Here is a 71,098-nt window from a genome sequence, read left to right as displayed (position 1 = left end):
TTGAGTTCCGTTATCGGAGACGATTTTCTTAGGTAGGCCAAATCGACATATGATGCTTTTAACCACGAAGTCTAACACCTTTTTCGATGTTATTGTCGCCAACAGCTCTGCCTCGGCCCACTTGGTGAAGTAGTCAATGGCTACTGCGGCGTAACGGACCCCGCCCTTTCCGGTAGGCAGGGCGCCTACTAGATCTATCCCCCAAACGGCAAATGGCCAGGGAGACGAAATCATTTTTAGCTCGACCGGAGGAGCTCAGGCAACCGCAGCGAATCGCTGACACTTGTCGCACCTTTTTACATATGAGATCGAGTCTTTGGACAAAGTCGGCCAGTAATAACCTTGCCTGAGAACCTTAAAAGCCAGGCTTTGCCCCCCAGTGTGGTCTCCACAGAATCCTTCATGAACTTCTTGCAGGATGGCCTTCGCTTCACTTGGAAGAACGCACCGGAGGAGAGGTAGGGAATGCCCACGTCGGTACAACACCCCTTCGACTAGCGTATATCTCGGAGCTTGATAAAGGACCCGCCGTGCGTCGTTGCGCCCTTCGGGTAACTTGCCCTCGACGAGATACTCAATAATGGGAGTCATCCAGGTCGGCCTGATGTCAATCATTTCAATTTCCACCCGATCCCCGTCTATGCTAGGATTCTCCAAGAACTCAACTGGCACCAACCCTAGGGTTTCTGTCTCGCCCGAGGTGGCGAGCTTGGCGAGAGCATCTGCGTTGGCGTTCTGCTCCCGAGGTATCTGTTCGATTGACCCTCGAACAAACGCAGACAGTTCGGACTTTACTTTTGCCAAATAGGCGGCCATCTTGGGTCCCCGCACCTGATATTCGCCTAGAACCTGGTTCACCACGAGCTGGGAATCGCTGAAGCATTGGACAGAGCTCGCCTTTAGCTCACTAGCTATCCTAAGTCCAGCCAACAAAGCCTCATACTCTGCCTCGTTGTTAGACGCCTTGAACCCGAACCTTAGCGCCGAGTGGAATCTATGTCCCTCTGGGGATATCAGAATGATTCCGGCCCCGGAGCCGTTCTCGTTAGATGAGCCATCAACGAAGATCTTCCACGACGAGTGGGGAGAGGCGACCTGAGGTTAGTCTCCTGATGGAATCTCCTGGAATCCCGTGCATTCCGCCACGAAGTCGGCCAAGGCCTGACTTTTTATGGTAGTTCGGGGAGTATAGAAAATCTCGAACTGACTGAGTTCGACCGCCCACTTTAGCAAGCGTTCCGATGCTTCAGGCTTTTTCAAAACCTGCCTTAAAGGCTGATTGGTCATGACGTGTATAAAGTGGGACTGGAAGTATGGCCTGAGCTTTCGCGAGGCCGTGATTAGGCAGAACGCCATTTTCTCCATCATTGGATATCTTGATTCAGCTCTGAGGAGTCTCTTGCTGATGTAATAGACCGGTTTCTGAGCCTGGTCCTCTTCTCGCACCAGAACGGCACTAGCTGCGTCCTCAGTGACGGCCATGTAAAGGAAAAGAGGTTCTCCTACCTTGGGTTTTGATAGCACAGGCGGTTCAGCCAAATGCGCTTTCAGGTCGAGGAATGCGCTTTCGCACTCCACTGTCCATTCGAATTTCTTGTTTCCCCGGAGCAGGTTGTAGAAGGGTAGACACTTATCGGTCGACTTGGAGACGAACCGGTTCAGTGCTGCCACTCTTCCTGTGAGGCCTTGAACGTCTTTCTGCGACCTGGGGGAAGGAAGCTCGAGTAGTGACCTGATCTTGTCGGGGTTTGCCTCGATTCCTCGGGTATTGACTATGAAACCCAAGAATTTCCCCGATGCAACACCGAAAGTGCACTTCTGAGGATTGAGCCTCATGCCATATTCACGCAGTATGTTAAAACATTCTTCCAGGTCGGCAACGTGGTTGCTGGCAATTTTTGACTTGACAAGCATATCATCGACGTACACTTCCATGTTTTTCCCGATCTGGTCCGCGAACATTCTGTTCACTAGCCTTTGGTAGGTAGCTCCGGCATTCTTCAGACCAAACGGCATGACCTTATAACAATAGACATTAGTTGGGGTCATGAAGCTGGTATGCTCCTGGTCTGCCGGATTCATCGCGATTTGATTGTAGCCTGAGTACGCGTCCATGAAGGACATGAGCTCGTGCCCCGCCGTGGCATCCACCAATTGATCGATCCTTGGCAATGGAAAGCAATCCTTGGGGCAGGCTTTATTCAGGTCGAAGAAGTCAATACAGGTCCGCCACTTCCCGTTGGGCTTTGGAACTAGCACGGGATTGGCGACCCAAATTGGAAACTTGGCTTCACAAATAAAGCCACACTTTTTGAGCCGGGCCACCTCTTCTTCGAGGGCTTCGGCTCGGGTTGTTCCCAGATGCCTCTGTTTTTGAGACTTGGCAGGGACGCTTTTATCCAGGTGGAGCGTGTGCATGATGATGCTCGGGCTGATTCCTATCATGTCCTCATGCGACCATGCGAATACGTCTAGGTTCTTCTGCAGAAACGTAGTCAGCTCCGCCTTTCTTTTATCGCAGAGGTTCTTTCCGAGCTTAACCATCCGTGATGGGTTTTTTTTATCGACGCTCACCTCCTCGAGCTCCTCAATAGCTTGTAGCTCGAACCTGTCCTCGCCTACACGGGGGTCAATATCCTCACTCATGGCGGGCTTTTCGTCTTCGGAAATCTGAGGTTTTTCAATCTCAGGAGCCGCCTTGGGTCCCTGAGATTCCTCTTCATCCTGAACGGCCATCGTCACTTGCCCGGGTTTAGATTTTCCCTTCATGGAAATGCTGTAGCATTCCCTAGCAGCGAGCTGATCGCCCTTGATAGTACAAACCCCTGTTGAAGTAGGGAACTTCATGGCGAGGTGCCGGATGGAAGTGATAGCCTCGAAGGCTATGAGCGTAGGTCGGCCCAAAATGGCATTGTAGGCAGCGGAGCAGTCAATGACCATGAATTCGAGTAGTTTGGACACTGTCCGGGACTCCTCTCCTAGGGTGATCACCAGCTCGATTGTCCCTATCGCTGCTGATCCTTCTCCTGAAAAACCATACAGCATCATCGAGGTTGCCTTAAGCTCGGCAACAGTCAGACCCATTTTTTCTAAGGTGGATCGGAACAGGAGGTTCACCGAGCTCCCATTGTCCACCAACACTCTCCTTACTTTCCGGTTGGCGAGCTGGACTGCTACGACCAAGGGATCGTTATGAGGGAATTGGACATGGCCTGCGTCTTCCTCCGTGAAAGTTATCGGCTGTTTCTCTAATCGTTGCTGTTTTGATTGACGCTGTTCCGGGACGAACTCCGCTCCGTTGTGGGCCTTTAATTCATTCACATACCTCTTCTGGGCGCCCCTACTCGTGCCGGCCATGTGTGGTCCTCCAGAGATGGTGGATATCTCTCCCTCGACCACGGGGGGAAGGACATCCTGATCTGCCTGACGCCCGAGCTGAATGGCTGGGACCTCCGGAACGGGTCGACTTGTCGGGACCCGGTTCCGCGAGTACTGCGCCAATGGTCCTTCTCGGATGAGAGTCTCGATTTCATCTTTGAGGTGCCTGCAGTCGTCGGTATTGTGCCCGACGTCGTTATGAAAACGGCAGAACTTCGAAGCGTCTCTCCTTCCCTTAGGGTGCTTCAATGGCTCAGGCCTCTTCCAGGGGACCCGAGTAGCGTTGGCCAGGAAAATATTTTCCCTGGTCTGGGTGAGCTCGACATAGGTTGTGAACACGGGCTTGAACTTATCCACAGACTTATTCTTCTTCTGGCCGTGCTGATTGTTTTCACCATGTCCTTTTCTTTTGCTACCACCGGGCTGGTTATTCTGCGCGACGTCGGGAGTCGCCACTACGATCTCCGTCTCCATCCCAGCGGTCTTCTCGGGGACCTGGCTGGTCCCGGCGGCCGAAGCTTCAGCTTCTTCCAAGTGTATCCACTCTTGGGCTCTGTTAAGGAATTCGCTAACCGAGCTGACTCCCCTCCTTTGAATATCTTTCCACAGGTCTCCGCCGACTAGGATCCCGGTCCTCATGGCCATTAGTTTGGAGCTATCGTCAGCATCCCTTGCTCGAGCAGCGACATTTGCAAATCTGCTCAAGTAGGCTTTCAATGTCTCACCGGGCTTCTGCCTCACGTTAGCTAAAGAATCGGCCTGGACCCGGGCGGCCTGAGAGGCGCGGAATGCCCTCTTGAAGTCCGCCGAGAAGGTCTTCCAGGAGCTGATTGACTGCCTTTTACTCTGCTTGAACCACTGCCTGGCAGGTCCAATCAGGGTGAAGAGAAAGATCAAGCAACGCAGCTCCGGGCCGATGTTATGGGCCATCATTAGGGTGTTGAACATCCCTAAGTGGTCAGACGGGTCTCCATCCCCGTTGAACTTTGACAGGTGGGGCATACGAAAACTAGAAGGGTATGTTGTTGCTGCTATATTGGGGGCAAAGAGTTCCATCTCGTCCCCTGAATCATATTCGTCTTTTTCTTTTTCCGATAGGAGCTTCTTCATCAGCTCCTCCATCTGAGTTAGGCGCTCTAGGGTTTTGTCCTGAGATCCTGGGTTATTCCGGGGCTGTTCAACAACTCCGGTCCCGTTGTACATATTAGGTGGGTTGTTGCCCCTCCTATCTTGAGAGAGGTTATTTGGGACATTTCCACCGTTACGTACTTCGGATCGAACCCCCACCGAGCGGGCCTGGTTACCATCCCTAACTCGATCCTCTCTGTGAGAATTGAGGCGATCTCGAAGGTCGCCTCCCTGGGTAGTATGGTGACTTTGTGTCGAACTTAGTCGCTGGCGCAGGTCTCCTCCCGAGAGATCACTCCGTCCACTACCGGTCCAGTGACTCCTGTTGGACAGGCTCGGGGTGCGTCTTTGGCGGCTATGACCTGATCCTTCCTCTGGCATCCTGCCGCGCCAGGAGGGTCCAGTTGACGGCGGGCCTCTCCTGCTATTTCCGTAGGTCGGGATGTCTCGGACGGGCTGAGGAGACGGATATCTGATGGGAGAAGGAGGATGCCTGACTGGGGAGGCGATCCTAGTGCCATCCGGACGGACTAAATTTGGTGGGGGCCTCTAGGCCCTGCCAGCTTGCTGGTCCCGCGCTGGGCGAGCTGGACGAGGAACTGGATGTCCTTCGGGGACGGCCCGACGTCTCTGGCCTTCCTCGGCCCTTCTTCGGGAATTTCCTCGATCTCTTCTGGGCGTTCTCGAGGAAGGCTGAGAGCTAGGGGTCGACGTCCTAACCGAACGGTTGTACTGCTGCTGTCCGGTCCGAGGCATTTCCCTGAGGTTTGCCTCCTGATGGTGTGATGAAGGGGTGGAGTTGGCTGCAGGAAGTCTACCCGAACGGCTATGCCTGGATCGATTACTCTGGCGAGACTTAGGAGCCTCGCCTTGCCTCTCTCCAACGTTACCGTTGGTTGTGAGAGGGGGTAGTCGGCTCAGAATATCCTGGATTTGCTGACCAGCTGCTGCTAACTGGCTCCTCAGCTGAACATTCTCCATCTCCACCGCAGAATAATAACATGGATTCGGATTAGGCGGCCGGGGCGCTGAACTACCAGTGTCGTCTTGGCCCGCCGGCTGCTTTCCCAGCCTCTGCTGGACTTCAGGAGCTTGCTCATCAGGGATGGCAACCTGGTGGGCCTCCTGCCCATCATGCTGTTCTGTCTCGTTACCATGCCTGGATCGAGTGGTCACCATAGTTGGATGTCTGCGGTAGTACTAATCGAACTTGCTCTCAATGAAAGCACCAAACTGTTGACGCGGTTCTTCGGCAACAGGTAATTAAGAGAAGAAGAGAAAGAGATTAGCACTCAAGGTAGAACCGTCACAGATATGAAATCTTATATATGAACTAGGTGACTCAAGACACGTTTTTAAGTGGTTCAAAGGTTAAAATCCTTCTACTCCACTAGTCAATATTATTCATCCTCTCTGGGTATTTGGTTTACAAAGTATATAGTCCTTCAAAGACTATTTTTTCCAACCCCTATCAACTCCCAGGGTCTCCATATTTATAGGAGAAGGCACCTGGAAGTTGGTAGGGAGGTCATCCCGTGACCTTACCATTTGTCATATCCACTCTGTGGCATTCATGATTAATTCCTAAACCTGACACATAAGTGTGGTCTAATCAGCATGGAAGGATATAATGGGCCGCACGGCCCAACCCATCCGTGGGTGTTTGACACGCACGTTCCTACTGCGTGTCCGAGAAGTCAAGGGAATATCAGACACGTGATGTCAGATATATGCACGTTTATCTTGTGTGCGTTGATTTCATAAAGGCTCAGAGCTTCCTGGGCTCCTCGCGACACGAATAGCTCGTATTCCGAGCTGTTCTCCTGGCGTGGCCTTCAGATGCCCCTCTCGAGCTGAGAAGATCCGCCCTGGAAATAGGATCTTCGTCCTGTGGGCACCTCGGACTAAACCTGATTAGTCCGAGGCTCGTCCTGCTAATCAGCCCGTGGGAAAATCAGGGCATACAATTATTTTCTCCTTCCATTTTTTTTTTCTTTTTTCACACATATGAGCTTTTTTTTTTATTCTTCCATTTTTTTTTCTACCAATTTTTTTATTCATATTTTTTTTCTTTTTATTTTTCCATTATTATTTTTCTTCTTCTTCTTTTCATTCTTATTTATTCATCTAATTTTTTTCATTCATCATTTCATATGTTTTTTTTTTCATTTTTGTACTTATTATTTTCTCATTCTATTTCTTTTTTTTCACACATATATTTTAACATTACATAATTATTCTACTATTTTTTTATTTATTATCTTTTATTATTGTAATTTTTTTTATAGTTTTTTCTAGTATATGTAAAAAAAAATCAAATCAATTTTTTCAACATTTTCTTTTTACTGTAACACTTGTAAGAATACCAAAATTTGGAAAGAAAACTAATAAAAATATGAAAATGTGAATGGGTAACTGGTTACCTTCACATTCTTTGTGTGTATATTTCTGAGGGTAACTGGTTACCTTCACGTTCTGGTGTGTGTATATTTATGGTTTCTTTATGGTAACTAATTACTTATGTTACTTTAATCATAGTTACTTCTTCTTCCTTTTTTAATGAAGTTTTCTTCCATTTTTCCTTCAAATTTGATGTTTCTTTTCATATTTAATATGACTAACTCGTCACCCCTTTTAGGTAACTGGTTACCCCTCTTATGGCAGAAAGTTACTCATCTAAGAATAACTGGTTACCCCTCCTGGTGCATGTTATTTAACCTAGCTCTAGGATTTTTTTTTAAGATCAATCAAGTAACTGGTTTCCCTGCCCAAGATTTGAAAAAAAAAACGTACAATCTTAAAAAAAACATGTTTATAATAAATAAATAATAATTTTAAAAACAATTCATATTACAAAAAAAATTTGCAAAACAACCAAAGAAAAATTTAATATAAAATTAGTAATATAAAAACAATATAAAAAAACAAATAACCTAAAAAAATAATAATCAAATTACAAACACACCCTTCCAAATTTGATTAAGAGTAAAACTATGACATAAACTAACTTTTATACAAAAATATGGGAAAATAAACCCATAAAAGTAAAAATTCTTAAAAAAAACCATAGATTAACTTTTTTTGAAAAAAAATCATATTTTTGCACACTCTATTAAAAATCTCATATAAATTGTAATTTCCTCTTTTTATTTTCTTTTGAGGAAACGAAGAATAGATGGTGTAAAGTAAGATAATAATTTGAAACAAGGGTTGTATGTTAAATATGGTGGGTTTTTTATTCTTAACCTTCATAAAAAAGAAGCTTATTGCCTAATTGACATGTTTATAAGTCGATGAAATTTTATTTTATTGCGCATTAATAATACGATCACGATTGATTTTAAGACTTAATTAATTCTAGTCATTACCGAATGGAGAAAATTATTGCAAAATCAATTAATATTATTATTGAGGAAGTAGTTTGAAAATTGATTCATTATAGTCATAAAGTAGCAACTAATCACAATTTAATTGATAGAAACCTTTTCAGTTTTCCAAGTCTTCATCTTTCTAGCTCTTACATTGTAGCTGTTGATTAAAGCTTCACCATTGCGTCCATTATCTTGGTATTGCTCGAGTTGGACGGTGTGGTGAGAGTCGTACCTCATGTCTATGGTATTACATGACTGTTTGGTGGAGTTAATTGGTTGTTTTTCGGTTGCGAGATGACTATTAGATTTAGGAGAGTGATAAAGACATATGTTGTTGTGTTGTTTTCTTGTACCCTGCCTATAGTTATCTTATGAATTTCTCTTTTCTTATTTTCTTTTGTGTGCTTTGTTTTTTGTCTTAGTTTTATCTTGGTGTTAATAATGGTGTTTTGTTCACATCACATGCGATCTTTTGGTAGATTCTTTCACATTAAGTCTTGCTTGAACATCATTAAGATTTTAGTTGAAGAATCTATATTGTTTTTCTTTATATGAGCCTTATTCACATATATCTATATTTAATGATAAAGCGAGAATTAAAATATAAGGACTAAAAAATAATTTTGTAATAAAAATTATACTAATATGCATAGAAAATATATAAATATATATTTTTTTTAATTTTAGAGAGGGCCAATATATATTTATATTAATTTAAAAAATATATAATATACAAAAATATAAAAGAAAAAAAAAGTTAGGATGCCATGGCTGTCCCAGTATTTCCTAACTCCATCATTGCCTATTGGTCATCTGTGTCGAGAGATCTACGTTTATTTTTTTATGAACATTTTGTCTTCGACATGTAATGTAGCGTGTTCTTATTACCATTGTATAAACTTTTTTTATCTTAAAAGTTTAATTGAAAAAAAATACATATAGTAGAGCAGTTTAAAACTCATTTTCTTTTTAAGTGAAACCTGTATCCCTTAAAAAAAAGGTGAAACCTGTAAAATTAATTCATTTTTTTAATAATATATATAAAAAAAAAAACAGGTTAATTATAACCCTTGAAACCAACGAAATAAAGGTAGCCAAAAAGATAAGAATCTTGGTAAAAGCATGCATTGAAATAGAGGTAGAGCACTGGGACAAGCATTTACGAAGGCATACTTACTTTTAAAAGTTAACATCACATTAGGTCAATGAGAAGAATCCAATGGTTATTAATTACTAAAATATATTCTCAGAACACTTCCAACAGAAGCTAAAATGTCTAATTTTTTATAATATAAAAAAAAAATTGTTAAATAGTCTTTTAATGAGTGATGTAAACTTATATTTTTTTACCTAAATGAATAGTTTTTCTCTATATGTAGTGAAACACTATTCATCAAGCTATAAATATTTTATTATTTTTTTATAAATTTTTGCATATATATAAGTGTGATACTATTATATTTAATTATTTTATTTCTTAAAATGAATCAAATATATATTTTTAAATATAATATTTAAATAATATAGAGAAAAAATAGAGAAACTGATATATGGTATAATATAAAAGTTTGAGGTAACTTATAAAAAAAAATATTTTTGTGATGTATTTTGTAATACACTTTCTCTATAATATTTAGTTAAAACTCACAAAAACATATTCTATCAGCTATTTTATACATATATTTATAATAGTTATGCACAAACTACAATTAATCAATATTTATATTTACATAACATTTACATATCCTTTATATAATATTTTAATATTATTATTTTTCTTTATATGATTTTTCTCTCTCATTTAGTATATATTTATTATTTCTTTTTTTATCAATTATTTTATTTTACTTTAATTAATAAAATATGTTTAAAAATATAATATTTAAATGATGTAGAGAAATATATAGAGAAGTTGATGTATGATATAATGTAAAATTTAGAGGTAAAATAGAAAAAATTCTGTTTTTAGAAGGTATTTTAAAAGATGGAGTAGAGCATCCATTGAAAGTGCTCTTACAATCCAATGCTTATTAATTACAATATCTTTTCAATGATATATATGCTTACAATCTTACGTTATGGTAGGATTTTAATGAGACATTAATTATAATATTTAATAACGAAATAAAAATTTAATATAACACACTCTCTCTCTCTCTCTCTCTAAAAACTTTGACAAATAAAGTTTACTAATAATTAATAGTATTTTTAAAATATAGAATTTTTAAATAATACCCACATCTCTTCTATATTTTTTCTATATAAAAAGTATATATATAACGAATTTTTTTTGTTTTAATGGTTTTATTTTTTTCTGTTAACTTTTAACAAAATATTATTATATTTAACAGAATATTTTTATATTTAACTTTAGATTATAAACATGACTTAAACTTAAATAAAATTGAATAAATAACTAATTAAACAAATTAAAATAAAATATTTTTAAGATATTTTACAATGATAATTATTTAAAAATAATAAAACTATATATTTTATAACTTAAATAAAATTTAATTAAACTTAAACTTAATATTATATTAAACATATAATATATAATATTTTGTTATCACTGCTAAATTCAAAAACTAGAACAAACATAAACTTAAACAAAAATTAATTAATTAAAATATGATATTTTTTAGATATTTTATAATAATTTAAATAATTAAATCATATTTATTTAAAAATAATAAAGACATACATATCATTTTTTTTATCTTATAAATTTGTGTGATAATTTATTTTTTATTAAGTGATTATAGCTCATTTTCTTCATCAAATTCACCAAAAGACATTGTGAGATACATTAGAAACTAAAAATAATGTATGCATGTATAGTATATATTACTGTTTATACTATGACTTTTTCTATTCTTATTTTATTTCTATTATTAATTTCTTTTTAAATATTATTGTATTTTATACATATGTCATGTAGCCATGTAAATATATATTTATGTCAACGTTGTGTTTAGATGTCATATATTTATAGATTATTGATATAAATATTTACTTATATTGTATAACTAAAATTTATTCTATTATATATATATTTTAAAAAAAAGTAAACTAGTTTTTATTAAAATTATACACAATATTTATAACTTTGAAACTAAGTAAACGTGCATTGCACGGTGCTTCTACCTAATCTATTTAAAAAATGTGTAGATAACGGAAATTCTTGGTTTTAATAGTTTTTTATTTTTTCCAGTAACTTTAACGGAATATTCTTATATTTAACAGAATATTCTTATATTTAAATAAATAAACAAATTAAAATATAATATTTTTGATATATTTTACAATAATAATTATTTAAAAATAATAAAATCGTACATTTTATAACTTAAATAAAATTTAATATTATATTAAACATATAATATATATAATCTTTTCTTGTCATTGACAAATCCAAAAACTAGAAAAAACATAAACTTAAACAAAAATTAATTAATTAAAATAGGATATTTTAAAGATATTTTATGATAATTTAAATAATTAAATCATATTTATTTAAAAATAATAAAGACATACATATTATTTTTTATCTTATAATTTTGTGTGATAGTTTATTTTTTATCAAGTGATTAAAGCTCTTTTTCTTCATCAATATCACCAAAGGACATTATGAGATATATTATAAACTAAAAATAGTTGATGCATATATACTATTGTCTACATTATGATTTTTTTTATTCTTATTTTATTTCTATTAATAATTTCTTTTTAAATATTATTATATTTAAATTTATATATATGTCATGTAGCCATATAAATATATATTTATGTCAACGTTGTATTTAGATGTGTAGAGATTATTAATATAACTATTTATATATACTATAGAATTATAATTTATTCTATTATATATATTTAAAACAAATAGTGATCCGGTTTTTATTAAAATTATAGATAATGTTTACAATTTTAAAACCAAGTAAATGTGTATTGTACATTGTTTCTACCTAGTAAATATATAAAAAGTAATGATATGTCCACCCAAAATATACACTCAAACATTACACACAGTGATGTGGCAGTTTGGTTTAGCCAATCATATTTATTAAAACTGAGACTCACTGTTTTAAAAAGCAGTGACACATCACTGTGTGTAATGTTTGGGTACATATTTTGGGTGCAGATATCATTACTCATATATAAATATGTTTCTTCTCAGTGTATATAAAAGTGTGATTATTAATAGTTAAAACTCAAAAAAAATTATTATATATATACACATTCTTTGAGTTGAGAATCAAACAATTTGTCCAGATTATATATATATATATATTTAGAATTTTAAGAGGCAATTTCAATAGGTTTAATAAAATATATGTGCAGGTCTATACAATCATGTATATACATTATAATATAAAGCTATATATATATAAATGGTGGTGGGGTTTAGTCCAATAAAGATGTATATTTTTTTGGTAAGTAAGAAGACTAATATTAATGTTAAACTTTGGGATATGATTGATATGTAGTTGAATGGGCTCCCTATATAGTTTATTGTTATTGAAATTCGTTAAAGCATCATTTACATATGTTCCGTTGGATAATGTTATGTCTACTTCTTTCCTCCTTTTGATTCTGTCTTTTTTTCTCTTTCCATTTCCTCTTATCCAACATATTTCTCTCCCTCTCTTTTTAAGAATTTTTATATTCGAAAATTTTATTATAAAAACCCTTAAAAAAGAAAAAGCAGTACCCATTCCATTAACCAAATACCAAAATTCCTTATTGACTATGTTTTTTTTCCTTAAAAACAAACGAATTTGGGAATATATGTAGAAAGTCGTTTACCAAATAAGAGTTTATCTACCATATCATAGCAAAAATCTTAACCAAATGTAATTTTTAAAAAATTTGATAAATGTATTTCTTCTAGAGGAGAGAGACATAAATTCATACTGAACTATCATTTTTTTATTTAATATATGAATAATAACAATATTTATCATAGTTGAATAGTAAGATACACTTGTCATATTTTTATAGTGAAACCTACTACTTATTTTTTTTCAGTTATTATATATGTATATATATACTACTTATATTTGTATGTTTTATAGATATATTGCAACAATAATTCTGCTTCAATCATGAAAGTAGAAAACTAGAAAGTATTTTTCATAAAAAAAACATGGGAAACTTGATAATGGAACATAAAGTACGTACTGTTCAATTTTCGACTAGAGAGCTTGCCATATTGATATTGTATGGACAAACATAATAAAAATAATTGCCTTTTTCAGAAAGAAACTAGTTAGTATACTTTCGTTCAATGGGCCTAATGATAATGAGCAATATTCTTATTGTTACTAATAATAACAATTGCTCTATTTAAAAGTGAAGTGCCAATCATAGCTATTTGAATCTTGACCCAATTATTTCTTTTGCATATAAAGCACAAAATTGTGGTCCCTTCATATTTCTTATATATATAAATATGTAGAAACTGAATTTAAGTATGATTAAGTGCTGTGGACATCGAATTTTAATTAATCATGATTTTAAGTTAAGATTATATAAGTAGTCTTGTCGATTACATGTAAATAAACATTCTAATCATCAAGGTACTTGATCTCATAATTAGGGTACGTACTAATGCACATGGTGATCATAATTCTCGAACTCAATAATTAATAATAAGTGCGAATTAAGGAATCAATTCCATTTAAGAAAACAATGCAGAGTACAAAAAACAAACAAACCCTTGATACATAGACAGAAAATAATTTAACAAAAAAAAAAAAAAAACCAACAAAAACTACATGACTTTTATAATATTATGAGAATAGCCTAAGAATTATATTAGATGCAAGGCATAAATATAAAGCTGTTATGTAGACATGGGTCTTGAACCAAATATTCATCATGTTGATAATCTGATTTTGACCATAAGAAAGCCTCTCAGCACCTCAAATAAATAATCATCAAGTGAAACGCTGCTAACATTCTACCATATCATCTCTCTCATTCTCTCTCTCTCTCTCGAGATCGCTTGGCTGAAGTGCCTGCAATATATCAAAATTTATACTTAGATATATATATATACATATATACATAACATATAATTGTGGTGTATAATGAAAATGAATATACATGTAATTAAGGTGCGTACCCAAAACTATATTTAGATATAAGATATGTCTAGTATGAGTCCCGAGGAGCATTGCATCTAAAACACTCAATTCGGCTAGCAAAGTTGTGCTCGTTGCATCCAGACCTGTCCAAAGTAGTAAACACATATTTATGAGAACCAAAATCAAGGACAGGACAATGCTAAAAGAGAAAATGGCTTATATTTACAGACATATATGCAATCATGTCAGCTGTACTATAAAAAAAGAATATCTTGCTTTTAAAAACAGTCAAAGAATTAAAGAGAAAAGAACAACAAAAACAACTAACTATAATATTCAGCATACACAACAAAGTAGTTCCCTAAAAAAAAGGTTATAGAGAAGAAGATATTGTAGCATTATTCTAAATAATGAATTAAAAAGCTTAATTTGTAACACTAAAACGGGCAAAAATGAAAATTTTAAATATTTATATGATAATGACCTGTTGCAAATCCAGTCACCGGATTTCCAGCCGGGTCGGCCACCCCCACCAGCAGCGCCACCTGCCAAGCCAAAACCAGGGCGGGAGCGGGGCATGTCGCAGTCGTAGCCGCCGACGCCATCATCCTTGAAAGCACCGCACTTGAAGCAGCTAGAGCGGCTGGCGAAGTTGTGAGCACCGCAGTTGCCAGCGGCGCAGTACCAGTCGCCAGGGCGGACATCAGAGCCAGTGGTGGCAAAGGCGAAGGAGTTAGAGGCTCCTCGTCCTCCTCCGAAACCTCCGAAGTCTCCTCTGTCTCCCGACCTCGGGTCGCCACATCGTTGGCATGACTCTCTCCTCTGAAAGTTCAGGTGCTGGCATGACCTGCAGTTCCAATCTCCTGGTCGGCTCATATTGTCTTCTTCTTCTTCTTCTTTTTCTACACCACAAACTGTTTGATTAAATAACTAAACAGTAGAAATATACGTATCATAAAAAAATGACCTTTTTCCTTCTAGACTCTCTAGCTATTAGAATATACAACAGTAGATTTAGTACGTACGTAGTTTTATATATTTATTTATATATATATAAGTGGTGTAACAATATTATTATATATCAACTAAACTAGAACCATATATATAATAATAATGATGCAACATTTACCAAAATAATAATGTGACAATATATATAATATATATGGAAGAAATAATTTATTACCTAACTCCTTACGAGAGAGAGAACTGGTGGTTGTGGTAGTGGTTTAATAATGAGTTGGAAGAGAGGGTTATATATAGTAGTAGGAAATAACGAAAGAGATGGAGATGATATTTGGTGAAGAAATGCGTCATAAGGGGGTGCTTATATACATGGCTCAGCTCAACCAAAGCACAAAAGAGAATAAATGGAGGGCCGTGAACATACTTTTTCGTGTTCTTCAATTTCCCAACCTTGATAAACGTAAACACAACAAAAATCTAAAGGCAACACCAAGAAAAAGAGAAAAAGGAAGAATTTTTTTTTTTTAATTTTGATTATTTTTATTTTAAATAAAACGATTCCAAAGACAGGATATTTTGAATTTTGAATAATGCTACTTTAATTTCCCTTACTCACTCAGTCATCACTTACTAATTAGTTACTCATATTATTATTAATACTATTGTTTCTTTTCATTTTATTAGTATGTGTTAGTTCATTTTCTTTTATAAAATATTTGTTAGTTCATTTTAGTGCATATATATTTTGTACAAGCCAGCTGTCAAGCATGATTTTATCTATTTGAGTGCATAAAAAAAAGATAATGTATGTATACATACTTTTGTTATGATCAAATTTATAAAGATCTTTAGTTAGGATTGAACTTGAACTATGCATACATGAAATTGAGCCCTTCTTTGGGAAAGTTGGCGCCAGAGTCTAAAACAGAGGGTGCAATCAGCAACTGCCATACATATATATGATAATATTATATAAATTATTTACTTTATGTAAAGATGAAGGTAGTACTAATTATTATTATTATTGGAAACCGAAATAAGAGATTTGTATATATATATATATATATAATTTATGAATATTGCAAGTTCTCACAACACATCTTAGCCTGCCATCTTTAGAAAAAGTGATGCAGAACAGAGTATCTATGAAAGACTATGATAACCCAATACCCTTTCAAATCAGTGTGCTAAGAATTAAGAATAGTTTTATTTCTCATTTGGTAATGGAAAGTGAATTTGATTACTTAGGGTTTAAGTTTAAGCAGTGCTTTTTTTTTCTTCTTTTCTTCATCTGATTTTGCAAAGCACATATGATATATATATCCTCTTACAAATAAAGTTAAGGCTAAAATTTTAAGGTTTGGGCAGGGGGCAGATATAATATGATCCTATATATCTATCCACACACACACATCAATCCAAATAAGATACCAAGGGATCTCTGAGACATATTTTACAAATATTGCTTGGTGGAACATAGTTGAACTAAGTTGACCAAATCTGTAGTTTGTATAGAGAACTATAGCCAACAAAACCAGACCCACAAAAAGAAAACTGGGATTCTGTAACCTAATAGCACAACAAATCTGCTCAACTCAATCAAGTGAAGCATGAACCTAGAAAGGCCCTTTGACCATGCCATTTGGGACCCTCTTCCACTAATGTGGCACTCAAAAATTGGGGTCTACCCCACAAGCAATATGAGAGAGACCCCAACAAAGGAATTTATGGAGAGCCCAGCTGTCAGCATTTGATTGGACAATGTGGAATCCTTATCAGCATTTTCTTCACTAAGACATTGCATATTCTTGTAAGCACAAAGCCTTGGCCCGGCTAAGACACTTTCTTTATCTTGGTCACATATCCAAACATGGGTCAGGTCTCTTTCAATTTTAACTTTGAGATTCAGCACATTTTGACAGTCAATTTTATGGGAAAAAATTGTTGTTGCTTTACAAATTTGAATATTCCTTTATTCGTACGTAAGTTCCAACTTTGCAGAGAGTCAAGTGAAATATAACAACATATTTTGGAAAAAGGCCAGGGACTACTCATCTCATCATGACATGGCAATTTATCATTAAAAAAAAACAAAATTTGCTTAACACTACTAGATAGTAGATATTATTATCACTAAGTATTATACATAGGTCGGTCGTTACAAATTATTATTATCATCAAGTACTATATATTATTTTGTGTTAATTCTTATACATGTAATGGTTATTAATAAAATCTTTGATAAATAATTTGTTAGCATTGATCGAGAGTGGAAAAGAAAGAGAAGGGTATAATTATAATGTGCATAAAAAGAAAACGAAATAAATCGAAAACAGAAAAAGAAAGAGGTGAAAATGGTGAGTTTCAATAAAGCTAAGTTGAAGCTGATGATGGAATATATAACAAGTAGTCTTCGAGGTATGTTTTATGCATTTTGACCATCCTTTTTTTTTTTTTTTTTGGGAGAGTGGTGTGGTGTGGTGTGGGGGGGTTTCTTTATCTTTTCTTTTGCTGCGGCTGCTATTCCTAATTGTTGCTCTCTCTCTCTCTCTCTCTAAAACAACTTTAGCTTTCTCTCTCTGGCCTCCATTCTCTTGGGGAAGGGTAAAGGAAAGAAGAGGCAAACTGTAAAGAAGAGCTAAAGGGGAAGTGGGCTGATTCGATTCTCCTCGGGAATCGCTTCCATGCACGACTAGACTACTTCTACGACCAACTTATTCATATTCTCCTTTTTTGTTCCTAATCTGCCTTCTTTCTTCTGTGTGTTTTTTCCCATAATTTTATTCAATCAAATCTCATAATACTCTCTCTCTCTCTCTCTCTCTCTCTCTCTCTCTCTCTCTCTCTCTCTTATACAATGCATGTATTCAACAAATGAACATGTATACATATATATGAGTGATGAGTCACTTTAAACAAGGTAGATAGCTATAAGTACTAGCACCAAAAAGTGCCCATGCAATTGCTCAATGGGCTATCTCAAGTATCGATAGTGATATAGTACTTAGTAGAAGAAAACAGAGAGATACTGATATCATATGCACTTGAATGAATTTCCTTTATTAATTGAAGATTTAGCCATTTCTTTTATTTTTCCTCTATCTATGTACAACTGTTTCAGTGCCATACAGACTCGTAACAGAACTGCTACTATACCTAGTACTACTGCCCTCCAATCAACATCAACTTACATATTCACCACCCACTATGCACAATCCACCACACTTGGCCACTAGGAAATCTCACTCTTGACACAAATGTAGCATAATGAAACAGATTTCTTTCAATTCCAAAATGAGCCTTTTGCTATACTTAACCTAAAATATATAATTGCATGAGATATATTAAGGTTTTGGTCATAGAACAATTTCTTTATATACTTAAATTCGGATTTAATATATTTTGGGTTGGTAACACAAAATACATTAGATCAAAATCCAACAGCATTAGATGTGGACCATGAAAACAATTTATAGTTAAAAGCCAAGCTTAATATTTAGTTCAAGTGTTTTATACACACAATTCACAAAATTAAACAATTCAATTTCATTCTTCACCGATAATATATTTGCTCGATCCGATACAAGAATGATTGACATGAATAATCATACTATAGACAAATTATAACCCTTTTTCTTTTTTCGTCTAGGCTTACACTTGCCCAAAATTCCCAAGGCTATACTTACTGTGTGATTTACCTATCACGGTCACCAGTGCCAAAATGATATCAAGAAATAAAACCTGAGACTAGACCCCATCTTCACAACATACTCCATCCAAAAGGCATGACTAATTTTGGTGAAAACCAAAAACATGTATGTGAGAGTAACTAAATATTCTAGCCTAAACATTACAACAGGAAAAGAAACAACGTTACTATGAAGTTTCATTGTGACCCTCTTCTGCTCCGGCTACCAGCACCAGCCAAACTAGAACTAGGCGAAGCACTTCCACGGGGACCATGTGATTGAACTTGACGAGGAGATCCCGAACTCAAGTCACTTACTCTCAATGCCTCAGCCTCTAAATTCTTGGCTTCATCTTTAAGTATCAACATCTGCTTCAGCAAAAGAAGGCCAGTGAATGAGTGCAGTTCATATCTTATTATAAACAGATCAGTGCATCAGAGTCATTTAAAAAAAAAAAAGACACTGATGATAATGAAAACAAAGCATCCTATTGAAGAAATGTCTTGAATTCAGTACTCTACCCGAGTTTCATTCTCTCTTAAACGGTCCTGCAGAGCACTTATGGCTGGACTCAAGCTGCATAAATTTAAGACAAGATAAGGACAAAACAGAAAGAGACGCAGCAGGAAAAAAAAATGAAATAGTTATGCTGACCAATATTCAATTAGTTTGCACATGGAAGCTTGATATGTCGATGTGTGATGTACAAACGCAAGCGGATGAACTTTCCAATCCCTGATTAAGAATACACAAATTCAGAATATAAATCACTTTCTAGTTTAAAGTAACATGTGATCATCTTTAGCACCTCATATTTTGCATGATAGCTTGGTTATATGCTGCTTGTTCCTCTTCGTACAATACACGTTGCAAATCCGTGAATGATGTTAAAGGAGATTCAAGCTTAATAAGGTTTGATGAAGGCATTACATAAAGGGGAACTTCCTTCCTGACATACTCTGCACCGCTGCCACCAAACATAACAGTCTGAGTTAAAGGTCAAAAGTTTCCTTACAAGAACAGAGTAGAAGAAGATTGAAAATGGGGACAAAATAACCAAGAACAGAAGCGAAACAAATCAGTAAACAAGAAAATAAAACACTGTAGCTGGGGTGGACCAAAGTAGATGTAGCAGTAGCAGATAATATGTGAGAAATAAAACCAAACTCATCCATAATAACTGACTATTTGATTATACCAAAGAATGCAAAATGTAAAGAGGATGCATCATATTCATAACAAATAAACACCAACGATTTAATAAAGTATCATATTCATAACCAATAAACACCAAAATTTAAATGTAAAGACTTCAACCAAAAAAAAAATCATTTTTCTAAAACGACTAAGAAAGATTTGGAGTGGTTATACATACTCATGTATACCTCATGTCCAAATTTGAACGATGCATTGCTTCTTGCATACTCTCTGACATATCCATGGGATCTATATCAACAAAATCATATGAATGGTTGGTATTGTAGCTTCCTCCAAATCTCTCTTTTTTTACAGAGCTTGCATCAGCATTAGCAAAGAGAACCCCCAAATCAGAAGATCTTCCCCCAACCTAGCCAATAAAAATTTATTAGGAAAAGCAAGAAGCACTGAAGCAATATATATCACGGACTAAATGAATCTTTGCTATCTAAGTACCCAACCAATTGGCAGCATATCGATTACTAGAAAGTTTATTCAATTAAAATTCTATCATCTAAGTATCTCTGTGGTGAACAGGTAGAGAAAAAGAAAAGGAAAGAGTACGAAAGAAGAGAGAAACTTTGATGAATGCATAAACAACTCTGTCGATGTTTGATATAGCTATACAAACGGCACGTAACCGACCTAACGCAATTAGGAAACTAACTTTAGAATTAAAATAAAATAGTAAAACTCAAGCACTGAAACCTAAACAGATAAGATTGCTTCCTAAGTTTACACCTATAAAATAGATAAGTGATATTCCCATCAATATACTTTCCTATCCTTACCCAGGCTTTTTAGTACTCCCTCCCCTTGTGCATAAACTACCACCTAGTTATTTCCACTTTGATAAATGACATTTATACCTTAATACCTCCAGCCATTCTAGAATCACCGGTGTCTTGTTCAGGACTCTCTATGGCAGTGCCAGATCTCACTGCTGCATTTTCTGTGGAACTCAAAGATGATTCAAGATCAATTACCGAATTTTTATTTACAGGAGACAGAGAAATCGGTCTTGAAATTTGAGATTGCTTCCCATCTGAGGACTGGAATGCAATGACTTGGATCCTGCCAACCTGAAATTCAATAAATTGTGACCCATGTACACCTTCATGGTGCTACTTCATTAATAATAATAATTTCAACAAACCTTGTATGAATCCTCACTGAAACAGGAAAAAATCAGCCCAATAAACCCAGAATCAAGGAGTTGGTACATTCCTTGAGTACGCACATCTACAAGCAGAAGGCAGTTGTAAATATTAGTTTTCAGAACTAAATAAAAATAACATGTCGAACAAATGACAATTGTATCTGCTCAGTAAACAACTCTTTCTATTACTCTTTTTAACTTGAATTTTCACATCAGATCTATTACTGAATTTTCACACTCACCAACGTGTGAAGGAAGAACTGTAATATGAGGATGTGAATGGTACCACCCAATCACTCTAGTTGTTCTTCCTGTTGAAGTTGTCATTCTGTGCTATATAAAGTTAAAGATAAACAACGTGACAAAAAGCAAAGACAAAGAGAGCTAGGCTATACAACCCAAAATTTGCATATGAGCAGAATGTCAGATTTAGTAAGCCTGCATGAGACCCTTATCTTATGAGAGTAAATTCATGACTTCCTTATATGGCCAAGCCTCATACTTTTTAGGTGTGGAAGAATATTAACTACTTCATAGCCTAGAAACCTAAAACATCGTAATAATATTGGGAGAGAGGGAGTGGGCTGCTGGGAGAAAATAAGAAAAGGGGAGGAACCTAAAAAATGAGACAGAAACTCTCTTATCATTGTGCATCAGTCATGACAATACACTATCCTGTGTAATTCACACAAAAGTCATAGGTCACTAGGCAAAAGAACATAGTAATAATAGAAGCTAAGGGCACCTTAAACATTATATCATTGCCAAAGTTCGCATGGCATCAAATTTGCACATAAGAAAAATTTATCGAATTGACGTAACATCAAAAATCTTTTCTACATAGCTTAACACTCATGTAGTTAGAAAACACAAACTTTATGTTATGCTGTTACCATAGGGAAAGTTTTAAGGTGGTACTTTTTTCTTGTAAGAGTGTTGATTTCCCAAATTGAAGTAAATATTGTCAACTGTAATTTATTTTCCCTCTAGTAATGGTGTCAACATCATATATCAAAGAGTTGGAAAAAACAATACAAGTATTAAATGAAAGCAGCAAGGATATTTCAGCTTGGGCTGAAGCAGCAGCCAGCTGTTCAGGATTGGTCTCCACGCGATCCTTTCTCCGATCAGATCGAGTTTGAGGTGATGCTCCCCAAATTAGTGCAATTACATTCCCATTCTTGTACTACACTCACAAATATCAGATATCAGATATGTATCATTAATACAAAATACCAAGGTCAAAATATATTCAAAGAAAATTAAAATTACTTGAAATAGGTAAAAAAAAAGACCAATTCAAAATAAGATGGAAGCATCGTCTAAATACCATAGTTTAGTTCCAGACAAGACATACCAAGAATCATGTACATCAAGCATGAGCACAAATAATTTAACCATTTAAGGCACTAGTTGGTTTCCTTGCCAACAACAATTGCAGTCATCTTTCAAGTACCTAATGTTCTGGTGTTTGCTCTTCATAGCAAGACATACATGGCGTCTGTGAAACCTATATACATGCATACTCGTACATATTCATACATGAAAATACACACATACACACACATGTATATGAACTAAAATTTTCAAGTTTTAAATAGCATTAACAAACCTCAAAGCTCAGTTATGAAAATAACCAGTCAATAATACGTAACGAGAAGTAATTAAACGTTACTCAACACCAGCTTATTCTGAAACATAGATAATTTCAAAAACCCACTTCCACTATTATAATCAAACATATGTATATATATAGATTGACTTCATTGAATCCATTTTCGAAGATATTAGGAAATTAACAAGCAAGTAAAGAGCAATAGAGGCACATTGCTTAATCACAATTCTACAAGGACGCCACGGTTTCTGAGAATCGCAATACCCAAAAGCACAATTGAATACAGAGAAAGGGCAACCCAAAATCCGTTACATTAAAATTGTTACAAAGCTCCATTCAGAAATGCAATCCAAGAGACATAACAAGATCGAAATTGTTGACATCAACACAACCAAACCCTCCAATCAATAATGTTAATATATGATGAATGAAAAGATGGGAAAAATGAAAGAAAAACCTCGATATCACCGAGAAGAAGGCCCATGATCTCTTCGGTCTCGGTAGACAATGCATGAGTTAGACAAGTTAACCAGACGTCCTCGGACATTTTCACACATGTTAGAGACATCCTCTTCCTTCTCTGTTTTTGCTTATCTACTTTGTACCAAATCTAATCGCTCACTCTCTCTCTCTCTTTCTGTAGAAAGTAGAAACCATCAAAGCAACCATGCGAAGAACTCTGGTTGAGGGTGAGGTTGGACTGTGGAGTGTGGGGAGGGATCTGACTTGTAAGAAAGCCGAGCGAACGAAGCTCAGACCCCTTGCCCCAAATGAATACTTTTCTTATTTCTGATATGACCCCTGAACATCTCATTTTTTGTGCCACACCCCTAAAAATATCTTAAATTGAATCAACTTCACGAAATTCTTGCATTTATGCCCCAAATTCTTGCATTTATCACGAAATTCTTGCATTTCTGATATGACCCCTGAACATCTCATTTTTTGTGCCACACCCCTAAAAATATCTTAAATTGAATCAACTTCACGAAATTCTTCCTTGTTTTTTTAAGAAAGATTAAAGATATTTGAAAATATATATATTTGTGAATTTTTGCATTTATATGCATTTTTTTTCTATTTTTTATTAACGAGGAATAAGTACATTAGTTATCAAAAGGTAGGTCTTCACATTGTGTAAAAGATATATTAGGAAGGCATCAATTTAGAATCTATGCGATAAAAAAACTTACTTTTAGAAAATCACCTGTTAATTTGAATTAAAAAAACTTACTTTTAGAAAATCACTTGTTAATTTGAATTTTATGTAATTAATATAGATTATTGCGTAAGAGGTGTTTGTTTAATCATTACAATTTGATTTACTTAGTTAGATTACTAATTATCTCATATTCAAAGAAATAAAGTTATTTACTTAGTAAGATATTGTTTCAAATAATTCAAACAATTTTGTGAAGCCTTTTGTTTGTTTTGTGCTTATTTAGGATTATCCAGTGCATGTTTGTATTTGTTTTGTGTCTATTTAAGCTAGGTTTGTGCCTTCTTAGGCTAGATATATATTTTCAGATTTTTCGTATGTCTGCTTAAACTATCAGTAACACCATCAGACTCAGAGACCTTCGAGATAAGTATTTTTTAAATAATATCTAATTCATTTTAAAACATTTCATCTTACATAAATATTTTGGTTTTTGTTTTGTTATTATTATAATTTTTGCTAATATCATTGTACCAAACTATTGGATGGATACCTCAAACTCCAAAATCACTTCTATTTTTATCTTTAAGTTTACTTATATTTGTTGGGTAAAAGATTACTTATCTTCATTAATTTGTGGTGTATATGTAACGTCCCAAATTTCCTAATAAGACTTAAGACCTTGATTAAGGAGTCAGGATGACCATTTATGGAATTATGTGATATATATATGTACATCATTATGTGATTATGTGATTATGTGAGTTATATTATAATATGACTTGATATGCGTGTTTTGGTATATTAAATATGCATGTGAGCTTATTTATGATTAATTGGGTAATTTTCGTAATTTGGCTCGTTATGGGTATATTTGACATATATGTGTGGTTCTACATTACTATGTAAATATGTTTGGGTTACTCGGCACGAGACGATCCTAGGAAGTAAGTTAATGGGAAAGTCACAACGGGACTCATACTTGACTCTGAGTGAGTCAGGGGGTATATTGTGTATTTAACACATTACCGGGATATTTGGTAATGAGAATGATTATTTGATGATATATTAAGAGTTAGTGAGAAAATGAGGGAATTCTGGGAATTTTGACTATTTTACCCCTGTTGACCGCGTTTTTGGCCAACGAGGTGAGAACGTCAAAAACGATAAAACCTTCAAAAGAAATAAAACGACACAGACGGTTTTGAACATAAAGTAAATAACACACGCAATTTTTATAGTGGTTCAGCCCCAATATGCTGGTAATAGCCTAATCCACTTAGAGTTGTGATTATAGATCTGCACTCAAGATCAGATGAACTTGAGTCAACTGAGTTTCTTCAGTGCAGATTACAAGAATACAAATACTTTCTCTCTCTAGAAAATTCAGATCCAAAAAGTCCATTTCTGATCCCATCAGCCATATATTTATAGGCTTAGGATCATACATTTGATCTCCCTTAGAATCGGGATATTCCATTATATTTATTATATTTAAATTACAAAAATATTCAAAATGTAACAAAACCCCAAATTTGTGGGAAGAATAAGAGATTCACGCGTATGCCCAGACCGATTCTTGTTGAAGCCGTTTCTAGGAATCTTGACGTAATCTGTTCTACCTGGTTGATGAATATCACCTTCTGGTCAGCCACACCTCTACTTGGACAGTCATGCACTTGGCTGGTAAGACATACACTTGCTGGTAGGACATGCACTTAGCTGGTAGGACATGCACTTGCTGGTCGGACATGTGCATGGTTGATCGGCCAAGTCCATTACTGGGCAGCAAAGTCATTCCTGGGCAGCAAAGTCACTCCTGGGCAGCAATGTCATTCCTGGGCGGTCATGCACATCTCTGGTCTAACATGGCACACTGGTCTAGCATGACATTTCTCTGGTCTAACATTGCACACTGGTCTAGCATGACATATCTCTGGTCTAACATGGCACACTGGTCTAGCATGACATATCTCTGGTCTAACATGGCATATCTGGTCTAACATGGCATACTGAGCTACTCCTAAGCCAAGTCACTTTATTACAACTCTGAGGAGCCAATATATTTATTGACTTATTAATGTGTCTTTTACGGACCATGTACTGCCACTTGTCACCTCTATTGCCACGTCATCGATCTCCAATTTTTGGGGATAACAACCCCAATGGGTGTTTTTGAGACCCCGGACATTAGGATTTGCTTGAGGTTACTTAAGCTCGAAGTAACCTGTCAGAAACATAAAAAGAACATTCAATACGTTCTCTCTTTCTCCCGTTCTCTTTTTGACGTCATTCGCATTTTTGAAGGAAACTCAAGTTTTAGGACTCGAATTCAAGCAAGAAATGAGTCGTGGCGATTCTAGGGAAGATTAGAAGCTTATTAGCCGGAGGATTTAATTAGGAAACACTCAATTAGAAGTAATCCAAGCTTTAAGTTTTGAGTTTTCAAGTTTCTAAGCATTGATTGGATTTTACGTTTTTAGGAGTTTTTGATTTGATTGGGACTTGGGATTTTAATGGTTTTGGGAAATTAGGATGTTTGGGAACTTTTTTTTTTAGATTTGGATATGTTTGGATAGGTTTTTGGAGGATTTTAAATGGGAGAAAACGTAGAAAATGGCTGGTTTCGAGGTTGGGTCGCAACCTTGTTCTAGCAAGTCGCGACATGTGTGAACCCAGAACCAGGAGGGCTCTTGGGGGGGGGGGGGGGGGGGGGGGGGGCACCGCGACTCTAGAGGGCCAAGTCGTGGCTCGCACCTTGAAGCCTAGGCAGAGGGCTCTTTGATGGACCCAAAGCGGGTATGTTTCACAAATTTATAACTCGCAAGCGCACGAATCGTATATGAAATATAGTGTTCCTGTAAGCACGATATCGAACCCAAAGGAGTTGTCTAAAATAAAAAAGAAAACTATTTTAAATGAAAATTAATAAATTCTAACATAGCTTCAAAGATTGATGAGATTTTTTGTATAATAAAAATAAAATAAAAGATAATAATAAAGAAATTAAAGATAATACATATAAATAAATTAATATTAGAAATCAAGATGGTAGAAGAAAGATTATTAAGGTATTAGAATCTACAAAATATAAGTTCAATAATATTTATAAGTACATTGATTCTCAAGTTTTAGTGATAATAAATCAAACTATCATTTTCCAAATAGATTTATAATTTTAAGCACAAATTACTTCTAAAAAGATATGATTTTTCTTCACTTTTCAAATTATAATTTCAAAGCATTTAGTGTAAATCAATCTAATGAAATAACAAATAAATCAATGAACATTATTTATAAGGAAAAACATAATATTTTTGTTCTAAGCATTGGATGTGTACAATTTAATGACACATCTTACACAAAGAATATTATGTTTTTGCACTAATGAAGAACAAAGTGTAAATATGTTCTAACAATCTAAAATACAAGATATTTAAGATGAAAGAAAATATTTGAAGAAGAAAATCCATAAACTTTATTGCACAAAATGAGAAATTAACATACATACAAAACAAACACTATCTAGTTACATATTGTTTCATCATCACCTTAATAATCTTAAAAAGATTAGAAATTCATAACTAGAATAGCAAATACAAACTAAAAATTACAAACATTAATAGGAAAATTTGGAAGATAAACCTCCAATTTTTTCCTCTAAAAACTCATAAAAAAAATGACCAAAAAGAAAAAAAAATATGAAGAGAATAGAGAGGTCTTGAAAGTGTATAACTTATGGTGTAACCTCTTCCAAAATTAAGCACCCCCAAATGGTCTTGAAAATTCCCTATTTATAGCCAAAATGAGAGTATTAAAATAATCATTTTAAATTAATTAAATTGATTAAATTAATTAAATTAATAATAATATGGCAAATAGGGGTAAATTATAGGGTGTGATGATGATGTTATGGGGTAAAATGTGTAGAAAAGTTTAAGTAAAAAGTTGTATTTTTGGACAAAGAGACAATGGGACAATTTGCTTTTGTTGGCTAAAAAAAACACAAAAAGGCTGGCTTGTGGCTGCTGCATGGCTGGAGGCAGGGGACAGCTGGGTTGGGCCTGGGTGCTAGGTATTCGGCAGGCCTTGTTGGCTGGGTGAAGGAAGCTGCTGGCTGTGTTGGGAGCTGGAGGCTACGGGCTGGGCTTGTGAAGGCTGCGGGCTGGGTTTTCTGGTGGGCTAGATGGTGGAGACGGGCCCAAGTAGGGCAGGCAAGCCTGGGTTGGAGGCATGCTTCTGGGTTGGGCAGGAGGCGTTGGGTGAAGAGGAATGCAGCTAGGCCTGGCGTGTTGTGGGTTTGCTGAAGAGACATGGGCCTGCTTTGTGGGCTTCGATCTGCAGGAGGTTTTGGCTGGGCAACTTTATGGTATTTCAATAATACCATTTTTCCTTTCTTTTCTTGTTTTCTATCATTTTTTCCAAACATAAAAATACCACAAATTCCCTAACAAAATAAACATAAAATAAATCATAATAAACTATTTTCACTATAAAATAAATCAAGTTAATTCTTTGAAAATATTAATTATAACTTAATTTATAATTAACATTTAAGCTCAATAATACAATATTTTTTTACCTCAAACTAAACAACAATAATTCAAATAATTAACTACAACATTTTACAACAAAATAACTATAAAAATACACAAAAATCTATAAAATTAAAATAAACCTAATAAATTTAAAATTACTTAAAAACTTAATAAATTACTTAAAAACTCAAGAATTAAACAACAATTAGCACATAAAAAGTGGTAAAATAACTCTATTTTATAGAGTTATCACTCTTTGTCAGGGAGGCGCGCCGCGACCCCCAGGGCCAAGTCGCGGCCCGCCTGTGCATTTTTGGCCAGATTTGGTTTTTAGTCATGGGAACTTAACTCTAAGGACTCGGGATCGATCCTACTACCCGGATTGGTAGGATTCAACATCCCGAAGGCTAGGACTTGGTCCGGAAGTCTTTATTTACTCATTTTTTATGGGATTCTATATTATGGTTATGACTAGGCGATTGCTAGGGGTTCAGAATCAGGATCATGCTCAATGGTCGTTTATTGGTGTTATCCCCAAAATTTGAAAATGATGATGTGGCAATAGGAATGACAACTGACAAGGAATGGATGGGTGACTTGGCTTAGGAGTAGACTAGTGTGCCATGTTAGATCAGAGATATGGCATGCTAGACCAGTGTGCTATGTTAGACCAGAGATATGCTAGACCAGAGTGCCATGTTAGACCAGAGGAGTGCGTGTCCTACCAGCCAAGTGTGTGACTGTCCAGTAGAGGTATGGCCGACCAAAAGGTGATATTCATCAATCAGGTAGAACAGACTACATCAAGATTCCCATAAACGTCTTCAACAAGAATCGGTCTTGGCATACGCGGGAATCTCTCATTCTTCCCACAAATTGGGTGTTCTGTTAAATTTTGAATATTTTTGTAATTTAAATAGAATGAAATATCCCGATTCTAGGGGAGAGCAGGTGTATAGTCCTAAGCCTATAAATATATGGCTTAGGGGATTAGAAAAGGACTTTTGGAAATTTGGAGTTTTGATCTGAATTTTCTAGAGAGAGAGTGCTTTTTCTTTAGAGAACTCTTTTGTATTATGAGAATTTACACTGAAGAAACTCAGTTGACACAGGTTCATCTGATCTTGAGTGTAGATAAATAATCATATCTCTAAGTGGATTAGGATATTACCAACATATTGGGGCTGAACCACTATAAAAATTGTGTTATTTAATTTCTTTAAAAAATCGTCTGTGTCGTTTAAATTTATCTTGAAGGTTTTATCGTTTTTGACGTTCTCACGTCGTTGGCCAAAAATTCGGTCAACATTTTGGTGCTTTCATTGAGAGCCTGAAGAGAAAAACAGACGGTCCCTGGAGTGATATGGCGCCTAAGAACACCAATGCAACCTCCAAGAAGACGGGCTCCTCTAAAGAGCCTCCTAGATCAGAAGGTCCTAGCCTTCAAGATCGTGAAACTGAGCCTAGAGTCATGCTCGAGGACGTAGCTCCAGAAGTTGAAGAGCTCCAGGAAGCCATGGGCGCCTTCCAGGAGGAGATGGCCCAGTTCAACGCCAGGCAGGAGGCGTTCGTTGAGGAAATGGCTAGGCAGAATGCCGCATTCGAGTAGCAAAAACGGGAAATGGACGCCAGGAGTAAGGAGGTCCGTCGACAGTAGGAGGAGGCCGACAGGCGATATCGCGAAGCTGCACTTGCTCTGGAGGCAGCTACGCAGCTGACCCAGGCCAATGCCCAGGCTGCACCTGGAATGGCAGCCACCCCAGGAGCAAGGACCACAGAAGCTGGTCGTAAGAAAACTGATAGACCAGGCAGAGGTGGTAATAACCCACCTGGTCGTGAGGAAGATGGAGTCTGATCGCACACTGCCTCAACTCAAAGGGGGAACTCCAAAACCCCCTCAAGGAGCCACCGATCAGAGACTTCCAGATCAGGAAGTCACAAGTCAAGCAGCAAGAAAACACCTCCTGTGCAGGAACATAATAGAGCTCCTCGAGGCAATGAGATTTCCCACTTCAAAGATGGGCATGGGCGTGATGAAGCTGACAGTCATCACACTGACCATTCGAAAGAGAAGAATAATAATAATCATCGAGGAGGAGAAGATCGCCCAGCTCAGATAGGAAGGCCACCACTGCATCCCAACCAGCGCAGTGGCAAGGAGCATGTTCCACCCAGCAAACCTTCTGAGAGACTCAGAGTACGGTGTTTGATCGGTTGGGAAAGCACACTACTCAGAAGGATCTGAGGGACGTCATTGCTGATAGAAGAAGGACTGTCCCAGTCAAAGGGCAAGAGCCAATCCGTCCTACCAGTCGAGTAAAAATACTTGATGATGGTTTGCCGGATAGGAACACCCGACCAGGTGGTCCCGAAAATGAGTCCCTAGCAGTTGCCCCAGGCATCTAAGCCTAGCTTGATGCTTGACAGCAGCAGTTCAGAGTCTGTCAAAACAACCAACTGCGATTGATCCAGTAGACCACAGGAGTGGCAGCCTTTTTTGTGCTCGAATTAGAGCAGCTCAACCACCAGCAAAATACAAAGCACCGGTACTGCCAGTTTATACAGAAAAGGCAGACCCGATTAGGCATGTTGGGAAGTTCGATGATCAGATGGAGCTGCTCGGGGTGAGTGATGACTATCGCTGCAGAGTCTTCCCCACCACATTGTCCGACACTGCCCAAGAGTGGTATTGGAAGTTCAAGCCTAACTCCATCACTTCTTGGGAAAGTTTTAGAAATGAGTTTTGTAGGCAGTTTAGTGCTGCTCGAACCCCTCTTGTTTATGCCAATCACTTGGCAGATATAAAGCAAGGGAAAGATGAGTCTCTCAAGAACTACATACAAAGGTTCATGAGAGAAGCTAACCGAGCTACTGCAGTAGGAGATGAGGGGAAGATGGTGGCAATCTCTTCCGGCATTATCTATCGGAGTCCTTTCTAGGACAGCATACATCGCAACCCGATTTCAACATTACAACAATTTTTGGACCGGGCGGACAAATACATGAAGTTGGATGATGCAATTGAGAAGGGAGAGAAGGGCCTGAACAACTCGAGTGGATCAACTGATCCCCCCAATAATGGTGGAAATGATCAAAGTGGTGGTAAGAAACATGGGAATAACAGGTCTGACCGCCACAATGAGAAGAAGGCTAAGTCGGGACCAAACGACAAGCCAACTAAGTATGAACCTCGATTCACCAACTACACCACTCTTTCGGCGAGCCGAGCGGAGATCTATTTGGTCAGTCATCAAGAGGTCCCTTACCGGAAACCCCCACCTATCAAGAAGGAGATGAGTAAGAGAGATATGAACAAGTTCTGTCGCTTCCATGGAGACTATGGTCACGACATGAATGAGTGTAATTATCTCAAAGATGAGATAGAGTTTCTCCTCCGGTCGGGGAAGCTAAAAAGTATCGAGCAGAGAAGTCCCAAGGAGAGGGGAGTAACAACAATCCTGGATTCAAGCGGCAACGATCCCCACCTTTGCAAGCTGAACCTGTGGACTTCATACTAGATACTATATGTGGAGGATCACATCTTGCTGGAGAAAGCAATAAGGCGAGGGAGAGGTATGCTCGCACCCTTCGTCATGAGTTGGATGCAGCATCCACCTCCAAAATTATGACAGTGGAGGAACGACCACCAAAGAACCCAAGATACGAAAGTGAGTCCCTCACTTTCAATGAAGAAGATGCTCGACACGTGAGGTATCCTCACAATGACCCTCTTGTTGTGACAGTCCAAATTTCCAATATGAAAGTGAAGAGATGTATGGTCGATACAGGGAGTTCTGTGAACATTATCTATAAGTCATCCTTCGAGAGGATGAAGCTATCTATCAATGACTTGAAGCCGTGCTCTCAAGTCATTTACGGGTTTACTGGAGAAGGATTGTCACCAGCTGGAACAATCAAGTTGCCCGTCACGATGGGGGAGGCTCCCAAACATGAAACAATAATGACCGAGTTTTTGATTGTTGACTGCCTGTCCGCCTACAATGTGGTTATTGGTCGACCACTGCTCACAAAATTACATGCGGTAGTTTCAATCTGGCACCTTTCCATGAAGTTCCCGACCAGTGCTGGCATAGGTTGTGTCCAAGGAGACCAGAGGGAGGCTAGGGAGTGGTATAATGTCTCGGTAGCTAAGGCAAGGAAGGGGGCCAAGGAGAGCAACATGATTGTATGTGTTGAGAGAGAGGAGGTGGACGAGATGGACGCCGACCGAAGTTTTGCAGTTGTAACCGATCAGGAAGAGATGTTAGAGGAGTTTTGCCAAGAGAGCACTCTTGATTTAAAAGAGCAGAAAACCCCATCCGGTGATGAAGTCACCAAATAAGGTGTTGCCCAAAGCAAGGGAAGGGACTTTGATCCTCACTTTGGGGATTATGAAAGTGATGTGGGATCGTCCGAGGAGTTATAGGAGGTCCTTATAGATGAGAATGACCCGGCGAGAGAGGTCAAAATTGGAAAAAAGTTGAAAACAGAGGTGAGAGCACAACTGATAGAATTCTTGCGAAGGAATCAAGATGTCTTTGCCTGGTCTCACAAGGATATGGTGGGTATCTCACCAACTGTGATCAACCACATGCTCAACGTGGATGAAAGCTATCCAGCAGTGCAGCAGAAGAGGAGATTGCTTGACAAAGATCGAGCAAAAGCTCTTAAGGAGGAGGTAGAGCGGCTAAAGGAGAATGGGTTTATAAGGGAAGCATATTACCCTGTCTGGGTTTCAAACCCAGTGTTGGTGCCCAAACCCAATGGAAAATGGAGGACTTGTGTAGATTTTACTGATCTGAATAAAGCATGCCCAAAGGATTGCTTTCCTTTACCGAGAATAGACCAGTTGGTAGATGCAACCTCTGGTCATGAAACATTGTCCTTCATGGATGCATATTCGGGGTACAACCAGATCAGCATGCATCCTCCTGATGAAGAGCATACCAGCTTCCGGACAGATATAAGGCTATACTGCTATAGGGTCATGCCCTTTGGACTGTAGAATGCAGGAGCTACCTACCAGCGTTTGGTCAATGGTATGTTCCGTGACTTAATAGGCAAAAGCATGGAGGTATACGTAGATGATATGCTAGTGAAATCAAAGGAAGCTGAAGGGCATGTGCGAGACTTGGAGGAGTGCTTTGCAATACTGAGAAGGTACAGCATGAAGTTAAACCCCCTCAAGTGTTCATTTGGAGTGGGTTTTGGAAAATTTCTTGGGTTTATTGAGAACTCCCGAGGAATAGAGGCAAACCCAGAAAAGATAAAGGCTCTCATAGAAATGAAGTCTCCAGCTAGAATAAAGGATGTACAAAGCTTGACTGGGCAGATTGCAGCTCTAAGCAGGTTCGTTTCTAAATCAACGGACAAGTGTGTCCCGTTTTTTTAACCTGCTTAGAGGGGGCAAGAAGTTTGAGTGAACGGTAGAATGTGAGCAAGCTTTCCAAGCAATAAAGGAACATTTAGCCCAACCTCCTGTTCTTTCTAAGCCCGTTGATGGAGAAGACCTCTTTTTGTACCTAGCAGTCACGGAGCATGCTGTTAGTGCTGCCTTAGTACGAGAAGAAGATAGAGTACAGCTCCCGGTGTACTATGTTAGCAAGCGCTTGATAGGAGCAGAGTCCTGGTATCCCGTGATCGAGAAGTTGGCTTATTGCTTAGTACTTGCATCACAAAAATTGCGGCCATACTTCCAAGCACACCCCATTAAAGTCCTTACTGACCAGCCTCTACGCCAAGTCTTGCAGAAGCCGGAGTCGTCGGGTCGGCTACTTAAATGGGCAGTTGAGTTAGGCCAATTCGAAATCAAGTACCAGCCGAGATCTGCTATTAAGGGTCAAGCTTTGGCAGATTTCATCGCTGAATGTACCGGGATCGCTGATGTGCCCGACCAGCAAGAGCGTGTCACTGGGCAGAAAGATGAACTTCCTACTTGTCAACTTTTCGTTGATGGGTCGTCGAATGAGCATTATTCAGGAGCTGGAATTATATTAGTCATGCCAGAGAAGCACCAAATTCATTGTGCACTGAGATTCGGATTCAATGCTTCTAATAATGAGGCGGAGTATGAAGCCCTCCAAGCAGGTTTGCCACTGGCTAGAGATGTGTGTGCCCGGTCGGTGGAAGTAAACAGTGATTCTCAATTGGTGGTCTACCAAGTCTTGGGGGAATACCAGGCAAGGGGCCTACGCATGGTGGCATACTTAAATAAGACCAAAGATCTGCTAGCACAGTTCGAGGAGTATACCATCAAGTTAGTACCGCGAAAGCAGAACTCCAATGCGGATGCTCTAGCAAAGCTAGCTAGTGCAGAAGATGCCAAAACTCTAAATATAGTACCGGTGGAATACTTGGCAGATCTGAGCATTGATGAACAAGAGGTCATGCCGATCACGATAGCTGACACCTGGATGACTCCCATCATTGCTTATCTCGAGCAAGGAACCCTCCCAGATGATCGTAATGAAGCAAGATTATGAGGCAAGCTGCTAGGTACACCATGATGGATGGAGTGTTGTATAGAAAAGGGTATTCCCTACCTCTACCCAGGTGCATAACACCCGACTAGTCAAAAAATTTATTAGCTGAAGTGCATGAAGGCATCTGTGGAGATCATGCTGGGGGCAGAGTCTATCTAAAAAGAGCTTGCGGCAAGGATTTTTCTGGCCTACAATGAACGAGGACTCTATGGAATATGTGAAGAGGTGTGACAAATGCCAAAGATTTTCTAAAGTGCCCAGAGCGCCCCCAAATGTCTTGAAGCAAATGTAGAGTCCATGGCCTTTTTCAGTGTGGGACATTGATCTGATCGGGAAATTGCCCAAAGGGAAAGGAGGAGTGCAGTTTGCAGTGGTTGCAGTAGATTATTTCACTAAGTGGACTGAAGCCGAACCATTAGCCACGATTACATCGAAGAAAGTGTTGGACTTTGTAGTTAAGAACGTAATATGTCGCTATGGTCTGCCTAAAAAGATAGTGTCTGACAACGGCACCCAATTTGACAGCGACATATTTACTGATTTTTGCACTCGGCATGGCATCACAAAAAGTTTCTCCTCGGTAGCCCATCCACAAGCCAATGGGCAGGTTGAAGTCGTAAACAAAACACTGAAGGACACTCTGAAAAAGCGCCTGGAACGAGCTAAGGGTGCTTGGGCGGAAGAATTACCAGAAGTCCTTTGGTCATATAGGACTACTGCCCGGACAGCAATTGGACATACCCCATTTTCCTTAGCATATGGGTATGAAGCCATGTTACCCGTGGAGATAGACCTACCATCTCATCGAAGGACCATGTACAACCAGGAGGAGGATCATCAATTGCTAGCAGAATCTTTGGACTTCCTCGAGGAGAGGAGAGAGGAGGCAAACCTGAGAGTTGCGGCTCACCAGCAAAAAGTGGCGCGCTACTTCAATTCCAAAGTCCGAGATCGAAAGTTCTAGGTCGAAAATTTGGTCCTCAGAAAGGTGTTTGTTAGAGATCCTGCAGCTGGCGTGCTAGGACCAAACTGGGAAGGACCATATCAAATTGAGCAAGTCTTGCCACCCGGCACCTATAAGCTTGGTCGGTTAAATGGAGAGCTAATCAGGAATTACGGGAATGGCGAGCACTTGAGGAAATATTATCAATGAATACTGCTTACAGAGTAGTAGCTTTGTATCAAGTGCTTAACTTGTTATTTAAGTTTTTTGTTTGTGAGCTGGCTATTTGCTAACCAGTCATGTTATTTTGAACAATGTTATTATGTTTGAAACTCGTTGTTAGACACGTTTTGTCATTTATTATTATGAGTAATAAAAGAGATCACGCGCAGCGTGGTCGAATCTTGCTACAAATTTTGCATATGTGTTGATTATTCTTGCTTGGCAGTGTTCAACTGTCATTACGATTTAAACAAAACAGGTCTTCTAAAAATAAATATACATATATACCGGACAATGTTCAACTGGTCGGTATCCATGAGATGAATGACCAACGTTTAAATAGTTGCATGTTTTTGTAGTGGTTAACTGCTGAAATATGTTTGTATATTCTATGTATTTCACGAGTAGTCACTACTCATACAAATTTGGTCAAGTAGCAAGTGATCAAGGATTTTTCAACCCTCAATCACTTGGGGGGCACATAGAGTATACTGGCGTACACATAAGGCATACTGGCGTGCGCTCCAACAGTATACTGGTGTGCACATAGAGTATACTGGCGTGCACATAAAGTATACTAGCGTGCACATAAGGAATACTGGCGTGCACTTCAACATAGGCAATAAGAGCACGAGCAAAGATATCTATTTTTAGGCTGACTTGTAAATGTGGAAGTCTAAAAAGGCCATTAAGCTAACTTGTTTGACAAAGCTTAAGTAACTTGGAATTTTTAAATTTTAAGTTAGAGGCAGATATTCGTGTGATAATAAACGTTGTGCTCATAAAATGTTAGAGCAATAAGAGCGTGAGGAAGTATATTTAGTATGGACTTATGAAATGTTTAGAATTTCTAAGTTAGAAAACTAAGTACTCATGTGAAAGTTGAGGGCATATAGAGACTTTACTATTCACAATAAACTTGTAATGTCTTAAGTGTAAAAAGACTTAAATGTTTCAAGCTAGTTAAAAAAGAAAAGTAAAGTGCAAGTGCCAAAGAGCTCAATCATACGAGCAAAAGTATAAAAAACAAAACAAACTATGATAAAAGACTGGTAGGACTACAAGTGGTCGTGCAGAAGCTTCTCTGGTAGAACAAGGGATCACTGGTCGGCTGCTCTGGTAGGCTGATCAACCCCCTCCTCGGCATCAACTGCTCCTTTCGCTCGAAATGATAGTGTAGAGGAGGCAGGTGTAGGGTTGGTAGGATTAGCAGCTTCCTCAGCAGCCCTGGCCTCACATCTGGCGAGCTCCTCTGCCTTAATCTCATCGGTGAGGAAGTCGAGCTTGAGGGGTTTATTTAGCTTCCACACCTGATAAAAACAGTTGAAGCAAGTCTCCTCGTAGCGAGTTAGATCAGCTTCCTTCTCCTGCTTTAGCTCTTCATTATCGCTAATTAGTCCCTCATTCTCGCGAGCTAACCCCTCATTCTCACAAGTCAGTCTGTCTAGCCGATCGGTCAAGGACTTGTTGGCTTGGGTTAACTGATCATTCCCATCAGCCAACCCATTGAGAGACTCCTTTTGCTCAGTTACAGTCTTATCTGCCTGTTCCAGCTTGGATTGAAGAGCGTCTGTTTTCGCTTGAGCCTCCACGAGTTGATCATTTAGGACCTTGATCAACTCCTTGTAGTCGACTGATCGCTGCTGGGCATGACAGATGGTCATGAGCGTCTGCATGAAAAAAAAAAAAGTTACAACAAAGCATGAACGTAAGTAACAATCTATCTTGTGGTAGAGCACTTACATTTGTCAACTGAGCAATCCCTCTCTCTAAGACAACATCAACACTGAGCCGAGGGAAGGATTCAAAGCCTTGAATCATTGAAGCATCGTGGAGGGTCTGATCAACTGCCCCCCTAAGTTTGGTGCTAGCAGTACGGAGTGCCTTGCTCGGGCCGGACGGACGAGGGGGAGTTAAGCTCGCTGATGGAGGAAGCGAAGAAGGGGTCAACTGCGGGATCGTGACTGACCCCTCAGGTTGTCTCCCTTGGCTCGATGGCACTGTCCTCGGGACCTTGCTCAGGGGAGTGGAGCCACTTCCTTCACCAGATTTCCTCTTTGGGACAGGAGGAACGATGAAGTGCCTGAACATCTCTGGATCTGCAAAAGAGGAAAACACAAAATTTTTAGAAAAATAAATATAATAAAATGTAGATAAGTATGTTACTACTACAGTTTTATTAGTCCCAAATCACCAAGTTATCAAACATATTCCTATGACTACCAGACCTGAGTTGAGAATCTGATCAATCGTCAGAAGATGGGCTGAGGTCTCTCTCAGTCTGGACGGCCTTTCCTTTCCCGGACTGAGCGGGAATAGCAGATCTGTGCTGAAGCCCAAGCTAAGGCTCCCTAATGACAAGATCACCAGGTCTATGGGAAAGCGGAGACGGCTCGGGAGAAAACTGGTCAGTCACCACCTCAGTGCCTGCATTGGACTGATCAGTCGTGTTGTTCTCCCCAGTGGTACTCTCCACCGTGATATTTTGGTTACACGGTATCAAGCCCACCATCTGAAGGTTGTCTACAATGACCAAACTTTTCACGTCTTTCTCCTCGATACTCATGTTAGCCAGCGCCTTTGCTCGCTTGAACATCCCTTGAGTATGCAAGGGTTGCTTGAACGGACCCGCATGTGTAAAAGCCAAGTTGTTGGCTTTGATATCTGAGGTGAGAAAATACTCTGAGTATTATCTCCCGCGGTTCGACTTGTGTGCAATACCACAATGGTATCTAATCCCCTTTTGCCTGTGAAAGAGGTGAAAAAAACCCGTGTTCTTGTGGCTGGGGTTAGTCCTGAAGTCGAACAAATAATGTACCTCATGAGGAGTGGGCTCATCCCAACCTTGCAAAAAGTAAAGAATATACAGCGCGGACAACGCCTGGATCCCATTCGGTGCGATCTGGAAAGGGGAGACGTTGAAATAATCCGCTATAGACCAGAAATAGACGTGTAGTGGGAGTATCGCTCCTGCATAGATATGGTGCCTAGACCAGGCACAGTATAGTCCGCCGGGCATGTTGGCTCTCTGGTAGGGCTGCGGGCATATCACATTCACCCCACTCAAACCCAAAGCTTGGATGTGTTTGTCGAACATCCCGGGTTTAAGTTTTGTAGGTTGAGCGGTGAACCAGGAAGGTGGTTCTTCTCCTGCCTTCCGTTTTTGAATAGCCAAATGCTGGACCTTGGTGGCAAACTCCTGAGTAATTCGTCTCCAGGTATTACTTGATTTTGACACCTGAATAGGTGACCTCGAAGGAGCTGCAGTATGGGCCTCACTGCGTTCTACCACCTTTTGCACCACTCTACGGGCAACTTGTGGATCTTGGTCCTGGGGGAGTCTATTGGATTTCTTCACCCTCATCGTCGACTGTGCAGCTTGTTGAAGAAATTGTTCCTTGTGAAGGAAATACAAGGCTGAACAGGGAAGGATCTGCTTGAAGCGGCGGAGGCGATCCTCAGGAGTGCGACTGGTGGAAGACTTTGATGAGGAATCGCTGTTTTGAGGAGTTTCGATTGACTGCGGAATAGATGTATCGGAGTCCGTATGGTTGTCACCCCCCCTATAGTTAAAGCGATTCATCTACAAAAATTAAAAAATAGGGAGGTGAGTAACCATACAGATAAAATTTATTTTTATTTTTTCTACTTAGAAAAATTTCTCTAAGTGATAAAAATATGGCATGCATGGGAAAAAAGAATTTTAGTGCTTAAAAAGTGCCTAGTCGTGCGCACCACATCCGGTCAGACACCATGTGTTCGATGAGAAGCACCCATGTCTGTGTGTGCATGCCTATGTGTATGCCTAGCTGTGTGCACCACATCCGGTCGGACACCATGTGTTCGACGAGAAGCACCCATGTCCGTGTGTGTGCATGCCTATGTGTATGCCTAACCGTGTGCACCACATCCGGTCGGACACTATGTGTTCGACGAGAAGCACCCATGTCTGTGTGCACCTCAGCCTAGTGCATCCAAGGCAGTGTGCGTGTCCGGTTGGACACCGTGTGTTCGACGAGAGGCGTCCAAGCAAGCCATCAGAGGAGCTCCGATCGGACACCATGCATCCGAGGAGTGACAAAAAGCCTGGTCCGAGCGGACCATGCCTATCCGTCTGAGTCCGAGCCGAGTGCACCCGAGGAGCCTAGCGCCAACGTTCGAGGAGCTCCGATCGGACACCGTGCGTCCGAGGAGATGAACACTTCTTGGCCCAAGAAATTTGTATGTGGTCCGATCGGACCACATGTATACAAAGAAAAAACACAATGCCCAATCGGCCATACCCAAATCTCACCATAAATCTATACCGAAAAGAGAAAGAGCCTAAAATCCCTAACACTAACATGTTTTCTCATCCAAGGCACACTACTACAAGATCAAAAAGGGGAAATTGAAAAGTTTTTCAATGTTCTTGAAGCCACATATACCATCAAAAACCCAAAAACCCATAACCATGATTTATGTTAAATTAACCTATTTTTCTTGAAATTCTCATGAAATTGAAGCTAATGTGGGGTTACCCATAGTACAAACATCATCAAAACAGCCATCAAACACATTATATTTCTAAGATTCATGAGCAAATTCAAGGAAAAATCCCCTATGAAGTTTCGACCATAACAAGTTATTTCATGAAGTTTTGAAAAAAAAAATAACACAAGTAAAGATGGAAGAGAAGGCTTACCCAACTTTGAAGAGCCCTTGATTTGCTTGGAGCAGTGCTTGAAGAAATGGAGAGATTCACCTTGAAGACCTTGAAATTTCGACCAAGAGAAGGAAAGACTCTAGGAGTTTCGGCCAAAGAAAGAAGGAAAAGAAGATGGAGGGTTTTTGAACTCTAACTTTCTTGTGTGTGTGGGAATTAAGTGTAGGGACCTATTTAAAGAAAAAAAGTGGGAGTTACCACTTATTTTTGGACCCTTGAAATTCCTGGGATATTTTTTCTCCCCACGATTATGGACAATTTTTTGCAGTGATCGTGGTCTGGGGAGTTGTGGTCTGCTGCATGGCGAGAGATGAACATTTTTTTTATATATAGTACCTCAACTATAAAGAAGAAAGTTTATTATTTGAGACATCATATAATAAACTTTGGGGGGCAAATGCTATCCCCAAAATTTGAAAATAATGATGTGGCAATAGGAATGACAACTGACAAGGAATGGATGGGTGACTTGGCTTAGGAGTAGACCAGTGTGCCATGTTAGATCAGAGATATGGCATGCTAGACCAGAGTGCCATGTTAGACCAGAGACATGGCATGCTAGACCAGAGTGCCATGTTAGACCAGAGACATGCCATGTTAGACCAGAGGAGTGCGTGTCCTACCAGCCAAGTGCGTGACTGTCCAGTAGAGGTATGGTCGACCAGAAGGTGATATTCATCAATCAGGTAGAACAGACTACGTCAAGATTCCCAGAAACGGCTTCAACAAGAATCGGTTTTGGCATATGCGGGAATCTCTCATTCTTCCCACAAATTGGGTGTTCTGTTAAATTTTGAATATTTTTGTAATTTAAATAGAATGAAATATCTCGATTCTAGGGGAGAGCAGGTGTATAATTCTAAGCCTATAAATATATGGCTTAGGGGATTAGAAAAGGACTTTTGGAAATTTGGAGTTTTGATCTGAATTTTCTAGAGAGAGAGTGCTTTTTCTTGAGAGAACTCTTTTGTATTCTGAGAATTTACACTGAAGAAACTCAGTTGACACAGGTTCATCTGATCTTGAGTGTAGATAAATAATCATATCTCTAAGTGGATTAGGCTATTACCAACATATTGGGGCTGAACCACTATAAAAATTTTGTGTGTTATTTAATTTCTTTAAAAAACCGTCTGTGTCGTTTAAAATTCTCTTGAAGGTTTTATCGTTTTTGACATTCTCACATCGTTGGCCAAAAATCCGGTCAACAATTGGTAACCTGTGCTTGGACCAAATGTAAGAAAACTGCACCCAGTACGTGATGCATGCGATACATGTGATTATGGCATGACATGAATGTTGAATATGGAATTGATCAGAGCTTGAGTCTTTGTAAATGTGCATGATCATAATTATGCTGGTGATTGTTGATGAAGCATGTCGATTGCTCTATATCTGGATATATGTTGCATTGTGAATGTTGGAATACATTGTTTATCTGAGCTACGCACTGACTTATTAGTCAGAAATGACAATGGTGTTTGTGCTGGTCGTGAAGCTCTAACTTATCAGTCATGATTGGCAATAATACTGAGCGCTGGTCGTATGGAATTGACTTATGTGTCAAGAGTGGCAATAGCGCATTGAACGTTGGTCAATATGATTAGATCTAATCAACGGGAGCATTATATGCTCGACCGACCTATTGGTCGAAGAAAACTAAAGCACTTGGCTGGTCTAAAGTTAGTTACTCAGAGCCAAGGCTAAAAGGCTCAGGTGACTGGAACGTCACATGGCTTAGGGCGCATGACCCCAAATTGACTTAATAGTCATTTATTCAAGGCACAGGACCCCAGAGTGACTTAATAGTCATCAATTCAGGGCGCATGACCCCAAATTGACTTAACAGTCATCTACTCAGGGCGCAGGACCCCATAATCTTTTATTTTTACCTACCTGCATGCATGAATAGAGTTATTACTGCTAGGCATGCTTTATTATGATTTGGTGACATGTTATTATCTGCTTATGAGCATGTTTGAGTTTTCTTGTTGAGTCTAGGCTCACGGGTGCTATATGGTGTAGGTAAAAGTAAAAGAAAGTTGGACTATCCTTAAGTTGGAGAGCTTAGATGATGATGTGTACATATGCGGCTGCTCGACCACCACGACCGAGGTTTAAGAGGAACTAGAGTTAAACCCTATTTTTCCGCTTAGGTCGGCTGGTTGTAAATCTTTTATTGTAATTAACCTTTTTAAATGTATTTTTGGGATCCCAATGTATACAGTACACGTTTTAGTGAAATATTTGTATCTTTGACCAAAAATTTTAACTCTAAATCGTTAATCACATTTAGTTACACGATTATGGCCAAATAATTCATTTAACGAGTTTAGCACTATTTAAAATACACAGTGTAAAGGTCCATGAATAGTAGGGCGTTACAGTATGTATCTTATTGGCCTAAAGAACTAATTAGATATAGAGATATGACATATCCAATTTTGGAGACTTCTGAGATAAGTCTTAGTTTTTTCATTTTAAAATTATTTAAGAAAATATTTTTTTAATATCAAAATTTTAAATCATATTACTGCTTTCATTATTTACTATTTCATACTAATCCACTTTTATTTTTTATTTTGTAGGTGTTCATTTGGTTAAATAAAAATGGGTTATAATCTTTTATTGTCTAATTTTTTGAGGCATTTTTGCATCTTCTTTGGCTAGAAAATAAAGTTAAATTATAATCTTATAATTTTTTAATTTGAATAATAAAATTTATTCCTAACCAAAAAAAAAATAGTAAACTAAAATAAACCAAAAAGTCAAGATTGATCTTCACTTATTATCATAGGACCTACTTGAGATATGGACAACTTCACTAAAAATACACAAAAACAATTTAAAATTCCTAAAGAATTTGTATCCAACTCTCTATTTTTATAGAAACCTTTAAACACCAAACATCACGCTAATGTATATACAGTTAGGAATCCCTTCAACTTAATCTCAAGTTTCTTCCCGAGTAACAACTTGAATTCTCTTAAACCTTATCCCTTCAACTTAATCTCAAGCTTTTCTCGAGTAACAACTTGAATTCCCTTAAAGCTTCGATAACAAAAAAAGATGAACCAAGCACCGAAATTTCCATGAACAAAGAAGCTTACAAAAGGTGAAGACAAAAAAAAGTCGAATTATATATAGTAGAGATTAGTGGCATTTCACTTGTTCCAGTAAGCTGAATAAAAATGACATAGAAAGACAATCTGGCAATTTGTTATATGACAGATAAAATACATGTTTAAACAAAAATGTGGTACTAACTAATCAGACAGAATTGTCTGTCACAACAATAGTGTGATGCTATTACTTAACAAATAGAGTTGTCATTCTCAACATAAGTATAGTAAACTAAGGAAATTGAAGTCTTACTTACACTCTTCAGTTTTATAGCGGTACGAGAATTTGTATAATTACATTATATAATTTTCAATCTTATTTTAAGTTATTGTAAATATAATAATAATTTAAATAAAGCTACTACTTATATCCAAACACATAATATATTTTAAAATACAATGTAATTACCTATTAATTATACATTAACTTCAAGCATGATTCTTGCAAATTAAAACAAAAGATTATCATAATCCTTGCAGATGCAAACACAATGTGAATTTTCCCCAATATTCAAATATCAAAGTGAAAAAATTCAACAAGCAAACAGCAAGAGAATAAATATGACCCTTAAAAAATCCAACTTTGTTAACGTAAATTAATTTTTAAAAAATTAACAAAAATTAAATTTTGTACTTATTTTGACTTTCTCAACCCTTTGTGCTGATCACTAAATTTCAGTATTTTCAATTTTTAATTATTTAGAATTGTTTAAATATTGTTTAGATTTTACTTTAAAAAAAAATAGAATTTGATTTATATATATTAGATATATTATATAATTAAAATAGAGACATTTTTTATATTAAAATTGGTATTAAAACAATCAACAAGATAGTAAAGTAGAATGTATAATATATCTCAAAAAATTATAATGAAAGGTAATATTTCAAAAATAATTAAAGAAGTTTGAAAAATTATATCTATTTCTTACTTAGTTTCTAAGATAATTTAAAAAATAATATATGTTTTATGTATTATAAAAAATTAATTATTCTAAACGATTACATAATTATAACAATAAATAAGAAAAGAAAAGCTATTGCTTTTTTTTAGTTATAAACATTAATTTGGAAAAAGTACAAAAGATTTATAAATGAAATCATTTATATTTTTACCTCATTTGTATATTCTTTGTTTTCTAAAAATTATATATATAAAATAAAATTGTTGCTAATTTCAAATTCTATAATTTTTATTTTCTTCAATTTTCTTTCCATATTAGGAAAAAAAAAGTATCTTATAATATGTTAATAATATTTTAAATACTTTATTAATATAACTAATATAATATATATAATATTATAATTTTCTACAACTAGACAATTATAATTTTAATTTTTTTAGATGACAATTTATATTTTAGTCATTTAAAATATTTTGTAAATTTTTAATAAATTTAAAATAATTTACAGCGTTGAAAATAATATTCAAACAAATTATAAAATTTACAATGTATATCGTCATATAAAAATATTAAAATTATAACCATAAAAATGGCTTCACCCTATATATAATAGATAATTTTATTGCATCTTAAAATATTATAGTTCTTTAATTGCTTAAATGGTTAGAGTTACATTGTTTTATTCCTAAAATGGTTATAATAAGGTTACATATATTGAGTCGGTCAAAAAAGAACAATGTTAAACATATATTAATTTTTAACCACATAATTTGTAATCTTACCTAAGAATAATTACAGCATTATGTAATTTTTAAGTATATAACATTACTCAATAAAAAATAACATAGAGTGTATGCTTGATAACATCATATGTCATGGCAACATTAAATAATCCTACTTACAATGTAAAATATAATAAATAAAAAATGGCTTTAGTCTCTTTATTTGTCTCATGTAACGAAAATCCACGTAAAGAAACAAGGAAAAGTCACCATCTAGGAGCATGAATTCGTTTGTGATAGTTAAACCCACAATTAACACTACATTTAAGTGACCTTTTCTTAAGAAAATCAAATTCGAGCATTAATAAAACATACATTATTTTCCTCACTATCCGCCTTAAAGTCTACCAAACCATTCATTTAGTTAGATTTTTTTTAAAAATATTTACTTAATTTAAATATAAAAGTGTTGTATGATGCAAAAATATCTTAAAAGCAACTTCCTTTAAAAAAAAAAAAAAAAAAGCAACTTCTCACTTTTTCTTTGATAAATTTGCATTATTTGGTGGGCTAAAACTTACCCAATCAATCATAACGCTCTCCCTAAAAAGATAGATATAGATTGCATGTGGCTTATTATACTTTAACAAACTAGCGTGTAAGCTCTCTGTACTAACCACGTGTATGTTGATTGTAAGGGAACCACGTGGCAAGATCACATAGGCTGAGTCATGAGTTTTATTTTCCCCAAATGTCACATACAGCGCAGGTTATGCACCTTTCGTTACCAGAGAAAGACACGTGGCATACAGGTGTCAGCTTATGAAGACACGTGTCGATGGCTCACCCTATAGAAAAACACTATATAAATTGCCACACAGAAACACTCCTCATCAACACTAAACAAAAATTTACCAAGTTCATAAGATTTTTCATATTGCACCATCGAAAGAAGCTACTGCAAAATTCACATTCACTTTCTTAGTCCAAAAGAAGAGAGAAAGAAAAATGGCATCCCAAGACCAGGGTCGTAGAGCTGCTGAAGCCAAGGGCCGTACTGAGGTAAAGTCGTTTATATCTAGTTACTAAGTTGTACTTTTTTATTTTCAAAGTGAAAGGTTTAGAAATATGACACTTTTTTTTGTTTTGGGCTTTTTGTAGGAGAAGGCCAACCAAATGGCAGGCTCAGTGGGGGACAAGGCCCAAGCGGCGAAGGATAAGACCTCAGATACGGCCCAAGCAGCTAAGGACAAGACTTACCAGACGGGCCAGGCCACGAAGGACAAGACGAAGAGCGCGGCCCAGACCACGAAAGAGAAGACGTCAGAGACGGCGGAAAGGACCGGAGAGATGGCCCACGAGGGGAAAGACAAGGCCGCGGGGATTCTTCAAGACACTGGGGAGAAGATGAAACACATGGCCCAAACCACTGCTGATGCTGTGAAAGGCTCACTCGGCATGGCCAAGAACGACGATGAGGAGGGCTTTAAGACCAGGGGCAGGGACTATTAGTTTAGTAGTAGTAGTTGTTACTTTTGTCGTCGTTTTTGTGTGTGTTTTTTTTTCAATTGTCGTTTTTGTATTTTTCTTATGCTGTTTTTCGTTCAGTCCCGCGTTTCAATGTATGATGAAATGAAGTGAAGTCGTGAAGGGTTATTCTCATATAATCATAGGGCTGTAAAATGCATTGAAATTATAGAATATACTTTTTTTTTACTACGTAAATGGCTTTATATCTACTTATCAAAATATGTCATTCAAAAAGGTTAATGTAAATCTCAACACAAAACACGTAATTTTAACTAGCTGATGACACTTGTCTTTCTTATCTAAAAAAATAAAGCGTATGGATTATTTTAACTTCAGATATTTTTAACAACCATTGTTGAGACATGGTTATTGGAGGAGAAAAATGTTAAGAACACAGTGACATCCATAATTTTCAGCAACAAAACAATATAAGAAGCCAAAAATTATAATCTAAATTTTATATTAATTGAATTTTGGTGGGTGATTATTCAGTAAGCGACAACCATGGATTTTTTTTTGTGAAGTACCGTCTATTCTATTTTTATCAAAAAAAATTGCCCGCCGAAAACTCTTCCCCCCCAACCCATCTCTTTTATTATGGTTTTACACTGATAATTTGATAATTTAAATTAACTCTAAACATATTTTAATCCTCACATTAAAATAAAGCATGATTTAAATTGATTCTAAACATATTTTAATCCTCGTTAAAAAAAGCCAAATAATATTCATCAAAGAGTAATAATACCCAAATATTGCAAAAAAAATTAACCAATCATTTTTAGTGTGGCACATAAGTGTGTGCACATATCATTACTCTTCATCAAATCATCTAACAAACCTTGAACCTATGAGAGAATGATAATAATAGATTATTGACCGACTAATAATTTTACATAATAGGTATTTTTATGAAAGAGAATTTTATTTTTTTTATGTAGATGTAAATGAATATACTTAACAAGGGAGAATGGAGAGAGAAAAGAAAGGGAGAGATAGAGAAGTGAAAAACGTGGACAAAATTTTCATCATTTTAGGAATATTCAAGCTCACATGTGCAAAATTTTCATTGATTTTAGTAATATTTAAGCTCATCACGTTAAAACAAAAAAATATGTAAAGTTACATTCTCTCCTACAAAAACTTTGACAGGAAACTCAAAGCTTCAGCTACTCGCTCATGCCTTCAAGATCACTAAGATCACCAAAGGCTCCTTCGGGTGCCTCCTCGTCATTGTCTGTGTCAGCATCATCGCTGTTCTCATCATCGGTTTCCATGGCGTCCTCAGACTCCTCACTTTCATCTCTGTCCTCGTAAATAATTGGCACGTTCATTTCAGTTTCATCTTGATCCTCGTCAGCATTCTGTTCAGGAAAAATATCTAATAAGTAAAAAAGCTTTATCAGTGAAGCCATTGTATACTTTATCAACAACACACTTACCCCTGTATAAAGCACTTCCAAGACACTTGACACTTTAAGAGCTGACTGGAGAGTAGAAACTCTTGATTCTATAAGCTGCATATGAATTAAGATGAGCTTTCAATTTCATAATTTTCATGAGTTCACATGGTTACTTCTTAAGCATGGGCTCAATTTGCTTTCTTGGGTGTTTAAGTTTTGGATAATAATTTACCTGATACAGCGAGTTTAAGGCAAGTAAAGAAGATTCCTGCGATATAATTTCACTTGCATGATGAAGAAGTAGGCTTCTCAGCCATGGAAGTGCACATACCAAGACTGCACCCCTGAGTTGGGTTTAAAAAAGCAGTTAAATTACGACCAAGCAGGCTGTTAAATTAAGCAAGCGACAATAAGGTATAATGTAAGAGACCATTATACAAAATCATTTACGTGCACAGCCTAAGATAAGTTCTTACCTTGACTGAGTAATGGATATGAGAGATTGTAATAGCTTCAAAACATCTGATGGATTCAACAGTGAGATTGATTTTGCTATAACCTGATATCAGAGATTATGTCACGAGTATTTACAAAGTAACAATAAAGTAACAGCCACTATTATTAGTTAAACTAAGAAGTAAAGAGATACCTTCTCATCTTGGGTATATAAGCAATCTAACAAAATGGCACGATCATCAGCATGTAGAGCTTGCTTAAGCAGAACATGAACAGAGTCTGCACTAGGAGGCTTAATGACAGAAGACTCGTCATTTTCATTGCTCTTTGCTGTATTATTTTCTACTAGATTTAGACCCGCAAGTTTTTCTCCCATAGTTGGCTCATTTATATCGTCATCAACAAGTACTCCATCGGCAGCTTCTCCAGGACCTGCATTTACCAGGGCCCAATTATCACGCAAGCAAACCTTTACTCTCGGTTCCTCAATTATTAGAATTTTCTCAATTTGTACACATGTTTCTGGCGTATATGAGGATAGTATACAGAAATAGTAACGAATGGTATGTGGATGGTATAATGAAATAGTAATGGAAATGGTAGAGGCAACTGAAAGACTGACCCCACCCCATTACATCCCTAAGTGTTTCATCCTAGTAATTAAATTCTTACCAATATCAACCATATCACCTACAGTTGATTGATCTGCTTCAGATGCCAGTCGCTTCTTATTTGTTTTTTTATTTTTCTTCGGTGAAACAGTTGCTTCTGGCTGCAAATCAGCTGTAATAAAGATTGTTTTTAGAGACTAAGCTAGTATAGCAAACATTCTATAATCTTATGATATAAATAGCTAAAACAATGATCTTATGATTCAGCCTTGTGATCCGTGTACAAATGTAGTTAACAAAATAAACCAAATTAATCCACAAATACTCCTAATACATTTTCTCAGAAACAACAAACTAAAATTACCTGAACTATATTCAAAAAGATAATTATCATGTCCTAAAAAATTAAAAAAAAAATATATAGGGAGAATTATGAATAAAGGAAAAAGACACTGATGCAGTCCACTCATGATACAGATAGATGAATAAAAAGTTTCGTGATTTATAATGAAATTATAGCAACCTTTTCTTACCTCAAAACAAAGTCAACATTACAAAAGTCAATTATAGAAACAATGACAAATAGACTGGAAAATACATGTTTTTCAGCTGTCAGAAAAAGTCAAAGCAATCGACGCAATTAAAAGGGGATTGATGAACAGAAACATAAGTTAATCACACCTTTTGCAACTCCATCTTCCAAAATGCTTGTAGTCTCATCTGAAGCATTTATGACAACATCCTGCCCTGATTTACTAATATCCACAAGACTGAACTGTGGATGATCAATTGACCCAAAAGCTATGAGCGCTTTCATATCTTTGGTGGCATCTAAACTTTGTAATCTTGCAGCAAAAATAGAAACACGACCATTCTTCACACTTTCACTGTTTTGCAGGGCCTTTTCATCTTCATTTACTTTACATGTTACTTTGATCGGATTAACCTCCTCTTCTAATAGGGAATTCAAATGCCACACATACGCTACACCTGACTTTGAGACCGCCAAGACAACCGTACTAGATTTTCCATTGCATCCATCTTTACATTGAAAACTTAACGGAGTATGTTTCATAGAAAGAACGGAGCCACGACTAACTGTACCACTATTCTTATCCAAACTCCATACTTGGAGATGTTTATCTCGAGAGCCTGACGTAACTAGGGCACTGGCATCATCAGATATAGAAGCAAACTGAACATGGCCCTGATGGAACATAAGTTTAACTATCACTATTTGAACTTTGAAGATAAAGAAACTACCCATTACAAAATATGTTTTAGGAAACTCACCGTCTCATTAGAGAACTTTAAAAGTTTCTTCCCATCTTCCAAACTTAAAACACACAGTTTATCATCAGCTACTGCTAAAAAATTCTCATCTGGCAAATCAATGAGATATCATTAAGTCAAGTAAGAAAGTGAGAGTGAAGGAAAAACAAACACATAATGCATTGATCACTAACCACTAGAAAAAGCTAAAGCAGATATCTGCTTTTTTGAAGCTTTGAACTCTTGTATAGGGGTTCCAGTTTCCGAGTTCATTTCAGATACCATTCCATTAGTTCCAACCACATGTAGACTACGACCTTTATTTGTAAAAGATAAACCAGCCACTCCACTGTATCAAACAGATATATGTATAAAATTATCAGCTCATCTGAATTTTTAATATTTTGACCAAATTATTGTAGATAAAATCATGCATTCTTTCATGACCAAAAAAAAAAAGCAGTTTCTCCTAAGAAGACCTGTGATACTTACATGTCTAAACCTTAAGACTTAGAATGAGGGCATGAATACTGTAGCCAACCATTTAAGAAAATATATCTGAATTCTGAATGCTAAATCATTTTACAATTGGTATTATAGAAGTGCATATTATTCTCACATCAATGTTTAGTGTGTGTGCATTAATAAATATATATTTTCTCATAAACAGGTTGCATATTGCAGTAAGCATGTTGTTTCCAAAATAAAGTTGGGTCAACATAAACTAAACTAATTACTTGCAAACAGCGTCACAACCATCACAAACTCAAGAACTAGAACATAGAATGAATATAGAAAACAGATACTTGTGAGCCTAAAAAGCCAGTACAATTACAAAATATAAATTTTAAATTCAATTCCCTAATTCTAATTGTAGTCAAGATAAAACTATTTTATTAGTTACCGCTTTGTGCCAATCAATAAAGTCTCAGATGATAATAATACACATTAGTTGACAAAAATAACTTTCATACCCAGGAAAGGAACCAGTAATTTCCCACTTCTTCTCTCCAGATGAAACATCAACAGCAAAGACATCCCCATTGTCTGAGCCGAGAGCTAACAAGACGGTACCGCGTACTTTTCTACGCTAAAATTTGAAAGTAAAAACAATCAGACTTTGGGATTATTTAGTTTCAATCACTTAAAGGAATAATTTTAGTAATCAAAAGGCTTCCTTGAGTTTTAAACTACCTTTTTCCCAACAAAACTGCATGCCATACAAGAGAACCTACTACCAGGATTTTCATCCGACTGCTTCCACTCAGAGAATAAGCTCCCGTCACTTGTGCTCCAAATCTGTAAATTATTGATTATTTCCCATCAATATAAGAAAATTATGTTTGAAAGCAATGCATGCACGAATGTAATTCTTTGGAACAAAGAACCAAGCAAGCAGAGATTTACATGTTCACCATTAGCTTACAGTGCTTATTTCTAAACTACAAAGTTCCGAATTTATGCACTTTGAAAAAGCACTTTCATGGTGTCGGCCAGAAGAAAATATAAAAAATATTTTATATTTTTATATGCATATAAAGTTTAAATCTCCCAACCCCCATTTCTTATTTTAAACATTTCCTCTCAAAGTATATGTATACGTGCAGTATACATGTTTCATAAATTGATGTGTATAGAGGGGAAAAAAATCTTGCCTTCACCGTTCCATTAGAAGACAAAATGGCAAGGTAATCACCGTCTGGGGTGAAAGCCGCAATTAGGTGCTTCATTTGCTCCTTTACAATCTTGCAAAAGCCATTCACGTACAGAAAGCAATTAGAAAAAAGAAAGTGCGTATTCAAAGAAAAACTTCTATAATAATAATAAAAAAAAAATACGAACAAGAATCATCTCCAACTTGTAATAGAATTCCAAAACCATAAATACAACAATTCCCAAAGTTCCCATTAATGATTTCAAATCTCTAGTTCAGAACTATCTCAATTCAACCAGCACAAACAAACAAACACAGATACAGAAAATGAAAAATAAGGAAACCCATTTGTTTATCCAAGCACTTTTTTTTCTTTGTATAAATTTTATCTATTCTGCTCAACCCACTTCCTCAGTCAAAACCCACTTAGATACTTTCGAGCGTACAGATATTATTTACATACATAACTCAAAGTGTAAGCCTTTGGAATTATTGTTATTATTTTACGCAACTACCAATAGAAATTGAGTACCATAGTCCAATATATGAATATGGCCTGAAATATCAAACATGAAACATCACTTACTGATTTTCAGAAGCTGCGAGGCCAGCTAGAAAATGCGGCGGCGGTAGCGGTGGACGGCTGGTAACTCAAGGAGAGTAGAAAGAGATGTATATACTGAGCTGGGAAGCGGGGAGAGAAGCACTGGAGGTTGGGAAGAACTGCGAAGTGGGAAGGGAGACGAAAAAAGTTCGTACGAGAAAAAAAGATAGAAGAAAGTCATGAAACCTAAGGATACAAACATTACTGGGCTTGGGCTTAGTGGTCTTATATTTGTGATATAATTAAAAACTATAAAATAATAATGACATATATGCAAATTTGGTTTGAACTTCATTTTCACAAACTTACATTATAACATACCTTTTGGTATACTTGCATCACAAAAAAAAATATATAAAAAGATATTTTCATGTCATAAATTCTAAACTTTTACCCTCAAAAAAAAAAATTTCTAAACTCTTATTTTAAAATTATTGTGATAAAATAGTAAGAACAATAATTTTAGCTTAAATTCACTAAAAATCAGCTATATAGTTTTTGTATTTAGCCAGCCTACAAAAATATACATACATATATTCCATATAATATGCACCTGATGCGGATAACCCATGGAGGTACAAAGAACCGGAGAAGATGGCTTGGTGTCCGCGTTGGGAGCTTTGCGGTGCTAGGGAGAATCAGCGAAGCGCTGGTATTTGATGGGCAGCGGTGGATGAAGTCTTCTCGTTGCCGTAGAGAATAGAGAGAAGAGGCAAAGAGGATCGGAACTTGAGGGAGGTCTTCAGTTTTTATTTTTTATTAAGTTTATAGAATCATAAGTAGGGTGCTGAGATTATTTCGAACCAATCTAACTAATTAAATTATAAAAAATTGAATACCATTAGATAGCAAAGGAAATTGTGAAAATCTAATTAGTAATTGATCCAATTACTTTTATTAAAATATATATTTATATATAAATTATATTAAATATAAATATATTTAATTATGTTAGTTTTAATCGGGTGTCATTTAATTATGTTATAATGGTTGTTGTTTTGATGTTATGTTAGCCCTTTAGACACATTATTGTTGTTGTTTTTAGGCTATATTAGCATTTTAGTTATTGATTTGAGACTTATTAATTTTAAATTTTAAAAATAATTGGTGGTAAAATCTACTCATGTTGTTTATATTTTGTTAAACTTAAACAGTCAATCTTTATTTTTCGTAGCAATACCTCCCAAACCTCTATTCTATTAGCAAATTCATAGTCTCCATTTTGTTTTTCCTGTTAAGTGCCAACATGAAGCTAAGTGGTCACCTAAAACTAATGCATGTCATAATTTTTAAATTAAAAAATGAATAAAGATATTTAAATTAATTTAAAATAAAGAAAATTATTTTTTTTAAAACTAGATGATTTTAATATAATAATCTTAAATCTAATAAAATGTTAAAAACTAAACCTTATTTTTTTTTCACTCCTTTTTCCCTAATTTCTTATTTTCTTTCTTCATATTCCACTTTTTCTTCTTCCTTTTTTTCTTGCAAGTTTGATCGTAGCCATGGAGATTTGGGGTTGATAGCCATGAAAATCTGAGGTTTTTTCCCCATTTATTCTTATCTTCCTTCATCTTCCACTTATTATTTTTCCTCTTTATCTTGCAGGTTTGTTCGCAGCCTGCAAAGATTGGGTCGAGGTTGGCACCCATGGAGATCTAGGTGACCAAGCTAGGGCGGTGGGGACTGAGCTAGGTGGTAGGATATGGTCTGATAAGGTTTGGGGCTTCATCGACGGGACGACACTCGTGGATGTTCGGTTGGTGTTGTTTGACGGTGGCAAGGTGGTGGTGATAGGCATTGGAGTTTGCGAGTAGGTGCTTGTGCTGGTTAGGATTCACATTTTTTCGGTGTTCATCTTTGTGTTTTTTGATTGTTCATTTTTTGGGTGTTGGTCTCTAATTGTTCATGGAGAATGAACATCTTTTGGGTGGTGGTTGGTGTAACGCCCTGGTTACCCCAGAACAGTTACGGTGAACCGGAAATTTGACCCGCTACCCGAGTCCTTTGGTTAAAAACGTGATCTAGTGTTATTATCAGGTTAAGGTGAAAACCAGTAAAAGGAAAGGGTACTTTTCATTAAGTAAATAAACTGCTCATGAGCCTTTCAAAATGTTTACAAATAGTTCGTAATACAAAAGAGTCGCTACAGTCCCAAATTTACAGACTCCGCCGGCCTAAGCGGCAAAAATAGGGTAAACCCCTAGTCCCTCTGAGAACTCCTTGACCGTGGCGGTCAAGCGGCCATGTATGTACATCACACCGCCCAAGCTCTCCACTCAGGGTTGGCCAAGTTTTTCCTTCCCTTTACCTGCACCACATAGCACCCATGAGCTGAGGCCCAGCAAGAAAACACAATATAGCATGATATAATATCAACAATAATCATAGTAATTCCTTCAGGGCTATCAGTCCAACAAATAGGTGACAATAGCCAAAAGTCACAATAATGAGCATCGCTCCCTCTAGCCATGTGACGATAGGGTCACCAGGGCTTAATCGATAAGTGTTTCATTCATAAGTTCGTTTAGGACAGGTGCAAGGTGATTAGTCACCAACATAACCTTCTTCACGACTCTAGAGTCGAAACTATGGACAACGTCCCTTAGCCTTGTGACAAACGGTCACCGGGGTCATATACCTTGGCTATAATCATCTGGTCGTAGACCAGGCAAGCGCTTATAAGTTCTTCGACCCTAGGGCCGGTCTAGCATTAATGCCATAGAGCCATCCAATGCATGATTCTCGACTTTAGAGTCGGTCCGTGACTAGTCAGTGTCTTAAACAGATAATTAGCGTTCAATAGCATTTAATATGCAATCCATGTCCACATATATCAACCAGCATGCCTCAAATATCAAACCATGCATGCCATATATCTATACAGGGTGCAAGTGTATTCATACACTGTTTTCTTACCTCTGGTTCGAGTGAGAAAAGTTATACGAACGACCCCTGAGAACGATCAACCTTTAGATTCCTCAATGGTCACCTAGTCATAACCAAATTATAGGATTCATCAATAAAAATGATAACTGAGGGTTCCCAAACCAAATCCCAGCCCCCGAGACCTCAAATACTACCCAACCGGGTGCTAGGTCCAACCCCGAGGCCTATGGTTTGAATCCCTAAGCTAAAAACCTCATTTTAGCAAAATTGGCCTTAAGGGCCGTGGCCCCCCTTTGCTGCGCCGCGGCGCGCCCCCAAACAGAGAGCCTCCCCATCTGCCAGACGCTAAGGGCCGCGACGCTCCCTTGCTGCGCCGCGGCGCTCAGCCCAGAACGGCTAAGTCGGCCACACGAACCAGTTTTTCAACCCTGTGTTTTCCCTCTCAAACCAGACCTTCAATCCCTCTCTAAACCTCTTCCAAACATATAATTGAACCCCCAAACAACACCCTTATCTCACTTACACCAAACCCCAATCAAACTAACACCAAAACCCCCTTTGATTCACACCTTCCACATCAAAACTCATGATTTAAAAGCTAAAACGAAAACAGAGCTTAACTTGAGTTCAATGATCAAAGCTTACCTTAAAACCTGTTTTGAACCTCCCACACAAGCAGAACTTAGTCTACTAACTCAGCCTTGAAGTTTTCCCTAGCTTGAATCCACACCTAAAGCTCAAAACCTCAAATGAGAAATGAAGAGGATGATGTACGGGAAAGGAAAATGAGTGTGCCTCTGCTTTGTTCTATTTTTATTCTACAGCCTTCAGCCATTTAAAACAAGTATATCCACCCCTAAAATGACCAAAATACCCTTATGCCATCCAAAGCCTCTTAAACCAACTCAAGGGCAAAATTGGTACTTCTAGCTTAACCCGTTAATCGTAATTAACGCTTCCCAATTCCCGCTAATCTCAATATCCTCAAACACCAATATTTCATATCCCGTTACCCTAAAATCCTCGGTAACGCTATAACCATTAATATCACCCCGAGACTCACCCCGAGCCCTGAGCTCAAACCTGTTATGACCAAACCGATAATCATGTTTAAAGATCGTCTCATGTCGAAATACTCGAACCAATCCACATTATAATGTGGTCTCACAATATATCATTATCATACAAACAAATATTCAATTATACCCTCAACGGGCCAAATTACCATAATACCCCTGTAAACAAATGTGGACTCACATGCATGCATTTAACATCATATTATAATATAATTCTCATACACATGCATAAACACACTTAATGGCATAATTAAACAGTTATGGCCCTCCCAGCCTACTAATCCAGCCATTAACCATAATAGGGAATCCGGGGCATTACAGTTGGTATTTGGTTTTAAACATTTTTGTGTTTGTTTTTATTTGAGTGTTGAGTTTTTGCCTATAAAAAATGTCTTATTGGTTGGAAATCTAGATTGTGCATGAGATCAGTGTTTTATTAAAAGAATATAAATTTGTGTTTTGTTTTCTTCATTATAATTTTAGTCTTTTTAACTTTTAAATTATTTTTAAAATACATCTAACTAATTTATATAAAATAAATCCTAATTAATAATTTTTTAAAATAAATAATTAATGAATTACGACATGAACAAACAAGAAATAGTAACGTGACTCCACGATGGTACATAACGAAAAAAAAATGAATTGAGATAGTGGATATACTAACAAAATGGTAGTGTGGGAGATATTACACCAAAAATAAAGATTGGGGTTTGAGTATAGCAAAATATAAACATACAAGGGTGTTGCTACTAATAACTCAAATTTTGTTGTAAATTTAATATTTCGTTTGTAAAACCAACATGATGAAGACTTAACGTAGTAATTTTTAAGTCTTGATGTAATATAATTACTAAATAATGTTTAGTTTTTTATATGATTTTTTATTTTGCATATTTTTTTATTTATTAATCTCTTTAATATTAAAATTCAAGATAAAAGATAAAAACCGATTAAAATAACTGATTCAATCCAATTTGATTGGATGCCTATTTCCAATATCCAACTTTTAATTGGATTGGATTTGTTAGAGGTAAAAATGTTGATCGGATAGAATAAGTACCCTTGCTTATAAGAAAAAATTTGGGCAAAATTATAATGGTGCACGCTTTTGTACACTACTATAGTGAGTCGTTCATGTAACATAACTTGTACACATGTATAAAAATATACAATTCACCATGGTAGTGTATAAAAAACGTGCACTATTGCAGTCGTGCTCTATAAAATTATATGTATTAAAATTAAAAATTAAGAAAAAAAAAGACGATGTACCCATTTGACACAATTTATCGATTTATTTTCAAGAAAATTGATTCATTTTCATTCAATTCCATTAACCATTTGTATTCGTCTATCATTTATCTTTGAATTAGATGAGATATTTTAGAGTCACTCATTTTGGGGACAAATGATTTTCATACTTTATCATTTTTTCATTAACACAAATAATACTTCAACTTATTAAAATCATTGGCATAAAAAAAATCATAAATACATTATTAAACCATAAAAAAACCTATTTTGTACACAACATTCTAAAACTGTGCATTATAAATTTAAGTTTCAAATTAAGATATTAAGTGCAAAAGCTATTATAGGTTGGAGTTTTTTTTTTGGCAAATTACCATAATTAGTATTGAAAAGTTTTAATATGATAAATTATTAAATCTGTAAGTTCAATAAAACAGAGTAATAACTAAATGTTTTTTTTTTGACAAGATGGTTTAACATAATTTTCCCAAATTAAAAATGGATTTTTCATAAATATAGCTTTTAAGCTATTGTTGTGCAAAAATATGAGGATTATACTTTTTTTAATTTATATGAAAAAAATTATTAAAGAAAAAAAAAAAGTATGAGAACACAATTGCTTGCTAACTAAATATGAGAAACTTGATGAAGAGTAAAACTATGACATAAAATAATTTTTATAAAAAATATAAGAAACTAAACCCATAAAAATAAAAAATTCTTAGAAAAAACCACTTTTTGAAGAAAAAAAAAAGGCCATATTTTTACAAAATTTATTAAAAAAACCCATCAATTAAAAAATACAAAAATGCATTTTTCTAAATAGGCAAAAAAAAGGGCTCGGCTGGGCTTGTTTTTGAATTGGGTCAAACGTTTGGGCCTGAAAATACAACTGGAACATTTTGGACTTTCACTCTTCACTCGAATGTCACGTGGAAGACGGTGGTGTTATATATATATATGAAATCTGGACCCGGTCAGGCGTCACACGTCTGGTTCTGTCCGTCTCCTTCATTTGTCTTATTTTTCTAGAAGTTTCCCTCATCATCAAAAGTCTCTCCGGTAAACCCATCTTCTTTCTCCCCTTTTTTAATTCACCACCAATGTTATGATGGATCCTATCAGTTCCAATTCGAAAATCCAAGAAAAAATCATTTATTTATCGTTTTAATTTTTGTTGATAACCTTTGTTTATATATATTAAAAATAAATGATTTGTTATGAATTTTAGAATATAGTTTCACATGGTTCATAATTTTCACTGTGATTTTCGTAAGGGGTGCTTGTGATTCACGTTAGATGCTAAGACGTATGTGATTAGGTTAGCTGGATTAGTTTTGTAAATAATCTCTGTAGTATATACCTAAATTTTCTGGCTTGCAAGGTTTGTCAATTGTAAAAAAAAAAAAAAAAAAACTGGATTTTTTTTTTAAATGGAATAATTTAGGGAAAGGAATTAATTGAAAAATTATGTTCTATCATTTTATGACTATATGAGCTGGAAAGCGTCAATAACAAACTGAACGAGATAAGAATTTCCCTAGAATTCTCAGTCTTAGAATCTAGATGGGCGTAAGTTTCTGAATTTGTAAGTGTCATTTCTTAGATAAGATTAAAAGAAGATTGTTCTGGATTTCAGTTTTTTAGTACAAGTTATAGAAATGGATTGCTTTAATCTCCAATATGTACACTTAATCTTATGGAACTGTGGCATATGCTTTGGATTCAATATATATAATGCATGGTTCTGAGTTTTCTAATCATCTCTGTAGAATTGATAGCTATAATATAATTACATTTGTTGTATACATGGAGGTATAATCACTTTCGGTGTTGGAGAAACAAGGTATGAGGCTACTTGAAAATCTCGGATGAGCATTTAGTAAATTTAGCAAGACCATGGTGATATGAAGTTTTTGAGTTAGGTATAACTATCTCAAACCCAGATAGGATACTTGTTACTGTTGCGTTCTGTTTAGTTTCTGTTGTATTCTTATAGTTTGCTTGGCCGTTTGAGAGTTAGTAGAGAAGTGTTGGTTGTTATTTGAGGTTTATAAATACGTGTTGAAAAGAGTTGAGCCATAGAACAATGTGGTTGTGTTGGTAAAGGGGAGCTTCTTGAATCAACTCAATGTATCATTATTTGATTTGGTCTAAGACCAGTTCTTTGCTAATGTAAGAAAGAGGAGTTTCAGTCATTTTTGTGTTTTGTGAGATAGGATACCTAGAAAGCAACCACCATTCACTCAAATAGTTGAGCGACTGGCAGCCAGTATAGATTCATTCTTCTCACCTGGTCCAACTTCACAACCATTCTTGGGTTGGTCAGAAGTCAGTCTTGTTTGGTAAGACGGAATTGGATGTAGAGGGTGCTCAAAAATATCCTAACACAATCAAGGGCCTAGCTTTGTTTTTGCATTGTTTGAGTTTTTAGTTTACACAAGGCAATGACAAAGTGTTTTTCAATGTGTGAGTTTGTTTATTGTTAGGCTCGTTTGATATCAATTGAGATTGCCCAAGAGTGTTCTATATTCTGTATTTTGTGACTTAATAATGGCAGTGATACACTAGCACAAATGCATGCATCATGCTCGCTCACAAACACAAAAGCACACTTTCACTTTCTGTGTTTCTGGTTAAATTCTTGTTTTGTTGAATCTGTGCATTGTGATCCTTCCTTCTCTTTGTTTCCGTATTTACTGTTTGCTTACTCATAATCACTGTATTTATTTAAAGACTTGTTTCTAACTTGTTATGTTTTAATGCCTCATGATGGATGTCATGCTTTGAAATGCCAAAAACAGAGTTTAGTATTCTGGTGGTATCTTAATATAAAAAATGCCAAAGGTTAGAAGAGTACGGTCCTTGTCTTTTGATCAATCTAGGGCATCTCCTTACCCTTGTGCATCTAAGGATGATAAACCATGCAATTTTAGTAGTCCATTGGGATCTGTCGATGATATGAAAGAATGGGAAGATGCTAGGTGCCCTATATGCATGGAACACCCACATAATGCTGTGCTTTTAAAATGTTCATCTCATGAGCAGGGCTGCCGGCCTTACATGTGCAATACGAGCTACCGGCACTCAAACTGCCTTGACCAGTTTTGTAAGTCATCTGAGCCTTACTCTTCAACAGCATTGCTGCAAGAAATTCCTCTCACAAGCAATGCCTCTCGCAGAATAAGTGAAGAACCATCACTCCCTGGGTTAACCAGGCCTTGTGGGAGCCTTATGCATGGAAAGCTGGTCTGCCCTCTTTGTCGAGGAGATGTCTATGGCTATATTGTAATACTGCCTGCTCGTCAGTTCATGAACACCAAAGTTAGAAGTTGCTCTTCCGAGACTTGTGATTTTACTGGAACCTACACTGAACTTAGGAAACATGCGAGATCTGAACACCCTTTTGTGCGGCCATCAGAGGTGGATCCAACACGGCAGCGCGATTGGAGAAGGTTGGAATGGGAAAGAGATTTGGAGGATGTCCTTAGCTTAGTACAACCAGGGTTTGCAGAAGAGAGTAGTTTTGAAGACCCATCAGATGATGTTGATTCTTGGATGACTTCTTTTTTTGCTAATATGTTTCGTTCTATTGAGATCGTGCTTGTTACCCGTTTTATGAATGCTTCACGAGATAGAGAGCAGTCCCATCATAGAAGATTAGATAGAATGCCAAGGTTACATCATGATGGTAGTACTAGCTCTGGCACTAGACGGAGCAATAATTTTCATGAGAGTAATCTCCATGCCAGACGACTGCGATGGCGCACACCACAACCAAACTATGAGGTGGAAACTATTCCGGACACCCATTCAAACTATGGGGCTGGAACTAATCCTTTCACTCGAAGGAGCAATCATTCTGTTCAAGATAGAGCACCTCATGGGCGACGACTTCATTGGCGGAATCAGAGATGGTCAAGCTACAATAACCAGTGGTGATTGCAGCACATTGTGAGTTACTTGGCTCGTAATTTAGAGCCACCTTGGCTTATAGCTGTAAGCTATAGATGTAGACATGTACTATGTTAATTATGTAGTTTATTGAAGTTGTTGTCAGGGTTGTGTATCCTTGGGGTAATTGTAACATTTGTTTTCTGTTTTTTCAGATGTTGCGGATAAAGTTCAAATGTGGGTTAAAATGGCTGAAGGGTTTGGGACGTCCCATTGTTAAGTTGCAATAATACATTATATTGAGGGCTTTTGGGATTGTATTTCAACCTTTCTAGTTCACCTTTTCGATCTTTGTCAAAACTAATGGCTTTTTATTTGTTCCTGTGATCAAGGGAACTTTTTTTATTTATTATGGCAATTTGAAAGTGAGAAGTGTGTGGCTACTGGCATTCAAAATAACTGATGTATTTTTTTTAATGTTCTATTTTATTTTATTTTTTCACCCCGCTCGTTGTCGTTTGACGAAGAAGAAATAATAAAGATAAGTAAATCATCTATAAAAAAAAGTTCTTTCGAAAGAAGTTGTAATTCAAGATCGAACATACTATATAATACTAGTGGAGTGGCTGTACATATTTTAATACATGATTGAGTTTTTAGATTTTATAAAAAAAAAATGTCTTTTAATAAAATTCGAGCATAGCTTTTACTAATTTTTAATTTAAGCACACAAAATCAAGTAATATTACGCCAATTTATTTTTTTAATTATTGACGGTAAGTAGGTTCTATTATCCTAAGTAGACATATCTATAGATATATTATATATACACAATTTTCGCTGTAATCGATTATTTTTCTTGATTCTAAATCAAAGATAAAGTAAGCCCTTTGTAAATATCGTGTTATACGTTATTTTCGCAATGCTATCAACTTTTGCTACTCAACTCTAAAAACCTTCATTTGTTGCTTTATCCCTATTCAAACATAATATAATTTATGCACTCGACTTAACAAAATGATCTCAAGGTATCACAAAATATATAGAACAAAAATTTTCCTTGGGTTTTCGTTTTCAATACAACTCTTCTTTGAAATACAGCAAACTGCAAATCGGAGCACCAATGTCATTATAACAAAAATCGCCTGATTCTTTTAGTTAACACACAAGAGACCTCCCTCCATATGGTGATCTCAAGCACCGAGTTCTGCTGCCGTATGAAGCTCGCACAGCCACCGCTGGCAGATATTAAAATGGTTAATGTTTCTCTCTCAATAAAATTATCTATTTGTTGGAGCTCGTAGAACATAAATATCTTAGCATATATTCATTGGAAGAGCAAGTCTCTGCCAAATCCTGATGTATTCTAGTGATTGCTTTCTGTAAGGACTTCAAAGAAGGAAGCAGATTTCGGGAAGTTTGTTGTATAGAGTCACCATGAACTTTACAAAGCTCCTGCCACAAAACAAAAACAACGCTGGTTTTAGTCAGAAACTCGAATACAAGTTATGATCGACCATACAAAAGAAAAAGGATATGAAAAGATATAATTACCTGACACCACCTTAGTATGAATTCTAGATGCGCACAACTTTCTAAGAGATCTGCAAGTGCCTCTATTAATCTCTGCAAATATCTTTGAGGGACTGATGAGGCAATGGCGGGAATATCAACTGGACTCACAGCAAAAATGCTTTTCTTAATTAGACTATCCTCATTTAGACGGAGGCTAATAAGTAGAGCTCTGCTTGGCTGATCTTCATTCAGTGCTGCCTCCACTGCCTATACCACATTGAAACAAAAAGGATGGTCTATAATTCCAAAATACTCAATATTCTCTCATTGGTATATAGTTGTATGTGACAATGATTTGTAGTAGTTCTAGTTTCTGCTAAATACCTCAGGCGTAACGTCTATGTCAAGGTCTGTAGGGTCAAATATGAAAGTATCATCAATTGAATAAACAAGAACACCCTCCGTTGTTGATGCTGCAAAGCTTCGACCAGTGGGTGCAAGTCTTAGACATTTTGTTCGAACAATTGGCCTTCCATGGTTAGGCATGGATCCTGGCAAGTCATAACCTAATTTCCCTCGGGTTTGTTTGTCAACACCTTCTTCCACATCACTATTGTCATCTTCAATAAGATCTAGTGGTCCGGCCTCTGTCATGTTCTTTGAATTTAAGAAATCAAGCACTCCATCCAAAGAGAGGTTATGAGTTATTTGAAACCGTCGAAGCAACACCTACACAACATGGGGTCCAATTAGAATCCATCTATACATATATATTTTCAAATGTAGAATTATTTACAAAGAATGTGTGGGCGTAAACACAAACCTGATCCGCAACATCATACATACAAATGTATTTGCTACATCCCCCAGCTAATATGTAACTCCCATCAGCAGAGTAACATAAGGTTGTGAAGCATTTTCCGGAACTTGAGTTAGCTGCTGATCTACGATCGGTCATAAGACGCCCTCCAGCGATATCCCTGCATCCCTCAATGGTGTACATTAGTATGCCATCAATTGGGTCCCAAAAATGAATTTGCCCATCTAATGTGCTACAAGCCAACTGCCTTCCATCTGGGCGATAAACCACAGTGAGAACATCATGTGTGTGAGTGAATGATTCGACTGCACCTTTTCCCTCAAAAACATCCCATAAACGAACTGTTTTGTCCCATGAAGATGAAGCTAAGACAGCCTACATTGTAAAACACAACATAAAAACTAAGTAAATCATTCAAGCAGGTGTTCAAATAGCAGTGATAAACTTCAAAACAAACATATAACCGAGCTAATTTGGGGAGTGAAGAGCGCACAACATTTGGGAACAAAAGCATTAATAAATAATAGAACTCAGTCACTCACACTTGAAGGAGAGAACATCAATCCATGAACAGGACCTTCATGACCACTAAGAATGTCCAATAAACGTCCAGTCTTCATTGACCATACAAAAATCTGTCATTCGTAAAAAAAAAAAAACAAATAAGCAAACAAAGGCATATGACATCCCAATAATCTCGAGAACTCTCTACCAATTAGAAAAGCACCTCAAACGAATCCAGAGTGCCAGCACATATAACTTCTCCGCTCTGATCCGCTGCCAAAGAAACAAATTGTCTGGCAGAAGGGGTTGTAAACGTTCGAAAATTTCGATAGCGGAATAAGTCCCATGCACGAACAGTTCCGTCCAGAGAAGCACTTAAGAGACAATGGTTATTGCCCATGAAATGAAGAGCAGTGACAGCATTGGTATGCTCGGTAAACGTTACAAAGCAAAAGCCTGAGGAGACGGTCCAAACCTGTATAATATGGGTATGATTAAACAGACTTCGAGTTCAAGTACGTTGTAGAATTAATCGTCTAAGGTCCTAAAGTATAAATAGCAAAAGAAGTAAGAACTTGCAAGTTCTAAATACTCATTTACCTTCACTTTGTTATCATCTGCTCCGGTAGCTAAAAGTTGTGAATCTGGTGAATATGCAAGGCAATTTACATCAAAATAATGCCCCTGCTGCTTCAGTATGTAAGTCTCCGACCGCCACTCCCATACAAGCAACTGTCCTAGCTTCGCACACCCAAAAGTCAACCAATTACCAAGCTCATTAAAAACTGCAGTTGTGATCTTTTCCCTTGATATAGACAACAAGTGAATGCATACAAAATCAGGCATCTGATACAGCCCAAACACGCCATTGGAGAACCCCACAACCACCATATCAAGCCCTCGATGATAGTCGCATGCAGTCAACTTTGATGGGGCCTGACTAAAATTATCCTTTCTTAACAACTCCCATTTCCCTTTCTGCAAATACCCACTCTCCTCACCCAGATGACTACTTTTACCATCATAATCCTCTCTCTTCTTCAAATTACCAGTATCGTCACCTTCTAAATTCCCTTCACTATCCCTATCAGGGGTACCAGGTGAGGGTGGCTCAGAAGCTTCCACTTCCATCTCATCAAATTCAGCTTCATTAGCCTTGAAACCCCAATTAAACATGTAACAATCGCGTGTAATAGTATAAACTTTGCAGACCTTATTGATTTTTTTATCAACACCAAAAAAGACACCCATAACCGTATCTCTATGACCCAAAAACATGAACGGCTTATCCCTAACCTGGCTTGATTTCAATTTCTCCATACAAAACAATCTCGCCGTCAAATCTTTTGACCCAGCAAGCAAATAACTCGAGTCCGGGCTCCAATCCAATGCAGTAACCTTATCATCACAATCAGCAAAAGTCTTGACCAATTCAAAGGGAAAAAATTCCTTTTTAAAGCCAGGAGACCGCCAGATTTGGAGCAACTTACCCGTGGCGACGGCGATATAAGCACCGTTGGGGCTGAATTTGACAGCATTTACAGGGTGTTTGAAGGAAATACGATGGAGCACAACTCGGCGCCGAAGGTTTATGAAGAGGCAACGGCGATTCTCGTCGACGGTCAGGAGGAACACTCCATCGGGCGAGGCAGCAATTCGACATATATTCGAAGATGACTGAACTGGCAAAGTTAGGGTTTGAGATTTAATGAGGTCGATAACAGAGACTCGGTTACCGACGGGGGAGATTAGTTCAGTGTTGTTGGTGAGTATAGCATTGCCTCCTCTGTAAGGAGCTCCAAGAAGATTTTGGAATCTGTAGTTCATTATCTTTCTGGTTATGCAAAAGGAAGAAAAAAGTAGTGAAAACTGAAAAAGACGATTTTTTTTCTCAGCAACCAAACCTTAGCACTAGGGTTTGTGGAGGGTTTAATGGGGAAGGAAGCGGTCAATAAATCAATTTTTCCAGAAAAAAAAATTAAACTATATATGTTGTAATTTGTACCGTACTTGTATGGACATGTGATTTGCCAAAATATTTGTTTGTACTCTATATTTTGTGAAATGATTAAAATAGAACTATAAATTCAATTTTGGTCAATAATTTCTCAACTAAAATTACAAATAATTTACTAAACTAAAAATTTATAATAAAAATAAAATAATTCTACTTAAAAATTATGTTGTTATATTCAATTTTTTTTTATCAAAATTGAGTTTAGGGTTCTATTTTAACTATTTTACAAAAAAAAAAAAAAATACAGAGTCTAAACAGATAATGGGACAAAACATATGTCCAAAAAGGTATAAAGCCTTCTAATTTTAATTTTAAGGTATTCTAAACTTTATATATATAAGACCATATATTTTTTATCTTTCTTATTTCTCACCTACAATTTTAACATGGATCTTGACTATTTTTTATTATAACCTATTCTAAGCAACCAAACATTAACAAATCGTCGTGTTCAAAACTAAGGTGTTTGTAATTTCTGCTTAGATTGAAGTTTAGCTAACTCTTAGGCTTAGGTTGAGTTTGATTTGAATTAGGGGATTTAGCTAACTTTTTAAGGTGTTTGTGCTGCTTTAAGTGTAGTAGAGTTATTGTAATATCCAACATTTTTATTATAAATTAGAGTTTTAATATATAAAATATACAAGTTTACAAATTTAAGAAATAATAATGGAAAAATAGTGTTTAAAATATGATTTTATGTTTTTAATGAGATTAAAGAGAGAGAAACTTGAGTAGTCAAGTATTGGACCCAAATGTCATATAATTTTAATTGGGGATTTTTATAAAATTAAGAAAGTTTTGCTAAAGGGCTTATTTGAAAAGAATTTTAGTATTTTGAGTCCAAGTATAATTTTAAAAATAATAAAAAAAAAGAAAAAAAAAGAAAAGGCTTCAGCCTTTCTTTTTTTACCCGAGTCTTTCTCTCTCTCTCTCTCTCTCCTCTGCGTATTACTGTTGCCGACGACGCAGGAGTACTTTCCGGCCACCATTTTTAGCCACGCGCCGGACCGTTGGATTCAGAGGCCTCCGAACTATCGACCACGCGAGAATCTAGAGCTCACTCGCCGATTAAACGCCTCAACCACTCGATTTAAGTTCGGCCACCCCGCGACTTCAAAGTTGCGATTCGGCCACCTCGGGCATCCGTTTGCCGATCCGTCACCACCATCGTGTTCCTCGTGTTGTGGGCTTCAAAACCCAATAACTTGTTCCTACATCTACCATAGTTGGGTGGGGGGCCCACCACGAGCCACCGCGATCCACCGTAGACCGACGGTCGAAACTTAGTGTTCGGGGTTTTGAAGTACGTTGTGAGTCTCAGAAAATCATCGTTTGACTTGTTGTGGAACCCGATCATTTTGGTATAATTTCTTTGACCTATATATTGTGATTGATTAGAGTGATTGTTATTATGTGTATTTATAGTATATAATTATATATTATTGATATATGGAATATTTTTCTGTAATTATACTGGCTGTCTGGAATTATATATATTTTTGATACAGGTTTTAATTTTTGGAATTGTCCACTTTATAGCCGTTGTGCTGTCCAATTTTCTAGAAAATATTAGATATTAAATAAAGTATAAAAATACATATTTAATTGATTTTATATTAATATGGAAATTATTATGATTAAGTAATTTTAATTATTATTGTTATTATTTTGTTAAGTAAATCAAGAATATAGTTTCATACATATATATATATATATAAAAGTGTGATTTATAGTAAACATGTTATTTAACAATTATTCTTATATATTAATATTTTGTTAATATTTGAATATTAAAATAATATCAATATTAGTTTCTTACAGTTATTGATATTTGTAAGACCAGTGAATTTTGGATAAAGTATATTTATTATATCACTGGAATTGATATTATGACTAATTAATAATAATATAAATATTTATATTTATATTATTATCATTATACTGATTATTACAATTTTATGTTAAAAATATGATTTCTTTTATAAAATGACTATTGGAATATATACATTCATATACGTATTGTTATTGAAGTATTTTGTTATGAATATTGAAAAAAGTTTATTTATAGACGATAATTATTATTATTGTTGGGATTATTATTATTATTATTATTATTATTATTATTATTATTATCATAAGAGTACATTATCTTATGAGCAAGGTTTAAAGCATGGTTTTATATGAAGAGTGATTTGCATTACGTTGATAATAATTATTATTATCATTTATATAGTTTCTGGTATTGTTAATATACACTATCAATAGTGTATATTTACGGATTTGATAGAATTTAATAAATTATGTGTCTTGAATAGGATTTGTATGGATTTAATTGATTGACTCTTGGTAAGCCGTTTTAAAATAAGCTAAGGACCTAAGGTAAGTAAATCTCACCTTTTGTGCTTAAGTGTAAGATGCATGACTACATTGATTGTGTACATCTGATGAGTTAAGTATGGTATGATGATGATGCATATGATAAGTATGTGAAGAATGGTTATATGAACACCATAAGGGTGTTGTGTGATATGTAATTGATGAATTCTGTGATATGTGAAAGATGTCTTACTTGGTTAAGAATGATATGAATTATGTGCAAGTATGTGTTCTTATGTTGATGGATATGTGGATTACTCTATGTTCATGATTTGTTATATGTTATGATATATGAAGCGTTTAAGCTTTTAGGCTGGAAACCTTAGACCTGAGCCATAGCTCTACGTTAAGGTATAACAACGCCACCAACCCAAAGCTTCATGTATTATGACTAAAGATGTTTTGAGTTATATGAGATGTGATACAATGCCTTGATTGAATACCATCAACATGAATCATGAACATGAACATTGGCATTTCGGCATCAGCATGTATGCATGGCATGTACAGTTATGTGATACATTATTATGTGATATAAGACCATGCATATGAATATGAGAAAAGTTATGAAATGCCTTGAAAAGTTTTATGTAAAGTTAAACATTTTAATGACACAAGGCTTAAGCAAAGTGATAATAAGATGTTAAAAAGGGTGCCACTGTTTCGATGAAGCAATCAAGTAAGTTCAGTAAAGAAGACGGAGGTCTATTAAGGCTTATAGTGGCCGTCCACTAGTGTGGGCTAGGTCAGAGTTGACCATTCAGATATGTTTGCCATGTTCCCGTCTTTCTCCTCCATATGTGTAATAAGTATGGCAGCTATGACAACGATGAAATGAGTGTTATGATGAGCCTAGCTGAGATGATGGCTAGCCGGAGGAGAACCCATAGGATTCTATATGATATCTGTTATAAGCCCTGCAGGCATTTGCCGAATCAAACAGTGTGCACAAGTGAAATCGGGCCCATAAAAATGTGAAACCAAAAGAAAGAGCATAAAAGTAAAGTTTCAAAGTGTATGAGCAATAAATGAAATGCATAAGTATATAAGTCAGCATATTAGTATATGGGCACTTCAAACTCACGACATTCATGTGTATGTGTATGCATGAGATTTGCTTACTGAGCGTTAGCTCATTATGTTATTTTCCAACATTTTTCCAGGTGTAGCTTTAGCTGTTGAGCAACTTGTGGAGCACGGACTCAGTAGCAATGCAATAGTGGTTTAGAGTTTTCATATGGCTACATTAAATTTAAAGTATTCATACGTGTAATAATTTCTATTAATAAGTTTATATAAAAGTTTTAAATTTTTCTGAATTTCTTTGTATCATTTTTATTTAATTTCATTTGGTCAAGTGCCTTACATACTCGTAAACCCTAGAATTACGAGTATGTGGCGGACGTACCCTACCTTAGGGACGTTACAGTTATTGATGGACATAATTTTGGCTTTAGAGCATGTTTGGACTAAATTTCAGGGAGTTTAGAAGTTTGAAAAGCTGGAAAAACTGGGTTCACAGGCCAAGACGCAACCCTGTTCTTCAGGCGCGCGCGACCCGTATGAACCTAGGAGGCTTGGGAGCCCTCTGAAACCGTCTAGGCGACGCGGCGCAGGCTAAGGCATGCCGCGACCCATGTCCCCCAGAAGAGAGCCCAGGGCTCTCTGACTTCTAGCAAGTCGCGACCCTAAGGGGCTGGGTCGCGGGCCAAATAGAGAATTATGACCAAATTAGGGTTTTAAGCTGGGGAACCCAAATTTAAGGGCTCGGGAAGGATCCTACTACACGATTTAGTAGGATTCGAGGTCTCGGAGGCTAGAATATTATTA

At 36.7% G+C, this 71,098-nt stretch overlaps 6 protein-coding genes across 13 annotated transcripts; 2 read left to right on the top strand and 4 right to left on the bottom strand.

The window, feature by feature from the left end:
• Positions 1-13,542: 13,542 nt before the first annotated feature.
• On the bottom strand, positions 13,543-15,269 carry LOC133796350 (uncharacterized). 2 transcript variants are annotated; one of them, XM_062233824.1, is made up of 4 exons: positions 15,153-15,269; positions 14,454-14,871; positions 14,008-14,112; positions 13,543-13,900 (listed from the first exon to the last, which is right to left on the bottom strand). In XM_062233824.1, the coding sequence occupies exons 2-3, from the start codon at positions 14,843-14,845 to the stop codon at positions 14,037-14,039; spliced, it is 468 nt and encodes a 155-aa protein (XP_062089808.1). In that variant the 5' UTR covers positions 14,846-14,871; positions 15,153-15,269; the 3' UTR covers positions 13,543-13,900; positions 14,008-14,036. The 2 variants fall into 2 exon arrangements, with proteins under 2 accessions (XP_062089808.1, XP_062089809.1); XM_062233825.1 differs by lacking the exon at positions 15,153-15,269 and having other exon boundaries at positions 14,454-14,883.
• Positions 15,270-18,454: 3,185 nt separating this feature from the next.
• LOC133796349 (uncharacterized) lies at positions 18,455-23,339 on the bottom strand. The gene is made up of 10 exons (XM_062233823.1): positions 23,050-23,339; positions 22,041-22,163; positions 21,220-21,307; positions 20,975-21,060; positions 20,688-20,900; positions 20,007-20,188; positions 19,430-19,588; positions 19,276-19,356; positions 19,143-19,197; positions 18,455-18,989 (listed from the first exon to the last, which is right to left on the bottom strand). Exons 1-10 carry the CDS (start codon positions 23,158-23,160, stop codon positions 18,819-18,821), a joined length of 1,269 nt encoding a protein of 422 aa, XP_062089807.1. The 5' UTR covers positions 23,161-23,339; the 3' UTR covers positions 18,455-18,818.
• Positions 23,340-46,291: 22,952 nt separating this feature from the next.
• On the top strand, positions 46,292-47,109 carry LOC133793578 (late embryogenesis abundant protein 2-like). The gene is made up of 2 exons (XM_062230895.1): positions 46,292-46,452; positions 46,552-47,109. Exons 1-2 carry the CDS (start codon positions 46,399-46,401, stop codon positions 46,900-46,902), a joined length of 405 nt encoding a protein of 134 aa, XP_062086879.1. The 5' UTR covers positions 46,292-46,398; the 3' UTR covers positions 46,903-47,109.
• An 815-nt stretch (positions 47,110-47,924) lies between these two features.
• Positions 47,925-53,709, bottom strand: LOC133796347 (uncharacterized). Of its 3 annotated transcripts, XM_062233821.1 has the most exons (14): positions 53,474-53,709; positions 52,903-53,039; positions 52,318-52,407; positions 51,857-51,961; positions 51,637-51,752; positions 50,857-51,011; positions 50,684-50,772; positions 50,072-50,597; positions 49,452-49,562; positions 48,973-49,211; positions 48,800-48,882; positions 48,556-48,667; positions 48,363-48,437; positions 47,925-48,284 (listed from the first exon to the last, which is right to left on the bottom strand). In XM_062233821.1, the coding sequence occupies exons 3-14, from the start codon at positions 52,390-52,392 to the stop codon at positions 48,090-48,092; spliced, it is 1,881 nt and encodes a 626-aa protein (XP_062089805.1). In that variant the 5' UTR covers positions 52,393-52,407; positions 52,903-53,039; positions 53,474-53,709; the 3' UTR covers positions 47,925-48,089. The 3 variants fall into 3 exon arrangements, with proteins under 3 accessions (XP_062089805.1, XP_062089804.1, XP_062089806.1); XM_062233820.1 differs by lacking the exon at positions 53,474-53,709 and having other exon boundaries at positions 52,903-53,081; XM_062233822.1 differs by lacking the exon at positions 53,474-53,709 and having other exon boundaries at positions 51,637-51,747; positions 52,903-53,081.
• A 5,392-nt stretch (positions 53,710-59,101) lies between these two features.
• On the top strand, positions 59,102-62,538 carry LOC133796346 (uncharacterized). Of its 5 annotated transcripts, none has more exons than XM_062233816.1 (3): positions 59,102-59,204; positions 60,947-62,096; positions 62,252-62,538. In XM_062233816.1, exon 2 carries the CDS (start codon positions 60,981-60,983, stop codon positions 62,082-62,084), a length of 1,104 nt encoding a protein of 367 aa, XP_062089800.1. In that variant the 5' UTR covers positions 59,102-59,204; positions 60,947-60,980; the 3' UTR covers positions 62,085-62,096; positions 62,252-62,538. The 5 variants fall into 5 exon arrangements, 4 of the variants coding, with proteins under 4 accessions (XP_062089800.1, XP_062089803.1, XP_062089802.1 ...); XM_062233819.1 differs by having other exon boundaries at positions 59,126-59,204; positions 61,191-62,096; XM_062233818.1 differs by lacking the exon at positions 59,102-59,204 and adding an exon at positions 59,214-60,067 and having other exon boundaries at positions 61,191-62,096.
• A 521-nt stretch (positions 62,539-63,059) lies between these two features.
• Positions 63,060-66,833, bottom strand: LOC133796345 (periodic tryptophan protein 2). The gene is made up of 7 exons (XM_062233815.1): positions 65,476-66,833; positions 65,099-65,350; positions 64,914-65,006; positions 64,375-64,746; positions 63,936-64,280; positions 63,591-63,818; positions 63,060-63,491 (listed from the first exon to the last, which is right to left on the bottom strand). The coding sequence occupies exons 1-7, from the start codon at positions 66,700-66,702 to the stop codon at positions 63,321-63,323; spliced, it is 2,688 nt and encodes an 895-aa protein (XP_062089799.1). The 5' UTR covers positions 66,703-66,833; the 3' UTR covers positions 63,060-63,320.
• Positions 66,834-71,098: the final 4,265 nt, after the last annotated feature.

This window comes from Humulus lupulus, chromosome 8, assembly GCF_963169125.1.
Source record: "Humulus lupulus chromosome 8, drHumLupu1.1, whole genome shotgun sequence".
NCBI lineage: Eukaryota > Viridiplantae > Streptophyta > Magnoliopsida > Rosales > Cannabaceae > Humulus > Humulus lupulus.
This window is presented reverse-complemented; position numbering and strand designations above follow the sequence as displayed.

What these genes read in the sequence shown, in the direction of transcription:
- LOC133796350 (XM_062233824.1), bottom strand. Translation starts at nt 14,845, where the DNA reads ATGAGCCGACCAGGAGATTGGAACTGCAGGTCATGCCAGCACCTGAAC. An exon ending in GGTGACTGGATTTGCAACAG is followed by an intron (nt 14,113 to 14,453) that starts GTCATTATCATA and finishes TACTTTGGACAG; the next exon opens with GTCTGGATGCAACGAGCACA.
- LOC133796349 (XM_062233823.1), bottom strand. Translation starts at nt 23,160, where the DNA reads ATGTCTCTAACATGTGTGAAAATGTCCGAGGACGTCTGGTTAACTTGT. An exon ending in TCAGTGAGGATTCATACAAG is followed by an intron (nt 20,901 to 20,974) that starts GTTTGTTGAAAT and finishes ATTGAATTTCAG; the next exon opens with GTTGGCAGGATCCAAGTCAT. An exon ending in GCTATCATGCAAAATATGAG is followed by an intron (nt 19,357 to 19,429) that starts GTGCTAAAGATG and finishes ATTCTTAATCAG; the next exon opens with GGATTGGAAAGTTCATCCGC.
- LOC133793578 (XM_062230895.1), top strand. Translation starts at nt 46,399, where the DNA reads ATGGCATCCCAAGACCAGGGTCGTAGAGCTGCTGAAGCCAAGGGCCGT. An exon ending in AAGCCAAGGGCCGTACTGAG is followed by an intron (nt 46,453 to 46,551) that starts GTAAAGTCGTTT and finishes GGCTTTTTGTAG; the next exon opens with GAGAAGGCCAACCAAATGGC.
- LOC133796347 (XM_062233821.1), bottom strand. Translation starts at nt 52,392, where the DNA reads ATGAAGCACCTAATTGCGGCTTTCACCCCAGACGGTGATTACCTTGCC. An exon ending in TAAAGTTCTCTAATGAGACG is followed by an intron (nt 50,598 to 50,683) that starts GTGAGTTTCCTA and finishes ATGTTCCATCAG; the next exon opens with GGCCATGTTCAGTTTGCTTC. An exon ending in TATATACCCAAGATGAGAAG is followed by an intron (nt 48,883 to 48,972) that starts GTATCTCTTTAC and finishes CTCTGATATCAG; the next exon opens with GTTATAGCAAAATCAATCTC.
- LOC133796346 (XM_062233816.1), top strand. Translation starts at nt 60,981, where the DNA reads ATGCCAAAGGTTAGAAGAGTACGGTCCTTGTCTTTTGATCAATCTAGG.
- LOC133796345 (XM_062233815.1), bottom strand. Translation starts at nt 66,702, where the DNA reads ATGAACTACAGATTCCAAAATCTTCTTGGAGCTCCTTACAGAGGAGGC. An exon ending in CAGATGATAACAAAGTGAAG is followed by an intron (nt 65,351 to 65,475) that starts GTAAATGAGTAT and finishes CATATTATACAG; the next exon opens with GTTTGGACCGTCTCCTCAGG. An exon ending in ACATAGACGTTACGCCTGAG is followed by an intron (nt 63,819 to 63,935) that starts GTATTTAGCAGA and finishes AATGTGGTATAG; the next exon opens with GCAGTGGAGGCAGCACTGAA.